The sequence below is a fragment of the Lotus japonicus genome, chromosome 6 (assembly GCF_012489685.1).
Source record: "Lotus japonicus ecotype B-129 chromosome 6, LjGifu_v1.2".
NCBI lineage: Eukaryota > Viridiplantae > Streptophyta > Magnoliopsida > Fabales > Fabaceae > Lotus > Lotus japonicus.
The window spans coordinates 56846813-56917352 of NC_080046.1; the positions used below are offsets into that span (position 1 = coordinate 56846813).

General features: G+C 36.9%; 7 protein-coding genes, 1 non-coding gene and 1 pseudogene across 9 annotated transcripts; 4 read left to right on the top strand and 5 right to left on the bottom strand.

Annotated features, from left to right (window-relative positions):
- Nucleotides 1-7282: 7282 nt before the first annotated feature.
- On the top strand, nt 7283-8078 carry LOC130726910 (zinc finger protein 8-like). Its single transcript, XM_057578232.1, has one exon. It carries the CDS (start codon nt 7288-7290, stop codon nt 7798-7800), a length of 513 nt encoding a protein of 170 aa, XP_057434215.1. The 5' UTR covers nt 7283-7287; the 3' UTR covers nt 7801-8078.
- A 7841-nt stretch (nt 8079-15919) lies between these two features.
- LOC130723684 (uncharacterized) lies at nt 15920-21116 on the top strand. The gene is made up of 6 exons (XM_057574796.1): nt 15920-16241; nt 17231-17371; nt 17505-17554; nt 17641-19461; nt 20167-20290; nt 20385-21116. The coding sequence occupies exons 2-6, from the start codon at nt 17254-17256 to the stop codon at nt 21047-21049; spliced, it is 2778 nt and encodes a 925-aa protein (XP_057430779.1). The 5' UTR covers nt 15920-16241; nt 17231-17253; the 3' UTR covers nt 21050-21116.
- Nucleotides 21117-21773: 657 nt separating this feature from the next.
- LOC130723529 (transcription repressor MYB5) lies at nt 21774-27228 on the bottom strand. Its single transcript, XM_057574607.1, has 3 exons — nt 27096-27228; nt 26758-26887; nt 21774-22723 (listed from the first exon to the last, which is right to left on the bottom strand). Exons 1-3 carry the CDS (start codon nt 27226-27228, stop codon nt 22027-22029), a joined length of 960 nt encoding a protein of 319 aa, XP_057430590.1. The 3' UTR covers nt 21774-22026.
- A 5558-nt stretch (nt 27229-32786) lies between these two features.
- Nucleotides 32787-32858, top strand: TRNAP-UGG (transfer RNA proline (anticodon UGG)). The gene has a single exon. It is a non-coding gene; the product is annotated as a tRNA-Pro (tRNA).
- A 275-nt stretch (nt 32859-33133) lies between these two features.
- LOC130723530 (uncharacterized) lies at nt 33134-34384 on the bottom strand. Its single transcript, XM_057574608.1, has 4 exons — nt 34230-34384; nt 33904-34139; nt 33600-33825; nt 33134-33369 (listed from the first exon to the last, which is right to left on the bottom strand). The coding sequence occupies exons 1-4, from the start codon at nt 34306-34308 to the stop codon at nt 33245-33247; spliced, it is 666 nt and encodes a 221-aa protein (XP_057430591.1). The 5' UTR covers nt 34309-34384; the 3' UTR covers nt 33134-33244.
- A 2087-nt stretch (nt 34385-36471) lies between these two features.
- LOC130726718 (uncharacterized) lies at nt 36472-39706 on the bottom strand. Of its 2 annotated transcripts, XM_057578016.1 has the most exons (8): nt 39552-39701; nt 39362-39449; nt 39208-39265; nt 37255-37317; nt 37075-37122; nt 36890-36952; nt 36730-36792; nt 36472-36626 (listed from the first exon to the last, which is right to left on the bottom strand). In XM_057578016.1, exons 3-7 carry the CDS (start codon nt 39253-39255, stop codon nt 36739-36741), a joined length of 276 nt encoding a protein of 91 aa, XP_057433999.1. In that variant the 5' UTR covers nt 39256-39265; nt 39362-39449; nt 39552-39701; the 3' UTR covers nt 36472-36626; nt 36730-36738. The 2 variants fall into 2 exon arrangements, with proteins under 2 accessions (XP_057433999.1, XP_057433997.1); XM_057578014.1 differs by lacking the exon at nt 39362-39449 and having other exon boundaries at nt 39552-39706.
- A 4796-nt stretch (nt 39707-44502) lies between these two features.
- LOC130722003 (putative beta-D-xylosidase) lies at nt 44503-51232 on the bottom strand. The gene is made up of 6 exons (XM_057572594.1): nt 50749-51232; nt 47416-47697; nt 46606-46775; nt 46048-46496; nt 45537-45950; nt 44503-45429 (listed from the first exon to the last, which is right to left on the bottom strand). Exons 1-6 carry the CDS (start codon nt 51166-51168, stop codon nt 44828-44830), a joined length of 2337 nt encoding a protein of 778 aa, XP_057428577.1. The 5' UTR covers nt 51169-51232; the 3' UTR covers nt 44503-44827.
- A 5737-nt stretch (nt 51233-56969) lies between these two features.
- LOC130725622 (uncharacterized protein At4g04775-like) lies at nt 56970-57588 on the bottom strand. The gene is made up of 2 exons (XM_057576835.1): nt 57418-57588; nt 56970-57287 (listed from the first exon to the last, which is right to left on the bottom strand). Exons 1-2 carry the CDS (start codon nt 57586-57588, stop codon nt 56970-56972), a joined length of 489 nt encoding a protein of 162 aa, XP_057432818.1.
- A 12819-nt stretch (nt 57589-70407) lies between these two features.
- LOC130725623 (uncharacterized) overlaps nt 70408-70540 on the top strand; it is a 4054-nt pseudogene continuing 3921 nt past the window's right edge.

A 70540-nucleotide genomic window follows, 5' to 3' on the forward strand; every position in this document is an offset into this window, starting at 1 on the left:
TGACCCACTATAACAGGTTTTTAAAAAAAAAATCAAAAAACATATTTTCTTAATTAAACATTTATTTTTAATTAATTTCAAAAAAATATTATCCTTAATTAAATTTATTCACCATCAATTATATCACTGTTTCTTCATCTATATTCTCCCACAACAGAAAAACCTGAAAATAAACAAATTATTGATTATCATCTTCATTATTTTAGAACAACCTGGAACCCATTTGCTATTATTCCAAAATTGAATCACCAAGCCAAGGCCTCACCCTCACCCATAAACCCAGAACCCACCCCTCATCCAATCCTCAACCCAAAAACTTTCAAACCCAGAACCCACTCCCTTTCATCCCTGTCACAACCCCCAAAACCCATGGAAGAAGCACGTCCTGGCAGATCCGATCGGAGAAACCCACCCCTACACCACCCAAAAACCCGTCCCAGAAACCCAGAACCCAATCAACCCACCCCCACCCAGAACCCATGGCCCCTAACCACTAAAATCTCCAACCCAACTCCCAATCGCAACCCACCCCCACTCGAACCCCGCCAACCCACCCAGAACCACATCCCCAGACCATCGAACCCACCCCCGCTCAGAACCTCATCCCCATAACCCATCACCCCAAACCACCAAAATCCCCAACCCAACCCCCAATCGCAACCCTGAGAAGAAGCATATAGATCAAAAATCTCCGCCCTCACTCACAACCACTGTGGAATTTCATATCTGTGCCAACCATGGTTATGTGTTTTTCTTATGGGTTGTTGTTTTCTGTGTTTTTCTTCTCACCCTTTATGAAAATGTTTCCTGAAAATGGATGGGTGAGTGAGTGGGATGGATTCTATTGCGTTTTGTAGAGGTGGGTTGGATGGGTGAGTGAGTGGGAGAAGGAAAAACTTTTTTTTTTCTGTAACTGTAAAGGGAGATGATTATAAACAAAGAGAAAGAGGAAAGGGGGAAAATTGACATGGCTACTTATTCTTCTTCAGATCTGAAAGAAAAGCTTCAAGCTTCCAGATCTAAAACCTTCGAACAAACCCAGATTTAAATTTGGTGTTAAATCTGAGTTGGGTTTGATTAGATCCGGAAGAGAAGGTTTGAGCATGGAAGAACACGTCGAAGAAGGAGAAGAAGAGTGTTGATGATGATGATGATGATGAAAAAGAAGAAGAAGAGAATCATGGGTTTTGGAGCGGTGGTGGTAAATGAGTTCTGGGTGAGTTTGGGTTCAGTGGGTTTAATATGGTAAGAAGCAAGAAGAAATGATGATGAAGAAAATGGAAGAAGATGACAGATTTGGAAGAAAATGAATGATGAAGATAATGTTTGGGTGGAAGATGATAAGATTAAGGATTAATTAAAAATGATTAAGATATATTATGTTTTTTATTTTATTTTTTAGGCTTAAAGGGTCCAAAGGCCCCTGAAATTACAAAGGGAATCAAATCCAGGACCTAAAATTTTTTTGCATCAAATTGGGTCCCTAGAATTTTTTTTTAATTCAATTAAGGCCAAAGTGTGCCACAGCTCAATTTTATCCTAGTCACCTTTACCACGTGGCTTTTTTTATTTTTTTTTAATTAGAAAAATTAATTAAAAATTAAATTTAAAATCCAACTCAATTATATAAGCAGAAAAAAAAAACTTAATAAAATCTCTAATCTAAATAAAATCCATGAACTAAATTCAAATTAAACACATAATCTTCATCACTCTTCTTCAATCTTCATCTCAAGAACAAAACCCAGATAAAATGGTCTTCATCTTCTTCACTAATCTTCAGCCTCTTCTTCTTCTTTTGTTAACCCCAACATCTTCTCCCCCCACACTGTCATCCTTCACCACCACAGCACCACCAACAATCACACCCAGAAACATGAGGTTTTTTTTCCGGTTAAGTCAAGTAATTATATAAATAGAAGCACCAGAGGTGCTGGAATATACAAAATTCAGCATAAAAGCAAAAGAAAGAATAAGGACAAACATGAGAAAACAAGAAGCAAAAAAAAGAGCAAATGGTAGAGAGCAAAACATAATTGCTCAAAAATAGCAGCAGAACACGAGACAGTAAATAGACAAGGAGAATCAATTAGATAATATATGGCCCAGGCTTCAAAAGCTTTGAATCTCCTATCACCACCCATTGTCCTGTGAAACAGACCCAGAAACATGAGGTGAAGATCCATATTTTCCACCCCACCATCATCCCCAACCTCTGTCCAGCCACCTCAAATCCTTGCAATCCAAAGAAACCCTAAAGTCAGTTTTCATGAACACCTACAACGAAGAAGGTACAACAACAACAACAATCAAAGCCAAGAGCAGAAAACCCAAACCCAGTTTTCATGACCACCTTAAATACGCCTTCTTCCACCCCACTAATTCCTCCGCCGCATTCGAAACCACCGCCACCTTCTCCTCCTCTGTCATCCTCGCCACCAGCACTCCTAAACCCCCTGCTGTCAAAGTTTACCTCTGCGATCTCCCACGCAGGTTCACCCACGGTGTTATCTACCACCACTCCCTCGCGCGTGGCTTACGGGCCGATGAGAACGATATGGCGTCGCTCAATTACCCTGGCCACCAGCACATGGCAGAGTGGTCAGATCGCTCCAGATCTGAATCCAATCGTGCGGGTTTGGCGTCGTTGGTTAAGGTTCTAGATCTTGACGAGGCTGATTTGTTCTTCGTGTTGTTCATCTTGTCGCTGAGATTGATTGTGAACCTGGCCCGACCTGTTGGTTCTAATTTTGGTTCGGAGTGCTGTTGTGGTGGTGGTGAGGAATTGTTGTGAGAGGGGAGAAGATGGTGGGGTTGAAGATGGTGAGGTCTTCAGATTAGGATTAGGTTTAGTTTTAGTTAAATTTAGGTTTTATTTTTTTAGGAAATGAGTTGGAAATAAAATAAAATAAAAATATTAATTGGTATTTAAAAAAAAAATAAAAAAGTCAGGTGGTAAAGGTGACTAAGACAAAATTGAGCTGTGGCACACTTTGACCTTAATTGAATTAAAAAAAAAAATTCTAGGGACCTAACTTGATGTAAAAATTTTCTAGGTCCTGGATTTGATTCCCTTTGTAATCTCAGGGGCCTTTGGACCCTTTAAGCCTATTTTTTAATTTAATTAAAATTATCACAGGTTAATTATTGTAATTAATAAATCTGTATTTTTTATTTTTTTTTAAAACTGGAAAAACCTGCTATTACAGGTCAAAAGTAGCTTGTGTAACCTTACACAAGCATTCAATTGTGCACCGTAAATTCCACCTATGTTTCCGCTTGAGTTATAAAAACGACAAAAAAAGCCAATTCGAGCTATCGGAATGACCATAGCTTTGAAAGATTTAGCACTAAGAAGCAAATCTAGATGACTATGTGGGGGACGGTTTTCCAGCAAGAGCCTATGTGATGGATAAAAGAAACACAATTATTAATTAAGCGTTGAATTTTTTTGATAACATTTTTGTTGTTTTCTGGTGAAGAATTTTTACTTTTTACTTGTTAGTATAAATTAAAATGTCATAACGTTAAATAGTGATAGATTAAACACACCATTAACAGCCAAACTCTTTTGATACCAGGACAAAAACAATAAATAAGTGATTCATGATAACTTTTTTTTACTCAATCCACTCAATTTTTTGATGATTTGTTATTATTGCACTGGTATTCTTCTTTATTTTGTGAAATGCATTGATTTTCACTTCTCCACATATCATTTAGAGAACAACACAGGATGCTGAGTGTTAAGGGAGATCCACCTTATGGGAGGTTAGTGTTAGTAAAGTAAAAATGATCACTGCATGTCTTATTAAATAATAGAAAGAAAATTAGAACAATGATTAATCTCTGCGGAAGTCAATTAAAAACTGAATATTAACACAAAAAAAACATGCTAGCTCTATGACATCTCAAAGTGTGATATGATGGTTAGCTCAACTCATCTCTTAATTATGAGATCAGGGATTTAAGGATAATGTTTCATCCACACCTCTCTTTTGAGGTGGAGAGGTGGAATGGTGAGAGAGATAGGAAGAAAAGAAAAAGTAAGAGAGAGAAAATATCAGATGTGATTGATGGTAAGATGAGAGAGATAGAAATAAAAAGAGGTGGAAATGAAGTGTTTAAAAAATGAGGTGTATATATATCATTACTCGGGATTTAATCCTTGTACATAGGAATGAAGTGCATTTCAAGATCAGTTATTTACCGCTTAATCTAAACCTTGCAACGGATGAATTAACTTATGTATTGTTAACATGAATATCCTGATTAAAAAATCATGTCTTTATGGAAAAGGAATAAAAGTAACCAACCATGTAAAACCAATCACCAAGATACGTTGGGGCAATGTAAAGACTAAAGAGGCACTTACCTTTTGAGCGAAAAATGATGGGAATGTGGGAGCCTGTTCTTTCTAGAATTAGGAACCTATAGATACCATAGATGTTCTTTTTGGATTTGATTTATTAAAAGATATGTGTGTGTATATGTGAAATTATTCACTAAGTGATTTCTTACTTAAGTGAAATTATTAATTGAAATAATAGAGTCAACCATTATTTATTGGTCTGTCAAATTGAACCAGTCGTGCAAAGCTCTCTATTGAGTTGTTTAGGTTTTGGTATTCCACTTCCAGTTAGTTTGGAGTTTGGGTTCAAAGATTATCAAGTGTGGTGTAGGTTCATCTTTCTTGATCGATTGTTCGGGATTGACGGGAAGGGTGATTGAGGAGACTCGGGCTTTAGTTACTTAAACTCTAAATAACCAATCATGCATTAAAAACTCAACATTCAAACCAATACAATTAGTTCTTGCTTTTATCCTTAAGATAGCAAAATTCGCAATTAAACCTCTTTTCAAAACCCTAATCCAAATTCATTTTCCAACTAAGCATGAACTAGGTAAACAAATCCAATGGCCATCATTAGGTGCAAATACTAATAGGAAAGAGATTCATGGACTAGAAGAAGAATGTATATGTATATATATTTTGAAATGTAACAAAACAGATAGTTAGTTAGGTTAATTACAATACCTCTACTATAACATAGTTTAGTTACACATGGCTACAATGGAAGAAAAACCACACACACAAAAAATACAAGTAAACACTTGCCCTGGCAAACCTGCAAAGCCTCCAAGTCACCTTCACTGTGTTTCAAAGTGTAAGAATAATGTTTCAATCGTGAAAACCATTTTTTGAACTATCAGGTATGTAACATGACCGCCTTGTAAACTTACTAACGTAGTTGCGTTACAACGTGACAACGTTGGTTCTTTTCATTGTGACAACATTGTAAAACTCAGGGCTTTCAGATCTGCAGTTGGGAGTTTTCTTGGCGCGCCACCGCGGTGGATGTCTCGTGGTTTTTTGGCTGGTGTGTTGTTGTTTCATCTGAAGGTTGTTCGTAAGGTGAGGCTGTCGTTGTGGCTTACTGTGCTTACTTCAGGTTAGGTTGTTGGCTGCTTGAGCTTGGTGAAGTTTCGGAAGCAGTGTTGAGTCACTGTTTGTGCTTGCTCATTCTACGTTTTCCCTCTAAAGTTGATGTCCTGTGCTGATTCGCTTCTCCTCCAATATTGAGATTGACTCTGTTTTTGTTGGCTTATGTGGCTTTTATTTGTCACTTATCGGTCCTCGACGAATGTTCCTTCTCATCAGGCATTTGTTGCTTGTTCCGGGTTTGGACCTTGTCGGTCGATTGGGGTTTTCTTGCATTTTGTGTAGGTTATAGGTTTATTAGACAATAATCATCTCTTCACACCCTACTTTTGAGGTGTGTAGAGGTGGAGGAAGAAATAGATAGGAAGAAAGGAGAGAGAAAGTGAAGATGTGATAGGTGATTTGATTGATGGAGTAAAGAAAAATAGATGAAAATGAAGGTGCAAAATGAGTGAAGAAGGTTTTTTTTTTAAGCCAAAGTGTATTGTATTAAAATGGGGTACAAGGGGTACCCAACCCTAATACAAGAGAGAAATAAGAGAAGAAAGAATCAAACAATAAAGAAAATAGAAACAAGGCAAAACAAAGCCCAAAGTAACAATGGATCAGCTAAGAAACCCAACTCCACCAATGAGTGGAGAAGTATGTATATATCATAACTCGTTTATTAGATGTTGGATTTCCTAAGTAATATCTTTGGGGGCATTAGAGTAATGTGCTTTTTATGTATTCTTATGTAATATTGGAGGGAATTACTCACTTTGTACAATCAACGATTTCATCTAATAAAAATTTTGTTTTCTAAAAAAAAACTTGCTCACAAAAATGCAAAGAAAATAGTAAAATATCTAATAATTCAATGAAACATCTAAATTAACCTAAAAATGTTTAATAATTTCTAATTAAGTCTAAAGTAAACTAAAAATGCTAAGCTAACCTAATTTACTAATTAAATTATCCTAAAAATCATAAGAAAAATGGCCCTATATCCCCTAATCAACAACGAATTAGTTATTTTTCTAACAAGAAATAACTGAAGAAGTGAAGTGAGAATCCTAACAATTATAACTTTTGGATTAACTATTGAAATAGAAATGGTGATTGGGTAATTAAAACTTATTTTCGTATTAGCCAAAAATATTAATATAAAGTGAAGTGGGTATTTCAATTTTCAACCCATATACATAGAGAGATAAAATGTATAGTATTTATCTAATCTTTTTGAATAAAATCGCTTGAATAACATCATTATTGTTGGAGAAAAACTTCTATCTCTCTTTATGGTATTTTTCTTTCTACCACTAATAATCATCTTGTGTTATGTCAACTTGAACATGACAATTACAATTTTACATGAATTACTTGACACAATTTAACTAATGAGACACGAGACATCTAATGGGACAAGTTTTCTATCCATTATTGTATAACTTTGCAGATGCTTTGGCAAAACAGGGATGTAATCGAGCAAACCCTCATTGAGCTTATTTCTAATTTCGCTTTTATTCTAATCATTGTTTGCATTAATAAAATGTTTTTGTTAAAAAAAAACTTTGATTCGTTCATACATATATTTTCTATTTTATATCTTTTTCTTCCCACCTTATTTTCTTAGCACGTGTACTCACCAAGTTATAGATGTGCGGCCCTGAGCGTGAGGATGTGTTGAGAAAGTTTATTTTGACTAAAGATTTGATCAAGCTAACATATACCGTACGTAGAGTTAGATTTTTTAAATTCTAATACACTAATGTGAACCGATTATTTTCCGTGGCTATATATGCACCCATGAATTATGGAGATTGATATCCAATGATAAAATAATGAGTGCATCTAGAAACCCTATGCACAACACCAAGGAGAAAGCCTCCTCCTCCTCAAAAACACTGACGCTATTCCCCTTAACTCCTGCTCAGGCCCAAGCTCCTTGTGTGAACAAGCAGAAGCAGAGCATCAAATGCCGCTTCTGCGGCCGCGAATTCTCCAATTCTCAAGCGCTTGGTGGCCATCAAAATGCTCACAAGAGAGATCGTCAAAGAGCACACCACTTTCTTCCCATTCTCATCCCTCATCATCAACGGTTCATACCTACAGCAGCTTCCCCTAATCATATCATGGCGGTTGCACATGGGCTTGTTCCTCCTCGTGGATCACCAGCAGCTTCTCATGAACCGCCAGTATGTGGTGCATGGGTCGCACAACCAGCTTTTGCCTATGTGATCCCTGATGATGAGGGGCCACCTTTTGTAACAAGACCAAATGGGGCAGGCACGTCAAGAACTACTGGGCCTTTCACACAACAAGTACAGAACCTTGATGGTGATGTTGATCTTAACTTGAGTCTAGCTAGTAGCTAGTGCCTTGCTCTCTCATAATTCTATGGATAAGGAATTGAGTGAATGAATTGAAAATTAATTATTTTAGCATGTTTGAATCAACTTCTCTATATTTACTGTTGATTAAATTGATCATTTCTGAAATCTAGCTATCAGAAAGTTTTTCTACGTTATTGATTTTAATTTAAGAATCAATTGTTGAAGAATTTCAAAATGTGCATTAGGAAGTCTTTTCAGTGTGTACTTGTGTTTCCTTTGATCTTATCCTTTTATTACCTGGTGTATATAGGAGATTGTACTTGCAGTCCAATAATGGAAATAGAAGAATCCCTTTTATTTTATGATCTCTTTGTACGTGTTTGTTCGAATTTGGCTGTCGCCTCCCAAGGATGTACGTGTTTAGGTTCGAATTTGTAAATTAATTAACTTGATTCTTCATAAATTAATTTGACTAAATTGCTCCTGCTGGTACTTCAATTCTCTGTGGGGTTCCATGACAATTCGGATTGAATCCTCCTGGTTCTACCTGTTAAATTTTCTGCTTAATTTATGAATCACCCACAATTGGGACATATATACTTCATGCTAGAGAAAGCTTTTTTTTTTTAACAATTTTCTAATATGCAGCACTTGTAAAAATGTTGCATAGTATGCCACTAAATAGTTAAAAGTTTTGAAAATTTTAATTAATTCCGCAGGTGAAATTACGATTTAGCTACACTAAAATGAGAGAGTCAATTTAAATAATAAAGTAAGTCATCTATTGATTATCTACTTCGAAAAGTAAATAATGCAACTTTATTAATGATACTTACTTTATCTAGTAAAGTGAGCTCCCTCAGTTGGACCTGTGTAAAATTGTCTCTTCGCTTACCAAAGAATTTAACCACTTCTTCACAACCTTCAACCTCTCATCCTCCACCCTCTCGCTACCTATTGCTAGAATCTCTCTCTCTCTCTCTCTCTCTCTCTCCCTCCCTCTCTCTCTCTCTCTCTCTCTCTCTCTCTCTCTCTCTCTCTCTCTCTCTCTCTCTCTCTCTCTCTCTCTCTCTCTCTCTCTCACACACATTACATCTGAGAAACATGCACCATTTTTCACAAAGAAGATGAAGAATCTCATGAGGACGAATAAAGAAGAAAACAACAAAGATGACAACATCATTTTGGGAAAGTGAACCTTCTCCTCTTGCCTCCTTTGCCATCTACGTCGATGTTCCAGGCTCCACCATCTCATATGGAGTTACTGCCCCAATTTCCATGGCGTTTGATCGCGACCACAATATTGATAGTCATCGTCGCCTAGTAGGAGTGTTTATAACCGAACCAATCCAAACAAAACCGATAAACCGATCAAAAAAACCGAAAAACAATCAAACCGAAAACCGAACGGACTGAAAATTGAAAAAATCAAAATTATTTATTGGATCGGATCGGATTTCGGATTTGATTTCCAAAACCGAACCAATCCAATCCAAACCGAACATTCACTAATATGTACACTTTTAGTTATACATATATCATTCAATTTACACTTACATAGTACATATTTATTGTTTACATATTGATTATATCACACATGCTTATTTATAAAATTACGTTTTAATAAAAAAAAAGTTCAAGTAATTATTTGAACTATATACATGCATCAAAGTAAACAATTATAATCATAATTTAAAAATTTGTTACTATGTTATAATTTATGAATGTTATATTAATGTTATAAATTATGTATCATATATCATATATTTTTAAAATTTATACAACACAATTTCAAAATATAAAAAAGTGAAACAAAAACCGAATAATCCAATCCAATCCAAACCGCTATAGATTGGATCGGATTGGTTCGGATTTGAATTTAGTAAAAAATCCATTGGATGACAAAATCATAAAACCGATGAGATCGGATCGGATGATTTTTCTCCTCAAAACCGATCCAATCCAATCCGCGAACATCCCTATCGCCTAGTACTCCTCCAATCCAAAACAGCGGTGCACCAAGCAAGGGTGATGGTGGTGGGAGAGAGCATGTTGATGGCTTCATCACCATTGTCACTGCTAGAGTTGGTGTGTGGAATCCCTCAAATGTCGATAAAGCTTTTAGAGAATCACCTCTAACTCACATTCGCCGTGCTTTCCCGTCAAAAAATTGAAAGCCAACCTCATGATTGAAACCCTTACCCCCAAAATCAAAAGTCACTCATAATTTGAACAAAGGAGCTTGTACCCCTAGATTTCGATGAGGCGTGGAAGATAATCATGAGGGTAGATCTAGCTAGGTGTAATGACCACAATATGTGACGAGTGAACGATGACAATTATGGCAAGGATGGGCACTAGCTAGTAGTGATTCTTGTGAGTTTTCGTATTTTGTATTTTAAATTACTAATAACACGTGTAAAGTAAATATTATAATTAAAAATTATAAGTAGACATGTCACATCACCTTGGTCGCACACATAACTAAGCTAATTTTTCAGAGAAAAAAAACATAATTAACCCTTTAAAATTCTTAAATTAGCTTTTGTAAATTAATTTAATTGTAGAATTTTCCTATATGGGCATAGTTTTAAAACTCGGCTCGGACCGGCCGGTCCGACCGATTGGACCGAGACCTGACCGGTCCGAGCCTCTGAACAGATCGGCTATGCAAACAGCTCGATTTGAACCGGTTTGAGCCGGTCAGTTCAATGGTTAACTCGATAACTCGGCCGGTTTTTGTCAGACCGGCGAGTCACCCATTTTATTTTTTTCAATTATTTTATTTCATTCTGCTAATGGATCATGCAATGTGATATGGGCCTTTCAATTTTTTTTAAACTCTGCCCACATTAGTTTGATTACGTACAGTGGGCCTTACGTGTTTTTTTTATAACAGTGATTGGAGTGGGCCTTTCATTTTTTTTTCCCATAGTATGCCAACAATAGTTTGATAAAAACATGTAATTATATTAAAAAGTGGTTCCAGTAGGATTCGAATACGGATCCTGAAGGTAGTATAGAAAAGCCTTTGCCACTCTACCATAAAGTTATTTGGTGATATTGATATATTTTTCATTATTTATAACTTAACTTCATAGTGCAAAGATTTTTAATTTTTTTTAATATACACCAAGTCAAGCATTCGACCCAGTAACTCACTGGTCCGACCAGTGACCCATTGACTCAATACCCTCACCGAGTCGATGATCGAGCCGAGTTTTAAAACACTATATATGGGAGATATGATGCTAGGTAATCCATAGGATCAAAAGAGGAAATTAAAGCAGATAAGTTCAAGATCCTCTGCAATCCTATTCTCTTATCTTTCTTTCCATATTTTGCTAAACGACACGATATCACCCTCCATCACCATCACAATCGACAACAGAACCACTTTCACAGGTTGTCTTTTATCTCCATTTTTAGACTTTTCTTCCCAACTCCTTATAAACAAAACCCTTAACACACAGTTAAAAAAAACGAATAACCAAACCCCCCTTACCACCCAAAAATTAAACTCCGACCACCTTCCTCCGCCGTGCCCTCCCCCACCAGACATATATATTAAATGCAGACTAACGGCGGTTATTTTGTGGGTCCCGGGTACGTGAGCAACTGGAGCGTTCCAAACAGCGGCATGCGTTACCGTCGGCAACAATCGACGGCGGTTCTGCACTACCACGCGAAACAGTTGAAGGGCGGCGCGTGGAAGGAGTGGGAGATGAAGAGGAAGAGGCGAGTGGCCGAGTACAAGTCTGTTGCGACGGAGAGGGACGTTAAGGCTTCCATAAGGAAAGGGCTTCGTTGGTTGAAGAACAAGATGGTTCTCTGTAAGAGCTAGATTAAATATGCAAGATAGATGTTCGAAATTCACGAACAGCTAGCATGAATGATTTTCGTTTTTTGCTTTGGTAATTTTATTCCAAAGTTCATCGTATCATTTTAGGGCTTTTATGTTCTGTGTGTTTCATGATCTCAGATGTTTCTCTTGTGCATTGTATCTTTTTGTGCATTTGTCACAGATGAAATTATGGAAATACCTGTTTCTAGTTTATGTAACTAAATTTTATGTTAATTTGATTAAGGTGGCTAAGAAATTTCATCACTTTTTTCTTTATTTTTATTAATGATTTTAATGATCTATTACGATAGGTTAAATTATCAGAAAATGGATTGCCTCAGTTGGAAGAAAACAGAACCATATCAAGTTTCATTATCTATTTGATTAACTTAGGAGAATTGGAAATTAAAAGCCATGTTAAAATGTAAAAACATGCTACTTTTTTGAATAATGTTTAGTTGACATACTAATTTCTCCTTCACCTTGTGAGATTAAGTAGAAATTAGAGAAAAATGAATGATATGATTTGTGATGTGACAGAAAATGCAAAGAGATAGGAAGAAAAATATGTGAAAATAAGATGGAAAAGAAGGTGTGTATATATCATATTACTCTATTTTTTTCTGACCTTTTTTCAAAAGAAAGCAACATAAAAGAACCTTTTGACTATGCTAAAACCAAAAAAGTGGTGAATAAGATCTAATGTCAAGCTCAAACAATAAAAAAGATAGATTTGATGATATTGTTTTAGTTACTTAATTTTTAACGAAAATAATTCATGTTTCATATATTTTTGCCAATTTCATGGGTGTTAATCTATGGTGTTGTTGACATGTGTATATGTAGAGGGTGTTAAACAATGCTTTTGATAAAATGAGTAAGTAACTCGCCTATGTTGTTTCAAAGTAAATTTTTTTTGTAACAAAATTAATAATAAAAGAGAAAAATTAGCTAAATGCATCTAAGTAAAGGGACACATAAATAAAGGAAGGAAGTCTCTTCCAGCTTTGGCAAAAAGCATTCATTATCCTCGTCTTACACGCTAAACAATCAGCTGTCTCTTAAGTAAATAATTAAGTTCGAGCTTTGTGAAAAAAAAAAGAGTAATAGGCTAGCTTTAGCCTTTTTTTTTTTTGGTCAAAAGGCTAGCTTTAGCCTTTTAGTGGATCCACCTAACTTGACTTGAATTAGTTTTGAGTTTTTATCTGATTTAATTTTTATACATTGGACCATTGACTAATGATAAAATAAAAAGTTGAACAGCCCAAAAGTTTCATATGCATTTTTTACATAGAACTAATGTGTATGGCCCAACAACTTCTCCAAGCAGAATATTTCTTTCTAACAAGACATTTGGACCTGACCAAAAACAAAGTACACATGGAGACTGGAGTTCTTCAAATATGTAGGTCATTACTGTTTTAATTTGTTGGGGTTTTAATTGGTATTTCACTTAATTTAGAGATTAATATGAGACATCTTAACAATATTGAAGACAAAAACAATGATTGACTTGGCAATCTTGAATGTTGGCTACTTATGGAAACGCCTTGAATGGCTATTAAGTGGGTGTACCAGAAGCAATTTAATAGGTTTATGCTTCAACTAGTACTGTGGTTGAGATTCATTTAAAGAGTTATCAGAGAAATCTGAAAGTATCACCAAGATCTGCAGCAGGGCCGTGTAGGCCATTAGATAGAAAAGGCAATAGCCTAAGGCCCCAAAAAAAAATTTTGGCCCCAATTTTTTTTTAATTACTATGGTTTTGGTACAAACTGAGTAGTGAATAATGAATGGAGTTGGGTAATCAGCAGATTGGAATACTACAAAAAATAAGGAATCATAATGGATGCATTTTTGGGTTATTAACTATTAAAATTGAATTGGTTAGCTATTTTATGTATTGAAAGCGAAATGTTAGAATTGCTTGATTATAAAATTTGGATAAATGATTTTACAGCTCAAAAAACTAGAACATTTTTCGCTTTAGGCCCCAAAATGTCTGTACACGGCCCTGATCTGCAGCATAGACGTAAGGGCCGGGGAAACTTGGAAAATGACAGTATAGAAAGTAGAAACTGTTCTTATTTTCCCTGAGCTTTTTATTAAAAAATTATTGATTTGCGTGTGGGGTTAATTATGCTGATTAAATTTACCATAAATTAAATTTCTGGCTGAGAAAGATAAACTATGAAAGCTAAAACCATGCAACAAGTATTTTTGTAAGGAAAATATGTACGATTTACATTCTCCTTTATTGACGATAATAAGAAAAGTATGCTGGCACAAGTAAAAAATGGCTGGCACTTACCAAAATTTTGCTCCAAACATGGATGCAATCCAGAATGATCTTGGCCGAATTGAATGATTGAGGTATTGTATTAGGCCTTGTGGTTTGGAGCCTTTTGCATAATAGGAACCAAGTGGTCTTCATAAAAAAAAGTTAAAGACAGAGGCTCTCATGCTTTGTGTGGTGAAGAAGAGAAAGTGAGAAGGAAAAAAGATGAGAAGAAGTTAAAGAAGGTGATTAGAGAGAAAGAGTGAGCATAAATTTTTTTTTATAGGCAAATGTTAGTTGTTAGTAAATTAGTTCCTTAGAAGTCTTTGTCGGTGTTTATTTACAAGGAAGATTGCATAGATAAATTGAACCAATTTAAACTAATTAGCTTATGTAATGTGATTTACAAAGCAATTGGAAAGGTAATAGCGAATTAAATCCAAGCAGTTTATGCAAACTTGAATTTCTCCGAGCTAGTTTTGTGTCAGGAAGACATAATTTGGACAATACAACAATAGCTCGAGAAATCTTTCATTTGATGAGTGATAAAAAAAGGTGAAGGCAAGGGTGGGTAGACTTTGAAAGTCTTCAATCTTAGAGCGCACTATTATAATATTATTAAGCATTATATTTCTTTGGTCTCTTTTTAGGTGATGTTTAATGGGGAGAAGACTGGTAGCTTTGGTTCGAATCAAGGTATCAGTCAACGAGATTCTTTATCCCCTTATTTGTTCATTCTTTGGCTGAAGAAACTTTCTCCTAGGATAAACAATATCGTTAAACGAAAGTTGTGGAAGCCCATCAAGCTTTCATAAGAGGTACTTATCCACGGTCATTTGTTCTTTGTGAGTGACCTCTCCTTTTTTGTGAAGCAAGCATGAAGTAGATGGAGACCATCAACAACTGCTTAGGGCAGTTTTGTGAGGTTTCAAACTCAAAGAGTGAGTTTAACTAAGACTCACATGATGCCATCCAAAAATGTGCACCACAATATTATGTTACAACTAAGTTCAGTGATGTGTATTGGTTTGATAACAAATATAGAAAAGTATTTGGGCGTTCCATTGCAGCATGGGGGTTATGTGGACGCACCCTCAAGTAGACAGGTTACAGTTTTTTTTTAAGGATTATAGGGTCTTGTAGTGTTCTAATGGTTGAGCTTTGAGTAATTTCACTATTGATATTTCTGGCTCAAACAGAACTACCTCTGGATGAGGATATCGTAAGAAAAATATTACTTTTATTCATGTGGAAAATTACTTTATTTAACATGTTTACCTTTACCTAGGGATGGCAATGGGTCGGGTAGGGTGCGGGTTTTGCCAAACCCAAACCCAAACCCGAAATCAAAAACCCACACCCGCACCCGCACCCGAACCCGAAATGGGTGGTGAACTTAAACCCACACCCGAACCCATTGGGTTTCGGGTTCACCCGACCCGTACCCACACCCGCACACAACCTCAAACAAACAGTTGAACTCGGAAACCCGACCTGAAAAAGACTGTGAAGAGAGCTATATTATGTAATGTAACATTGTAATTGTCATGTTACTGTTAAATTAATATGCAAGATGCTGCATATATTGTACTGCACAAGCAGAATACTTAGGTTTCACTTATACAGATCCGGGTTCGGGTAGGGTTCGGGTGCGGGTTTGGCCAAACCCAAACCCGAACCCGAAATGATCGGGTAAAACCCGAACCCGAACCCGAACCCATTTAACTCGGGTTTTCACCCAAGAAATCGGGTCGGGTCGGGTCGGGTGCCCATGGGTTCGGGCTTCTCTGCCATCCCTACCTTTACCACTTGATGAGTGAGTGAGTTGGTTTCAAATATAAAAACACAATGACACGTGTCATCCAATAATAGGTGAGAGAATTCTCCTTAAACAAGAGGCAAGTGACGTTAAGAAGCAGCTCCTTGGACCACTTTTCTCCCCGTTTGGAATTTGAAATCTCATCCCTCTCCAAAGAGACGTTGTAAACTCTCTCTATTTTTATATTCCAAACAAACAAAACACATTTCAAACCATTTTCAATTATTTCATTCGAACCAACGAAAATTCTCAATTCTGTCTCCATTTATTATTAAATGCTTCGAAACACTGTCTTTCTCTCTCTACACCTTCACCCTTTCCTCTTCTTCTCTTCTCTTCTCTTCTCTGTTGCTCATAAATTCTCTGGTGTGTTACTTCCATCTCTCTCTCTCTCTTTTTCTCTACAAACAGTCAATTCAATTCAATTCCATCTACTATCTACAATGCTTTTGTCTTTCGGTGTTTTCATGGTGGGTTTTTAATGCCTCTCTTTCACTCTACTCAAATGTTTAGCTGACCCTGACCCATCTCATTGTTTCAACGTAAGTCTTCACTTCATTGCCAAAGTTTGATTCTTTTCTTGCTTTCCCTTAACGGGTCCTTGCTGTTCGTTTCATCCTTTGTGAATTTGCGTTTGGATTTGACCATTATTTTATTTTATTTTTATTTTCCCCTGTTGGTGCCCCATTGCTATCATCTGTGTAATTGGTTGAAGTTCTATTATCTGATTGCCCTAAATTTAGTGTTTTTGGCTTTTCCATTAGTTGTTTGGATTATTAGGATCATTTCATTTCATTGATGGGAAATGTTTTAATCTGATTCATTTGGATTGGACTGATGACAGTGTATAAGCATAGTCTGTACATTTCTCTTTTTCCATTTGAGCCAATGGATTGACTGTATAAGACTTGAACTTTTCTAAGAAGCTAAAAAGCTACAAAACCTTTGTTTGATCATTGACATTGCATCACCCTTTCCTTTTGTAAGGCTTACTTTATACACACTTGATTTCAGCTCAAAAGTATACTTGATCATTAGGCTTTTTAACTTAATTAGTTGAATCATGGGTTGTGTGTATTTGCTATTGATTTGAATGCATATGGTTGCTTTCAAGTTGAGGAAGGTAACAATGTGGGACAATATATATTTTCTAGGTAAATTTGACTCTATATTGGCTAGTTAGTTCTCCCAAAAGAGATTTATAGATAATCAAATATGATCTATGAAGTGGATCTTCCAAAGGACTTGCAGAGAATCAGAGAACCATCTTATTGAATTTTTGGTGATTGTGTTTGTCTGAGTTGTTTTAGTTTACTTTGCATCAGGTAACTGTTGATGATAATGAATGTCTTTGTTCCCTTTAACTTGATGTTTCCATATTGATAGATTTTTTTCCTTTAAATGGTTAGGGAGTTGTTTTGAGTTACTCTATGCTTTCTTTACCTGTTTAAGTTTCAGATGGATTACATAACTCTTGCTGGACTAACAATGTTTATCTTTCTTGCCAATGCTTTCCTGATGCATCTTTAAGGTTTACGGAATTATTCTTTGAAAATGGGAGTTGAAAAAGAAGGGACAAAGAATGGAGGATATGTTGGTGGTTTTCTCCACTTGTTTGACTGGACCTCGAAACCCCGTAAGAAATTATTTGCATCCAAGTCAGATTTACCAGGTACATATACTGCTTGTATAGAACACACTGTGGTGTTTTTATATCTCTCGCCAATTGTATCACTTATATGAAGTTTTTATTGTTCTACTTTTTGCCTTCTTCTAATGGTGAAATTTTTCTTTATTGTTTGCAGAGCCTATGAAGAAGGAAAGAAAAGCCGATTACAATGTGGCACCCTATCTGGTGGCTTTATTACTATCACTTACAGTCTCAACTGTCATATCTCATTTGGTTATGAAATTTGATATTTACTTATTTTATTCTTCCAGATGGATGATGATGAAAATGGAGTAGGTGCAAGTGCTAGAGGAAGCTGTGATCATAGCTATGCTTCATCTGTTACAGATGATGAAGCATATGGAACAAGGCCCCCCAGCGTAGTTGCCAGGCTTATGGGATTAGATTCCTTGCCTCCTTCCAGTTTTTCTGATCCGTATGGCACTCCATATTCTGATACTCGATCCCTTCAAGATGCTCAGTACTTCAGGAAAAACCTCAGTCATCAGCACGATTGTCAGGCTTTATATTCTGGAAACCTCGTCGAAAAGATTGAGGGCTCTTCTAGGAACTTTATGGAGCCAAAACCTCAAAAGACCATTACCAGGCCAATTGAAAAGTTCCAAACTGAAGTACTGCCTCCAAAATCAGCTAAATCAATTCCTGTTACACACCACAAACTTTTGTCTCCTATTAAGACTCCTGGCTTTGTTCCAACAAACAATGCCGCTTATATAATGGAGGCTGCAGCAAGAATTATTGAACCTGGATCCCAAGCTAGTGGAAAGGCTAGAGCACTGCTGGCATCATCATCAACAACATCACTGAGGGTTAAAGATCTCAATAAGTTTGAGCCTTCGCCAAAAGGACCTTTAATTGGGCCATCTTCCATGACCTCTAGAGTTCGAGATCTTAAAGAAAAAAGAGAAACTTCTCAGAGAACAACCAGGCTTTCAGAAACTTCACATAGGCCAGTTGAATCAAATGCTGTCAAGTATTTAAAAGGACAATCTTTGAACAGAAGCTGGAATGGATCTGTGGATGCAACCATCAGACCTCCTTCACATGCAGAAGAAGATTCTTCTTCGAAGAAAAAGGGGAGATCTATTTCACTTGCGATCCAAGCGAAAGTGAATGTTCAAAGAAGGGAAGGTTTGAGTGGTGGCAAAAGTTTGACGGGCCAAAAAGAGCATCTTGACAGTAAATCCAATCAACCATCAAGGGCAAATGTTCAGAGAAATTTGCATAAGAAATCTTCTGGTCAGAATTCTTCTGGTGTTCTCAGGCAGAATAATCTGAAACAAAACTATTCAATTGATAAAGACAAATTACCATCAAAGCCATCAGTTTCCAATTCACAAGGTAGAAAAGTTCCGAATGGGGATTCCTCGTATGGACGTCATAGAAGCTCTAGTGGTAAATCCATTGCAAAATCTAAAGTTGGATCCAAAAAGTCAGCCATGGAGGTGACAGACAGTGAAAAGGAAGTTTTGTATACAAGCACAAACAATTTTCCTAGAAAGAAAAGGTCTACTGACAAGGACTGGAATGATAGGGCTGTGGATAATTTGTTCATTGACAAAACTCCGAAGCCTGTTAAGTCTAATCAAGTGAGCAATAAACAATATGGTTGGGGTGAAGAAGTAAAAAAGAAAGACATGGATGTAGTTTCCTTCACATTTACCACACCATTAGCAAGGAGCAATCCATGTTTTGAGACATCTGGACAAGCTAGCCAGAATTATAACGGTCCTTCATTGGATCAACGCATTAAAAGAGTGTTGCTTGACACAGACAATTCAAGGTCTCCAATAGGATACAATGTAATTGGTGGCGATGCCTTAGGTATCCTTTTGGAACAGAAGCTGAGGGAATTAACTGGTGGAGTTGAAGCCTCTTCTGATGACGTTTCTAAAGTGAGGCAACCTTCCGTTTCTGCACCGATGTCTGATGGCCAAGTAACCAACCTCAACTGGAGATTGCAACAGAACAAGGACCAAGATGTGTTGTCTACAAACAAGTTAAGCAGTAGCCATGATTCTGACATCTCCTTCAGTAGTCTTCCTGAATTATCATTGAAACACAACTCATGGGTATGTAACAGTCTTTTAATTGTTGCCAGTTTTCTTTATTAATTAGTACGTATCCCTCAAGATTGCGAAATATGAACAATAATATATAGTCACTAGTTCGATGGCCATGTTTATCAACAAAATGCTAGGTTTTATTACATTATGTTTAAAATCAGACTTAGAAATGAAAAATAGGAGATATCCGTTCCATGATTCTTTAGAAAAAAAAATTCATATGTAATAAGTAATTAGTTAATTTCAGGTAAGCATAGTCCTTTTTTGTGTTTTATTCTGCCTATTTACGATTGTTGATCTTTGATGCTGCTTGTTAGTTGTTTTTACTTATAATTACCTGCAACAAATGGGCATTTCACTTGGAATTTATTTAAGGATTTGGATAAAGCCAGCTGTACCTGCAATTAACTTAATTTTTTTCCTGGAGATCAGTCAATTCAGTAGACTATTTATCAACTTAATGCATATAATATATGGCCTGGTTATATGGTGTTTAGTTGCTTAAAATTTGAGCTCTAGAGTGGTCTTATCTGTTCTACTATTTATCTACACTTTAAGTTGATCAACTTGAACTGCATCTTAGTTTTTGTCATTCAATCATGTGACAAATGACCAATATGTAGTTAATGTGAAATATGGTTAAAATCACCCTTTAATTAATGTCTGTGCTTTTCTCTCATTGTGTGGGTCATTAACTCAAGATGTTTACAGGTTGATGAAATGGAACCACAGTTATTCAATTGCCGAGAACCAAGTCCAATCTCTGTTCTTGAGCCATCTTTTTCAATTGAAAGCTATGATTCCTCAATGAGCACGGACTTTACTAGTACGGAAGGTAATTATACCTAAATATGGACAATTAATTATTGATTTTGAAATTAGATATCTCATGACTCAGGAGTGTTAATTTTTACTATATGTAATTTCAGGAAGCAAGTTGTATTCAACTGTTCAAGTTCAGGAAGTTCATGGCTTGAATTTTTCAAGGAACTTCTATATTAATGAATATGACACTGAGTTATCTGATTCTGCTTCTTCAACATCAACTGGGACCATGGTGAAGAAGCACACAGGTACATTTTCTGCAATGAAGTTTGGAAGATCAAATACATGGGAGTTGGACTATGTTAAAGATATTTTGTGCAATGTTGAGTTGATGTATATGGATTTTTCCCTTGGTCGAGCTCGCGAGATTGTAAACCCTCATTTATTCAACCAGTTGGAAAGCCGAAAGGGTGGATTTAAGAGTGATGCTGAATCTAGGATTCAGAGGAAAGTTATATTTGATTGTGTGAGTGAGTGTATGGACTTAAGATGCCGGCGTTATGTAGGTGGAGGATACAAAATGTGGACTAAAGGGGTTGCAATGGTGAAGAGAAAGGAATGGTTAGCAGAAGATGTGTACAAGGAAATTTCAGGGTGGAGAGGGATGGGGGATTCAATGGTAGATGAGCTTGTGGAAAAGGACATGAGCAGCCAATATGGAAAGTGGCTAGATTTCGAGGTTGATGGTTTTGAACTTGGCACAGAGGTTGTGGACCAAATAGTTAATTCTTTGTTTGATGATGTTGTCACTGAAATCTTGCAATTGTAAACACGTTATTGATTTATTTTGGTGCTGTTTGATCTTGTTGATTAATTCATGGAAATTGGATTATCAAGTCTTTTTATGAATATAGTTCTTGGTGATTGAAAATTGAAAATACTGCTTTCAATATATGGCATCTATCTATGTGACATGAACAACTGAACAAGTGATCATGTAAGTAATTCAGCTTATTGAACCTGCATTTTGATGTGATGAGTTGGACTTAACTTGTTATTACTGAACATGGTCTAGGTCTTCAGTGATCATATTCACTTGATAGGAAATTCTAGTTAAATCATACCCCTTACATTGAATCATTAGCTAAAACTCATAACAATTATATATTGGGTTAGACTCCTCTAAAGCATTACAACCTATTGATTGAGTTGTTTTATTGACTTTATCAAAGTAGGTAATCACTATTAATGGTTATGATGTTTACTTCTCTAAAGTGAATCGGCTCACTTTAGAGGAGCCAAATCCATGTTTGGAAGAATTTATTTAAACTTATCTTATAGAATCAACGTTTATGCATATGTTTTGGAGAACTTATGAAAATGACATACAATCTATCTATAAGTTGTTTTGAGCTTATTTTCATAAGTTGGTCAAATTAGCTTATGAAAAAAGCTTATCATAGTGTTTATGAATAAGCGCTTAGTTACTTAAATTCAGCCTTAATAGGTGAGAAATAGGTCTGATTAATAGTATACTATAGACTATACTCAAATAAGGAATATAAAATAAATAAAATTTACATACTTTCACACAACCAGTATTCTGATACACTTATTTATTTTTACAACGACTACATAGACTTCAGAACCTGCAAGGACATCTTGCAAATTGCGTAAATTCACCCACCAACTCACTTTCAGTTGTCTATTTAAATTGCCCCATAGACATAATGTAATGACAAATTGGAATAAAAGTACATTACTATATTCGAACAACTTAATTTGCATCCAGCAATTCTGGGCAACTCACAACTGATGAAAACCATTTATTTCACCAATGCCAGTACCCCACAAGCCAGTGACTACTTGGTCTTGTTCTTCATAAAGGTCCCACTCATTATGAGATTGAACAGTACCTTGCAAATCCCAATCAAAGCACTGAAAATCTGTGGTAGAAATAGAATTCACTGACAAGCAACCAGAAGTAGGAGTAGTGTGCCACTCTTCACTCTCTACAATTGATGAGCTCCCAATACCAATACCATTTTCAAACATGTGACCAAGTTTCATAATTTCATCATGATATGGTCCCAAGCCGAAGCCTTCAATATGATCTCCATTCACACTAGCGTTGTATGATGCAGCTGCTGTACTATTTATGTTGCCCTGCTGCATTTGGTCACAAGCATCCAATATCATTGAAACTTGATCACCTTCTCCTCTATTGAAAATTGCAGCTTTCCTTTTAGGAATTGTTTCAAGGGAGTTTTGGCTCAAACTCACTGCCATCATGTTGTTTTCATCTTCCATAGGTAGCTTGCTTCTTGTTCCTCCACCTCTTCTCTTGGATTTTGTAGCTACATTCATGTCAATGGGTGGGAGAGATTGTTGGTCATTTAAAGATCTCATGAAGCAGTAAATCTTTCTCCTCAAATGAGAGTTCCAGTAGTTCTTTATCTCATTGTCCGTTCGTCCTGGTAAATGTCCTGCTATCACAGACCACCTACAACCGCGTGAACAATGTTTTGGTTATGTTTTCAGAATCACCATAAGTAAATATGAAGTAAAATAATCATAGGCGGTTTAATAGGTTAAGTTGCAGTATGTCACTATATTGGATCTGCCAAATTGTTGTTAGAGAAAATTTAAGTTTTGATGAGGTTAACTTATCCCCTAGGAGTGGGAGATTGTAGGGTCAATGGATGGTGTACTGTAGTGACGGATCCAGGAATTTTAACTCGTGGGGGCAAAATATACATGTGAGTTTGTAAGATTAAAAAACATAATACACTATTATTAAAAAAATTAAATACATCATAGAATTTTTTCATTCTTACACACACTTGAATTATTTTTTTCTCTATTTCAAAATTTTTAATTACCGAAGATGAAAATTAGCATAGAAATCAAAAATTTATGGTCATAGAACACCATATTTCTCATAAATATATTTTAACTACTAAAAAATCATAAATACATTCATATCTAAAATCAAAATTTATTGTCCCAAAAGATAGTTCAAATGATAAGAGATGATGACATATTGGGTTCAGAGGAAGAGGTATGGATATCAATAATTGGAGGGTGTAATTTACTAATCCGATGTAAAAAAATCAAAATTTATTACAGAAATATAAGGTTTCAACACAACTATAAGTGAATTAAATGAAGATTTTTTTAATAAATATGGAAAAGGATAGAAAAATCAACATAACTTCTACTAAAATAATGATATGAATGTTAAAAACAAATAGACCATAATACTATACAGACTACAGAGAAAGGGAAAAAAGATAAATTAGAATATTTAACACAAATGTAGATAAATTAAATTTTAAATTTTTAATGGTATTCAATGTATAATATACGTACAAAGTCATGGGGGCACATTTTCTTTACTATAAGTAATGGGAGCAACTTTTTTATGGTGGGGGCAATTTAGTAATTAGCATTGTAATTTATAACTAAGTAATATGTTTTTGTTTCAAATCAAACAAGTAAATTTTGAAATTGAAAATCAGGTGGGGGCATTTGACCCCATAGGCTTGTACATGGGTCCGTGCCTGGTGTACTGCAGACCTAGTTGTTTTTTTGTGTTGATTAAGATATTTCACAGTCAACAACAGTTAGACTAATCACATGTAAGTAAATGTACTAAGTGGTTGATGGCTGATCAATGATGTTTTTTTCATTTACAAGACTTTAATTTGAACCCATCAATCATTTACTTAAGACATGAAGTGCTGAAACCAATTTTAATATCCGTATATCATGTTTATCATATTTTTTAATTTTTAGATAATTATTTATTTTAATTTATATAATTCAATAAAAACATCATAAAATGAAAATATAAATCAATGTATTTATCTGTAAATAAAACTTTAAATGAAACTTAAATTTATTATAACTAGGGCATTTATTTAGGCCAATTAATATAACCCGAATTCTTAAGAATTTGGTAAAGTGGCTAAGGTACCAATTGCAGTGAATGGGTCCACCTCTAACGTATATTATACTTGGGCCTAAAATACCATCTACACATTGTAGCGGGTTCCTATCTATAATTCTTAGGTCCAAAAAATGTATCTATAAATCTATAACTCTAAAATGGACCTCTAAAATTTATTAAAATGAGATTTTTAGGTGATAAGAAGTAAAAATAAATATTTTAATTTGTGTAGATTTTAATAAAATTCTTTTTTACACTAAAAATTAATAGACGTTGCTCCGGTACCTTTTCAAAATAAGAGAGTTTGAAACCCTTTCAGTTCATTTTTAGACTTTGTTTTTTACATCGGAAAGATGAATTGCACTTTCAGATATTGATCTCTTGACCTCCCTCATCCAACGCATATGTCATCTAACTCTTACCACTTAAGTTATCATTCGATGAATTTTTAGATTATAAACAACTAAAAATAATATAACGTTTTTGTAGAAGAAATCATGACAAATTAGACCTATAAAACCCCTTAACTTTTAGATGAGTACAAGGAAATTGCAAAAATTAACATAAAAAACTATATATTCTGTGTGTGAAGTTATAGTGTGGAGTGTGGACCAATTAATTTTGAAATGGTCCATCAGTAACCCACTATTAATATATGTTGATTCACTCATGACCATCGATTAAAAATCATCGTATCAACTACTAAGATGCGATTAGAGTGTGTTTGGATCTACATTTCATTGCAATTTCTTTGCTAAGATAGGGGTTAACTCGTGAGGTAAGTTAAGATTGCCCTTATTTTATTGGGTTTTGATTCATTTATACTTGACTTCTTTCATTTTATATTTGCTCATCAATTTTTTTTTTCATATGTCTCACTCACCTCTTTTCTCTCTTATTTCTTCTATTATCTCTCATGGTGGAGGTGTGAATTAAGTGTTTGAATAATAACTTATTGTATATATATCTTAGGCTTAATTCCAGTTTGACCCCCTGATGTTTCGTAAATGTGCGATCTGCATCCCCTGTTTTTAAAATGTGCGGTCAACATCTCGCATGTTTCCAAAACGATCTATTGAGGCCCTTCCGTTAAGTTCCGTGAGTTGACTAAACGGAACCACGCCTACGTTGCATTTTTTTTAAAACAGAATTATTAAATTCATTAATTCTGAAAAAACAAATTAGTGACGGAAATCCGTCACAAGCATAATTAACTTCGTCACAAAATTGATCTTCATCTTCCTCAACAGAGCATCTCAAAACAAAACATCACCCTCACCACAAACCCATAACCAGCAAGCTAAGCCACCACCCAACAACCTCACCCTCACCCCACCCCAGAGAACTTCTTCCTCTCTTTTTTTTTTCCAGCAAACTGAGCCGCAACCACCCATAAACCCAACCCCACCCCAGTAAACACAACAACCCAGAGATGAAGGAGAAAAGGTGTGAGAGAAACCCAGAACGCATTTTCCCTCGCTGTGTCACAGAAGTGTTCTATGACTATTCTCGATCTAGAATGTTTCAACTAAGTTTCTCTCAATTTTGGACTCTTCATCTTCTGATTCTGGGTATTTCTCTCAAAACAATTTCCCCTTTTTCATTGAAGAATATTACTTCTGAAAAATTGCTTTTGGGTTCTGAAAATTAATCTCCTTCTGATTTTGGGGATTTCTTCATAAGACTGTTTCCCCTTTTTCGTTGAACCAGCTTCTGAATATTTTTTTGGTGGCAAGTTTCCAATTCTAGAAATGTTAAGAAGTATCCACTATTTAACCCATGAATGAGATCTTGAATGTTTGCTGATGGATGAGCAGATACAAATAGATACATATATTTTTATCTTTTCAAATAATAAAATTTGCCACCACTAAATAAATGGTGGAAAATAATAACCCACTAATCGTGAAGTTTATCAGAATATTACTCCCTCTACTGTGATAATGTCAAAATTAAGCCTTTTTATTTTTATGGTTTGAAATAATGTTGAAATAATTTTATTTGAAAAATGAATTTTTAATTAATTAAATAATGCCACGTTAGCATTTTCCGTTTGGTCAACTGAGGAACCAAACGGATTTGGACGGAAGGGTGTTAATCGCACGTTTTAGAAAAGTCAGGGACCTTGACCGCGCGTTTTATACACGGGGGTGCAGATCGCACATTTATGAAACATCAGGGGCGCAAAGTGGAATTAAGCCTATATCTTATTATGTAGAGATCTTAATTTTTATAATATAAACAGTAAAAGAAATATTAGGCAAAAAAACTAAAAATTAAGTCCACGACACAAGTGGTGCGTCCTTTTTGTATGGTTGGTGAGGACTTGAAGGAGGGTTGTCCCATTGTAACGTTGTTGAAATTTGAAATCAGATTTTTTAACGTTGGAAAGAAAAAGTATCTCTGTTTGCTTTCTATTTATGTCGTTTTGTCATGTAGAAAAGAAATGGCCTCAATAATCATTGCTGTTTTCTTTTTAATTACCAAGTAATTAAGCATTCAAATTCCATTGCTGAATGCGAGTGTGTTAATTGCATGATACAAAGATGGGCCAGTTTGATGTTTTGAACTCTAACAATACGCACCTATTACCAAGAGCAGCATGCAACTTGACAATGATCTCTTCCTCTTCAGAAGTGATGTTGCCTCTCTTCACATCTTCTCTCAAATAGTTGATCCATCTTAGCCTGCAACTCTTTCCACACCTTAACAAACCTGATTCACATGAAACATGAACAATTCAAATTACCAAATAAGACTATATTTGGATGTCACTTGGTATAATGTCAAATGATCATTAACACTCGTTTCGTGATAAAATATGAACGAAAATCTATTCACACTGCGCACTCAATTACTACTCAACTGATATCTAAACATTTTGCAACACATGTGTTTATATAGAATTTATGTACATATATACCTGCATTCTTGGGCAAGGACTTCCATGATCCTTCACCATTTTGCTTGATGAAATCTGTCAAGATCTTATCTTCTTCTTCACTCCATCTTCCTCTCTTCAACCCCACTTTCTCACAGCAAGGAGCTCTTCCCATCGTTCACACACTAGTACTGTATGATTATTCACTGTTACACACACACACACTCATATGTGTCACTGTAGCATATATATAACGAGAGTGGGAGCAACGATGTGAACGTGTGAAAACACCAGCACCTTGGTGGTAATTAATTCTGGAACTAACGTACAGTGCTGTTCAATTTTCAGTGAAAAGCTACGTTTTTCTACTTCAAGTACGTTTTGACCAACTCTTGCGTCACACCGTGATTTTTATCTACTCAACTTACAGTTTACACCCTCGCTATACATGACGAAGTTGCATAAAAAAAGATTCACCTTAAAAAAATGGTAAAACAAAGAGTACATCAGTCACAATGATTAAAGAGATCTTAGCCTCCTTCTGCAAAGCTCGGGTCTCCGCATTAACGAGAGCAAATCCAAGGCCATGGGCCAGCGGAATTTATCTACTGCCATGAAGGGTAGGATAACGGACATCACAGGCATCCAGTTCTCTAATGATATGGGAAAATATTTAGGTTTCCCAATCTTTAACGGCAGGGCGACTAATAGCGACTTTCAGTTCATGGTTGATCGTGTGAGTGCTTGGGTTGTTGCCTGGAAGCATAATATTCTTAATAGAGCAGGTAGAGTGACTCTCGCTCAATCAGTTTTGTCATCTATGTCTACTTACTGCATGCAGCATATTTGGGTTCCGACTAAAATTTGTAATGATATCGACGCTGCAATCCGAAGATTTATTTGGAAAGGGACGGGTAATCATGGTATCCACTTGGTGAATTGGGACGCTGTTGCTCAGCCAAGGATTTGGGGTGGATTGGGATTGCGCAAGGCTAGGGACCATAACGTTGCACTTCTTGGGAAAATGTTTGGCAGTTAATTCAGGAAGAGCCGAAACCTTGGGTTTGTTTGATTAGAGGGAAGTATGGTGCGCGTGGGAATTTGTTATCTATGCAAAGCACGAGAGGGTCTGTGGTTTGGCGATCAATTCAGAAAGCAAGAGATGTTATTAAAAGTGGTTTCTCCTTCAAGATTGGGAATGGAGCATCATCCCTCTGGTTTACGGAATGGCTTGGCAATTTTAAGCTTTGTGACCGGGTTGCTGCTGTGGATATTCATGACCTCGAAGGTACTGTGCGGGATGTAATCATAGATAACCGCTGGGATTTCTCTGCTCTTTATACGCAGCTGCCAGCTGATGTCCAGGAGTTGATTATGCAGCGTGACTGTACTACCAGTAGTCAGGTTCGTGATTGTTTTGTTTGGTCTTCCTCAATCTCTGGTAAGTATTCAGCTAAGGAGGGGTATCATTGGCTGTTGGCTGCGCGTCGTGCGTCGGATCCTGGCGGGAATAATCCTTCTACTGCTGAGGATTGGAGCTGGGTTTGGCGCTTGCACGGGCCCTTCAAGGTGCTCTTCTTACTTTGGCTCTGTTGCCATAATTCTCTTCCTGTAAATGATCTTCGCTTTCGCCGGAATATGTCCCCGTCACCGCTGTGCCCAAGGTGTAATTTATACCCAGAAACTGTCCTTCATTGTCTGCGGGATTGTTTTTTCGCTCGCCGCATCTGGATTCGCTTGGGTCTCAGCCCGAGGCATGCTTCCTTCAGTTGCTCTGAACCACGGGACTGGTTTAAGACAATTATGGTTGACGCTGAGTTCACTTCTCTTGCTGCGATTTGGGGTATTTGGACCGCGAGAAACAAGGCCAGCTTTGATCATGCAACAGTGTCAGATGAGGTGCTAGTCCGGTCGATCATGGACCAAAAAGCTCTCTTTTCTCAGGTTTGGTCCAAACCTCCTCGTATCATGCCGCCCCGTCTGGTTTCTTGGATTCCTCCCGTGGAGTCGGAAATAGCGGTGAACTGTGATGGGAGTGCTTTGGGATCCCCGCTTCGTTCCGGGTATGGTGGTTGTTTTCGGGATGCCCGTGGTATGTGGCTTCTTGGTTTTGCTGGCTTTGGTGGTCAAGCTTTGGTGTTACATATGGAGCTTATGACGATTTTTCATGGGTTGAGGATCTCGTGGGAGCGAGGCCACAGAAGGGTGGTTTGTTACTCGGACTCTTCGCTAGCTGTGGCTCTAGTTGGTGACCCTCCCTCTCATTTTCATGTGCTGGCGGCTTTGATTTATAACATTGTTGAGCTCCTGCAACGGCTCTGGGAGGTGCGAGTGGAGCATACATTGCGTGAGGGAAATGCTTGCGCTGATTTCTTAGCTAAAATGGGAGCCAGACAGGATTTAGATTTCCTCCTTGTTCAGGACCCCCCTCCTGACTTGGAACCTTTGCTATTAGCTGACTCTCTAGGCTCAACCTTTGTTAGGTTGTAGGGGGTGTTTCGCTTTGTTTTTCTGTTCTGTTTTCGTTTGTTTTTTGTTAAGCATAAAAAAAGATTACCTTATCGAGCCGAATTGAACCTTAGTGACATACTCAACTTCTAAGTATGAGCGTTAGATGATCTCTAAAAATGGTTGTCCATATATAAATTATAATATAATTGAGCATATGAGATTCAAATTCTCCAACTTTTAAGGAGGTGATCACCTCATGAGAATTAAATTGGAACTCATAACCTGTTGTATCAACCCATGTTATCATATAAGATTATTTTTATCACATAAATAGATTTTTCAAAAAAAATTAATCAATGTAAAATTCAATGTAGTGAAAGTGACCTGATATTTTCATTTTGTTGACAGTAAAAATACTAAAATGATATCTAAGTATATAGTGAAAGAAAAGTCAATGTAGCTTTGAAGGAGGGGCGGTTAACAGTGTTACTATAAGCCACCTTTGGCACCACAGGACAAACTTATAAGAATGGGATAATATAACATTACTTTTCTAGTTGGAGTCTGGTTCTGCAGGTGTATGGCGTCAGAGTAATAAATGTGGATTTTTTTTCACGACAGACATTAAACCTACTGACATATGGAGCCCAAAGAAAAAAACTACTGTCATATGACTATACATTTCTTCTATACAGTCAACCTTATAATATGCGCGATATTTCCCATCCAAATGAACATCGTCAATAAAGATTGGACCATACACACATAATCGGTGTAGACATGAGTTGTTTTTTTTTTTTTTTGAAAGATAAAGGAATATATAATCATAACCACAAAAAATCCCTAAGGACAGCACCCTTAGGGAGGAATGAGCCCCAAAAAGCGAGGAATCTAGAAGAACAAAATATAACCCTTCTAAGCCGAAAAAAGGGATCAACACCGACCTAACAACCAAACCGGACATCAATGGGAAAACAAAAACACACCCAAGGACAGCCCCAAAACATAGCCCGAAAACTACACAAATCAAGCCTTGAAGTGATCTTCGTATACCTTTTCCAAACCTCGAATAGCCTCTACGTCGCTTCCCTCAAACTCAAGCCCCAAAACCTTGCCAAGAAGCCACGTCTTTTTTGACCGAGTGAAGTGAGGGCCACCGCTCGCCGGAACAGAAGCCAACGAAGCCAAATGGGAAGAGCCCTCGTCGACACCCCGCACCGCCACGCAAGCCAGGGGGCGAGCAGGGGGAATCTTTTTGGGTCGACCACGCCGACGGGGCAACAGAGCAGGCACCACATCAGCCAGGCCCTCAACAGGCACAGAGCCAGCGACCTCCTCCGCCTCAGCGAAAGGCAAAGCCGCGGAAGGAAGAGGCCCTGACAGAGCCGGCGAGACCACCTGAAGCGAAGAGGTCCCAACTACAGAAGATCCAGAGCCTGAGGAGACTGAAACAGAAGAATTGGGGCAAACCCAACTCTCACTACTCAAACCATCCGGATGCAGACGCAAGAGAAGAAAATTCCTCAAAGCCGTCGAACACCAAGAACCCAAAGCCACCGACAGAAGAGAGGGAGCAAAAGACAAGCAGAAGCGAGGACCGTAGGAGAGGTTACGATTCCATCTCCCAACCGAGGAACCTTGGAGAAGAAAAGACAAACCATTCTCCCAAAAACCACGCACTTCTGCAAGATTTACATCTGAGAAAGCACCCCTCTGATCTACAACCACTTCCGCCTCCTCAACAACAGCTAAACCGTCTCTATGCCAACACTCGTCCCCAGCCAAAACCAGCGCCAAACTACCAACACTGACATCATTTAGCCCTTCTCCTATCTTCGCTTCATCATCCAAATCGGAGCCCGTAAAGGAAATCTCTGGGAAGAGGAAAATATCCGGCAATCTCAGCATCGTTTCAGTCCTACATCCAACACCACCAATCATCCTTACCTCATCCTCAGGAAAAGGAATCACGCCACTAACCTTCCTCTGCCCCAAGACAGCATCCCGCCAAGAAACACGCGCAGCGAGCCTCTGCCCCTGATCAGAGGAAGCCTGAGAACTCAACCCAAAACCGCTCCGGGGATAGCCACAGTCCCGAGGGGCTCTGGCCAAGGAAGCCGACAGGGAAGCACTCCCCAAACGAAACCCATTCAGACCTTGAATAGCCTTCAGCGCTTGATCTCTCAATCCATAACGAACAAAACCAAATCGGAAAAATCTACCAGACTTCCTCTGCCGTTGAACAAAGAGATTGACAACCTTGCCAAACTTCGAGCAAATATCACGAAGATGGAGGTAATCGGACGACTCTTCGATCCCGTCAATGAACACAGAGAAGCAGGACCTCCTACCAGCGCTGCAACATCTCGTTCCTCCGTCTGCTTCACCGTCCAGCTCATCACCCTCCTCCTCGCCATCCACTTCGCCTACGCCTCGATCAGCCGTCGACCCAATCTGTCTCGCCGCCGCCGAAGGAGGGGCGAAAGACCTAGAAGCCCTAGCAGAGGGGAACATATGTTTTTCTTTTTGTCTAGACATGAGTTGTTATCCGAGGAGAGTCATAGAGAAAAAAAATATTCCAAAATATATGCAATATTGATGGCATATATATCATTACTGGAACATCATCATATAGATCTGTAGATATTTCGATCTCAGTATTTCCAGTCCACATGAACATCATTTTTGTATTTCACTCCATGATGAAATAAAGAGGCCAGGTAATGAATGATGTAGATAGCCATGTATATTTATGTACTAATTTAACCACAGACCGTACAATAGAATTTTAGACATGTGAATGCGGAATTTTTTAACTTTTTTTTTATTTATAAATAATCATATTTGTCGCTAAACTTTACATTATTTGAATTTCTGAAAAAAACGAATGTCCATGGTGTTTATTTTTTCTGACTTGTATAAGTTAACAGTCGTGATTCCAGGACCACCAAAAGGTATTGAGATTGATTTTTATGACGATTTAAGACCACCACAAAGTTACAACCTTAAAAATGCATTTTTTTGTAGTTTCACAATTTTGTAGGGATTTTAAACCGCCACAAATATCGGTGTCTAGGGGTGTTTTTACTGTAGCGTGGTTTACTAATTTTTTGATAAGTTAATTAAATCACTATCCCATGTAACATTTTTCTTTTGAAAATGTAAAATTCCTGTAGAAGCTTTAAATCGTGATAAAATATGCCTGATATAAATACTTGGGAGAGTTAATGTTAGGTTAATCTATTAGGATTATTACATTACAAACGAATCAGACATCAAACCGGGCATTTGGTCTAGTGGTATGATTCTCGCTTTGGGTGCGAGAGGTCCCGAGTTCGATTCTCGGAATGCCCCCTTTTTTTTTTACTTTTTCACACAACACCTCTTTAGTTTTTGGTCAAACGCACAACCTCTCTTAGTTTTTTTTTTGGTCAATAATGAGGGTGTTATAGTTTTGTAAAGCCCAGCCCAATAATATATTTCAGCCCATGTAGCTAAAGTGTTCTAATCAAAAGTAAATCGATTCCAATACTTTATTGATTATAGATGATTAGATGTGGAATACCTTGTGTAGAACTGAAACTAAAGCCGTGGTAACAAGATTATCATCAAAGTTATCCACACCTCAATAGTTAAAAATCATTTTACTTGTAAATCTGGCGTATCAGAGTAATTTAGTACACATCAAACATAGAATTAAGCACAAGTCATTCTTACCAATGTAAAAGTTTACATAAATATTAGAGCAATAGAGCACGCCCTGTTATGACCAAAGCTATCCCCATGACAACATGGCTGGTAGTGGTAGTAGCCTTTAGAGCTTTGCTTTCTTCAGCTTGGAGGTGCTCAGACACATCAAAGTTCCCTGCAATCCCCATATAACAGTAAAGCATGACAAGAATCAATAAATTAAACTGTTACATTAATCCCTTATAGTGATGTCGAATTAAATGCATATTTGGATACACTGTGAAAAACTAACGTACATGAATCCAAAATTACGGTGAGCAACCACAAATAATAAGAGGGTTTTGTTTTTATCCACTGTAATTTTGACAACCGTGTATTCAAACATGCAGTAAAACTTGTAATTACCTCTTTGAGGGCCATAACCACATCCAGCTTGAACTGTTTCTTTGATGTCCTGTATGGTTGCCCTGTTGTAAAATATGAAGTGGCTGAAAATGTTATCAATGCAGCTAAGGACCAAATTTGTCTCTGACAAACAAGGTCCCTCACAGAATTCATCAGTTTTCTCTGTTGGCACTTCCAGGTTTCCATTCTCGTTCAATCTATACGATTCTTCACAGCTTTGATAAATCTAAGCCACCATAGCCAAAATAAAATTAATTTTTATATAAATAAAAAAGTACATTGAATTTGTAAATATGGTGCTCACATATTTATCATTGAAACAGAGCAAGGCCTTGGTGACAATTTGTGAAGGGTCCCCAATTCCAGCACCACCTTCCCCAGCACTGCCTCCAACTCCAACTCCTCCGCTGCCGCCGCCAATACCACCACCCCCACCTCCAATACCAGCCCCAGAGCCACCACCAACTCCAGCACCACCACCACCACCACCACCAAATCCAGTGCCTTCCTGAGTCTCGGGCATATAATCATCACCATTTCCTGTCAAGTTAAGGTTCGATTGATCAAGAAAACCAAGCAATTAAAAAATAAAATTGAACTTTTCCACCACTCTTGTTAATTACTACATACCAAAGTTTTTCCAGAATAGGCAAACGTGAAGGAGTGCAAAGGCTAAGATCCAACGTCTGACACTAACTTGGAATGCCATAATCGAAGATTGTGGATGGTTAATTTCAATTCATTCAAAAATTGTGTTCAATTGGAGCATATTATATAGTAAGTAATGCAACGTTACACATATTTTGTGCTATACTACTAGTATGTATAGTTAGTTGCTAAATTCCATGCAAATTCCAATTCCAAGCGACCAACTTTACCAACCACTACAATTCAGATTTCTTAATCTACTTAACAAAGTCCATTGCTTGATGTTTTTTTTCTAAACAAGCTTAACCTCCAAAACGCATCAAAATAATGAAGTGAAGTGAATGAATTTTGCGGCTGACACGGATTAATGTGAGTGTGTATGTTTTATTATTAAGGGAAACCCAGTCAAATGGTTAATTTGCTGCAAGTGTTGGTAAAAATTAGTGAAAGACAATGAGCCAAGAAAATAAGGAGAGGGTAACAGTTGAAGTGCAAGCCACCAACTTCCCTTTCCCTTCATTACAATAAATCAAACCTAAAATAGTTCCCCTTCTTTACTTTTGTAACACTACTTTGCCTACAAGATAGGGTAACATTTGTTCTAGAGAAAATACACGCATTTACTTATTTATTAACTAGCTAGCAGCCAAAATTGAGAGGTTTTTTCATTCTTGTTAACACACGCCCTGTTTGGTTTGTCCATTTTCTGTTTCTATTTAAAAAAAAATACAACTGAAAATACGTTTGATTGATATTTAAAAAATGTTTTCTTTGAAAATATTTTCTAAAATATGACCATAACAGAAAACAAAAAAAAAGTCATTTTCATTCCACTGAAAATGAAAACGAGTTATTACCGCCTTCATTGCCACCACCATCACTATCGTTGCCACCACCACCATCACTATCATTGTAGCCGCCACCACCTTCACCGTCGTTGCCGCCACCATTACCATCACTATATCATCCACCACCACTGCCGCTACCATTACCATCACTATATCATCCACCACCACCATCATTGCCAGCTTCGCCGTCCCCACCAACGTCATCGTCGCCTCCCCTATCAACTTCACCACCACCATCATTGTCATTGCTGCCACCACCACTCCAACTACCACCGTCGTCGCCTCCACGACCACCAACTACTGAGATGAAAAACAATGATGGTAGAGGTTGGTTGTTGTGGTGGCGAGGTTGGTGGTAGCAATAGTAGCGACGACGGTAGAGGCGGAGGAAGTGGTGGGTGGGGAGGAGGTGAAGGTGGTGGTGGCGGCAACGGTGAATGTGGTGACGAAGAGATGACAACAATGAAAATGTAGTGGTAGCGACGATATTTGTACGCACAAATTACGATATAAGCTCATAGGAGCCACAATAACTCTGAAATACCCGCATCAAACCAATAACTTGTAACTATTGGCCTGCAAATACATACCTACATTTAATTTACTTTACTTTATTTGTTATTTACAACTTTTTGTTATCTATTATCTTTCAGAGATGGAAGAAGCCATTGGACAGAAATTCTTATTTAGCTTGCATTTTTAGATAATTTATTTGTCTTTATCGTTCTTTTGACGTTGTGAACCTTACTTTTGTTCGTCGTTTAGGTAATTCCGTTGCGGATTTTCTAGCTCGAAATGCATCCTCATTCGCCGGTTTGGTGTGGATTGAGGAGGTTCCTCCGGAGGCTAATCGCTTTGTAACCACGAATCTTTTGGCTTCCATACCTACATCTTAATATATTTTGCAGTTCTTTTTCAAAATATATATATATATATATATATATATATATATATATATATATATATACTCCAAACCTACTTATTGAATAAGGTTATGAGCTCTTTAAAGTAAGTTAGAAACCTAAATTAAGAAAATGTTTCTTCCTCAAGCAATCATTAATTACAACTTTGATGCTCGTTAGCTTATTCAATTGACCGACAACTGAGTTGATTTTTAAACCAACATTCTTAAATATTTATTTATTTATTGAAGAGCTGAAATTTAGTTTAAACCATTTTTTTTGTAAATCTTTATCATTAACAATGAATAAAAATATGGAGTTATGAGCTCAAAATCAAATGATAATCGATGGAGTGTTAAATCAATGTCCATTGGCATTGCAGGAAGAAATTATGTGATATTGAATTATGAGATTGAACCCACCACATCCAATTATCCTCTTTAGGTTCAATGGATCGAAGCTCCATGGAAGAAATAAAAAGGAATTGAAACGGATTTTTATTGATGTGCCAATAATTCAAAGCATCAAGCGAATTGTAATATACATATCAATCAATAAGATCAACAACATAATGAGCTTCGTAAAATTGACTGAGCACATCCTCGACCCATTTATTACATCTACTCTCCCTGCATTGCAATATTGGATGTAGAATTAATAAAATAAATAATCACTTCATCAAAAAATTATTGAAGGGAGAAAACTTGAATGCATATTATTGGAGTAACTCACGAAATTATCTCAACCAGATGTGCATGCAGGTCGTCTGGGGGGAAGTTGTTGATGTGGAGTTCTCTGTTTAGTTAAAAAAATGACTGAATATTTAATATTTTTTTTTAAAAAAAATATACTAATTTCTTTTATTAGCTGGTACCAAAACTAAAATATGGACCTGGAGTTTTGGTCTCAGAGTTTCTACAGCTGCAGTAGATTGTTGATTCACCCCAGCACCTTGCTATTGAGATAAGATAAGCAAAATATTAGTATTAAGTTATTAGAAAATATTGAATAGGATTTGGTATTTTATTGAACTATTTAAGATTTTGAGAGAATAAAATATAAAATTCAGATGTATACCTTGCATAATGCCCAGTCTGCTGAATCAAAGAATGCCCTTTCATTGTCCTTTTAAACAAAAAATTACATCAAAGAAACAAAAATAAAATTAGATTCAATTGGAGATTGTGAATAAGAAAGTCAACTTTTTTTTTTGGCTATTTAGCATATGGGCTTTTGGCAAAAAACATATGGGCTTACTTTGGATATCAAAGGCTTCTTCTTTGGGACAAGCCCACCGTACTTCTTAGCCGTGGATGTTGTCTGTTATCAAATTGTCATTTCACATTAAAAATGAAAAGGCATTTTCAATTCCAACCAAAAGAATAAAGCAAGGTATTATATTAAAAAATTGTTAGTCACTACAACACTTTGAATTTTAGGGCCATATCTCACCAACCATCAAATATAATTTGTTTGATTGACGAAAAATCATGATGATCACATTGTTAGTGCAACAAAAAGGTGAGCATTATATACACCAGTGCGACCAGTCAATGATTGTTAATGGAAAATTAGAAGTTATGCATTTGGATGATCCTTTTGTATCCTGTCAGAAAATCATGCAGAAAATTTTAAATCACAACGTTCTGGTCCACTTTACATTAAACTTAGTCAATACCCACCAAAACAATACTTTGGCGACTTTATTGGGATGCTTCTATTCTAAGAGAAGATTGCATTTGAATAATTCTATCTTTAACCTAATTAGAACCTAATCCACCAATTGATTTCATAAAACTTAACAGAATAAGGTAACACAAAAATATGTGCAATTGAGAAAGAAAATCCTTTCACATCACATTAGTTATATACAGAGAGAACTAAGTGGGTCGGCGTGGTAATTTAACACTTCGTCAGTAGTTGATAATTCGATTCACGACTTTTGCGAATCAAAAAAATTATATTAGTATGTTTACAAGAGGACAAAGAATTAGTTTCACGACTATCGGTTATAAGAATATATTGGTTAACACCAAAAAATTGTGTAGAGAGAGGGAATATTCGAGTAGACCTAAATTGCATTCATTTAAAACAAGATTTATGATGGCCATGGGAAGCTCATGTTTGGGAGGAAACAAGGTTCACATGAATTGCTTGACAGCCTAACAACCTTGTTTTGTTATATGCACAGTGTTGTTCTGTTTTCTTAACTAATGTCGTGGCGTCCTTATTGTTGGGACCCTTAACCGACAATTTTGAAGCTGCCCCAAAATATGCTAATCTCTCCATTTTTAATTTGAATTTGTATATATTAAGTAAGTAAAAAACTATAAAAATTAATCGAGTTCTCAATGTACATACATCTCATTGATGAGTAATTGTAAAAAAGTACTAAAAGAATGTCACTTAAACACAAGGAAATATAATATATGTTTAAATACACAATTGAAAATCACGATAAAATCAAAATTATAGTAAAATTCCACAAAAACAAAAAAGAGTTGTACATGGTGATTTTAATTTATCTAATTTCCAACCTTATATTCAACTATGCACATTCACATAATATTCTGTGGTACCCGTAATTTGATTGATACGACTGTTACCTGTAACTATGACATATAAGAGTACATGGTACCACGATGATACAGAAAGAGTACAGTACAGGGGTACAATGCAATGTACGCAATGGAAAATAGACACGTATACTCATGTCCTTCAATCAGAAATAGCCATTTAATATTTTGTACCATTTGCTTTACATATGAAGATTTTGTTGTGTGTGTTTTTAGGAGATTTCCCATTTCACCACATGTTAATTAAAAAAAAAACATGAGTTAAGCAGTTAACATATGTGGTGGTTTTCAATTGAATTGTCAAAATTTGATTGGTTAAACAGAAGAAGTGAGATAATTTAGGAGTAGAAGATTTCAATTTTGCTTAACGTGTGCTGATCCTATGGCAAATTTGCAATAGCACCACTAATTAATCACCCTTTATTGCCAGGACCATGAAATGCAGCTAGTAGCCACATTTCTATGTCTTATATGATAATGTTGTGATGGTATTTATAATTTATAAGGATAAGAAATTAAGGTCAGAAAAACTATGTAAAGATATATGGTACCCTTTGTCATTTGGTGCTGAAAAATTATAAATAAATAAACATATTAATAAAAAGGGAGAATGGTTGGGGGTTAGGTTATGTACCTCAACATTCGGGGCAGTGAAATAGTCTTCCCTGTTACACTCTGCCATCTTCGTTTACCTGTTCAACAAAGAAAAAAAAATCAATTGATCACCCAAAAAATCAGAAACCAATCTTCAATTTTTGAATCTTAATTAAATGTATGAAATGTGCCACCTTCAAATTGGGTGCAAATTGAAGATTTGGCACACAGAACAAGAGAAAGATAGAGCAGAGAATGGCAATTGACAACAGGGTACAGTGACTGGGGTATAGGCATGCCCAATTATAAAGGCCAGTGAGGACACACACAAAAAAGTAGAAAAGAAGGAATAAAGAAAGGGATGATGATGATGTAGATAATTACCTTGTGGTAAGAGGAAGGTAGAGATGCAGGGAAGAGAACACTGAAGAGAAGTTCTTAAGGGGAAAAGATAAAAAAAGTAGAGACAAATGAAGTGAGAAGGGTGTTTGAGTGAGAAGGTTAGATAAGAATATGGATCCACAACACAATGCCAAGAGATTACATTTATATGAGGAGAGGCTAGGAAAGAAGCTACCAAAAGTTATATAATAATAATAATAACAATAATAAATAATAATAATTTAAATTTGGATTCTATATATCAAATGTCCAAATCCCATAAACTTTATGATGGGCAGGCAGATGAGATAATGTCATTCTAGGACTTTGGAGTGTGTGTGGGGGTTTATAAATGGCTAGTTGAGTTGACATGTATTTCATTTCTCTAATGTAAGCAAAAGACAATTGATGATTAAGTAATTATCAATTATGACGATATTCTTCTTCTATTAAACTATAGATTATTCAAATTTAAAGGCCAAAGTGGAGCTTTATAGCCATTGGATGTTGTGGTTTAAGACGTTAGGATATCACTATCCATTGGTCTATCTCATACCCCCTAACGTACATTTTTTCACATGTCAATCATACCATGTTACCGACACTTCCCAATTTACAAATATAATATAGGCTAAAATGCACTTTTGGCCCCTGATGTTTTAAGTTTGTGCAAATTCTGCCCCTACTCTATTTTTGTCGATGTTTCTACCCCTCATGTTTTCAAACAGTGCATCGTCTACCCCTCATGTTTTCAAACAGTGCATCGTCTACCCTCCGTCAGGGGTAGACGGTGCACTGTTTGAAAACATGATGGGTAGAAACATCGACAAAAATAGATAGGGACAGAATTTACACAAACTTAAAACATCAGGGGCCAAAAATGCTTTTTAGCCTATAATATAATACATGTAATTTTTATATAACTCTTTCATTTTTACCATTTTTTATCGTTTGTCCACACAAATTTGTGGTTGTGGATATTATTCTGTGTTGTTCTCTTCCACGTGCTTTGTGTGTTTTATTAGAATTTTCTTTCCATTAAATTAACTTTACAAACATAATTTTGTTCTTTGCAATTTAAGATAAAAAAAAATGTAATGAGTTTTTTTTCTTCTGCTGAGCATAAAAAAAGAGCTGATAGATTATTTACTTGAGAGAAGGAAAAAGCAATTCTGAAAATTATAAAACTCCAAACTAGAGCCTTGTTTTAAGGATAATTATTTGCCCACACCTCATCTTTGAGGTGAAAAGAGGTGTAGGATGAGAGAGATAGGAAGAAAAGAAAAAGTAAGAGAGAGAATTTATAAGATATGATAGACGATAAGAGGAGAGAGATAGAAATAAAAATAGGTGAAAATGAAGTGTATAACATATGAGGTGTGTATATATCATTACTCTTGTTTTAATCATAAGCCCTGAAGCCCCACCAATTTATAATATTGGATAATTATTTGTTGACACCTCAAAAATGAGGTGGAATGAGTGGAGGAGGAGAGAGATAGGAAGAAATGAAAAAAGTAAGAGAGAAGAAGTATAAGATGTGATAAGTGATAAGAGGAGAGAGATAGAGATAAAAATAGGTGGAAATGAAGTGTATAAAAAAGGAGGTGTGTATATATCATTGTTGTATAATATTAATATTACACATTATTTTTTTCTATTCTGTATTTTAATGGGGAATCATAGAGTTGGTTTCATCAAAAGGTTCAGTAGCACTTAATTATGGAACTGACACATGGAAAGAGTACATTGAAGTGTAAAATCATATAGTGTGATTCATTTAACCAATACAATATCAATGTCCTATCTTATGTCCTGTTATTATACAAATGGAAATACATAACTTTCGCTATTCAGAAAGATCAATTACAAGGAACAACTATGGTGATAGTTTACCAGTGAATATGTAAGTTACCCATTCATTCTGCAATCTATTGCCCGTTATAAGTTTATATACATGAAATCTGGACAAATGTGTATCTTTAACAGCAGCCAGTAAGTTCCTCTACCTTTTTCTTTCTCTTTTAATTTAGAAACACCGAAAATAAAAGAGTAACTTGTGAAGAACAAGACATAGGAGCTATCAATGAATAAGAGGGTGACATAAAGGAGATTGGAAATTACTTTAAAAAAAATTCCACCAACATCAGCTGACATGGGGTTAATCTACCTAAGCAGAAGTCTTGGGTTCGAGTTGCGTGATTTACATGAAAGTATAACAAAACCCTTAATATAAAAAGCCAAAGTAGCTAATAGATAAAAATAAGAGTTTAACTACTACTAAGCACTGAAGTTAATAAAATTCAAAGAATTAGTGGCGGCTAAATTACGCATTTAATGCCGCTAAACAAACTCGCGGTGGTTCTGCCGGTGGATTTGGCGCCTACTTTTGCTCTTGCCTTTCTTTTAATTCTGGTAGGTTTTCCCCACACCATTTCAAATTTATTGTTAGGACCTTTACAACCTGATATATCATAACTCATGAAAGCACATAGAAGAGCATCAAGCTTAATAAAACTATTTTAAGTTAAAAAATAACACCAGATATTACATTTACACAAAGAAAATACCACTGAATTAACCCCCACCCTGCTTCATTTGTGCATGCTCTTTCCAAATTGGAAAGCTAAATATATTACACATCCATTGAGTGAACAAAAGGGATGAACTGTCAACATCAAAATCAAAATGCATCTCCAATTATATGCACTAAGGTCTAACCTTTTTTTTGGAAAATATATCCACAATTCTTGCTAATAATAAACTACACAGCACAAGCATAATTCACAGTGCTTTCATTGCTAAAAAATTGTCACTCTTTTTGCAAATAACATTGCTTGGGTACTCAACAACAGTGAGATGAAAATAGACTTAGAATAGAGAAGAAAAAACAAATACCAAATCATAAACGGAACATAACTTGATTGAGGAATTGTGACCCCCAAAACCAAATGATCAAGTAAGCTTCCAGTCCCAGACAGATGATACTGACAAGCTTTAAGGGGAGTTGTGGAAGCAAGATCGAAATTTTACTTGAAACTCGAGATTAACAAGCTTCACGTCAGACCCCCCATCAATCCATAGTCAATTTCAATACATTGTTGCTGGCCTTTGTGCAAGATACCTGCAGTAAGTATAAGTTTTAAATTTAATCATCCATTCACAACGAGTGAAAACACATCACTCGTAACAAAGTAATATACTCGTATACTAACAAACCACCCTGGAAAAAAAGGAAGAAGTAAAACTGCGTTGATGATATTTTCCTTAGAATCAAACAAATCCACCAACAAACCCCTGGGATCCAAAGAAGTTGTGTCACATGAACTGCGACTAAAGGTAGACTCATAAATCTCTACTACTAATAAAGAGAACTCTTAGGCAGTTTTACAAACGAAAGTTATGGCACAAAACTCCAAAAAGAGAACATTTTGTTGTTAAATACATAGTTACCTAGCTGGAAAATTTCCATTCAGAGTTACCTAGCTGGAAATTATCCATTCGGGGTTAACTCCGCAATTATTAGTTACAAACAACATTCAGAGGGAAAATATCCATTGACTGTTACCTAGCTGGACTCCAGAAGTCCTTCCATGTGAAACTAAACAAGGTATCCTAAAATAAGCTATTTATAAAAATGAGTGTCTATTATGCAAGTCTATCCATTATAGAACTACTGAAAAAGTGGTAGTCTGCTTTGTCATGCACTCATGCTAGAGAGGTCAAGAACCACATCTTCAGGACACTATAATGACATCGACAGTTGTACACATTGACAAACAACAACCACTCACCACCAATTGCAATTGGTCTATTAAGTTTGAAGTGAATATGGAAAATTCACTTTCCATTTAAATCGGTAAACAACATTTAACATTCAAATATGAGTGACAAATACATGTGTGTATCATCCATATGAAAGACAGCAAAACAGGAAGAAAAAAAAAATCAATTTCATGCTACAAACTAAAAATACTACTCAACCATGATTACCAACAAAGAACATTTTACATTATATTTCATGAACACATGCATATTAGTAGAAAGCAAGATTGGAAATGCTTAACATTGTTACTACCTTTACCACTATAACTGCAGTTCAAAAAATCACAAAGTAAGAAGAATGAAGTGCATGGTACTCTGGCTTCACGGCAATGCAGCGAAAAACTCCACTTCAGTGAAACCACCCACCCACGACGGTGGTGTGCTCCGCCTTGAAGCGAAGGTGACGGAGGGATTTTCATCGGTTGAAGAGTGAATGTGAAGGTGACGGAGAGCAACAATGGACTGTTTGATTTGGGGAAATAGGGATTTTGGAGGAAATTTCTAGTTCTCTTGAACTTTTGGGGGGAAGGAATTTTAACATGAGTGCATACTGTGTGTTGCAACCGCCACTAAGTTGATTGATTAGAGCTGTTAAAAAAGGCCATGGCCCTTGGGCAAGATCACACAGCCCCATGTTTTTTGGTCCACTAGCTAGTGAGGGCAATTCAGCCTCACTTTTATGCTCCAATGCAGTCCAAACCTCCATTTTAACAATTTCAATTTCTTGTTGAGGCTATGTATAAAAGCTACTTTTTGTAATGACTTTGGTAATATAGATATAGCTTCTCTTTCATCTTTATCAAAATCTTGAACTTCTCTTTCTTCTTTAGCTTCCTGATTTTTAATTTGAGGACCATGTTGAATGACAACTTCATTAGAGTGAATAGGTAACCATTTGATATAGGGTACTGTATTTCAAGCAAGCCCCTTTTAAATGAAAATATTTGGAAGCCAAGTATGCAAAGTATGAGTTTTTTTTTTAAAGAAATTTCATCTAAGAATTAATTGTGTTTTCATTTTGAGGTCTTTGGCGAGGGTATCCTGAATATGATAAGGGTGTAGGCTAGCAACAACAATAAAGGAATCATTAGGAAACATGACATTGAATTTTCAATTTTGAGAGAACAGATGAAACGAAAATGGATTAGAACTTTCAAATTTCCTCAATAACCTCTTACACAATATGAAATTACAAAGTGTACTTACTCCGATGACTAGCTTACAATGTCACCTATATTTCCCTATTTTACACTTGCAGAGTAGTAACAATTGCACACTTTTGCACAAATAATTGGCTTAGAAATGACCAGTACCTATTTCCTTATTTTACATTTGCAGGCACGCAACCTGTTCTTTTTCAACATTATTATTATTCTTTGTATTTTTCAACTCATTTGAGGAATCATTAATGCTATTTGTAAAATTCAGCTGTGTCTGTCAAAGTTGTTTGACAGTTAATGTTTGATATCTTGTTCTTCCAGAGTTTGGACTGAAATTGTGTGTTTGACATCACCAATATGGAGTTCATGATCACCCATTGGGATTCTTCGAATCCCATTCTCATCCACAACTGAAAGATGCTTGCACACATGAACACCAACATTGACCCTTTGCTTTGAGCCAGCAGGAACATATGTCTTGTGGAAGCTCACCAATTGTTTACTTGCAGACCATTTTCCAGGTGGTGGAGTTGAGAAAATCAGAAGGGTGTGAGTTCCATCCATGGAGCCTTCATTTTTCACATCAACATGGAATCCCATTTTCAAGGCACCACACTTGGCATGACTCACTTTCACTGCTTTGCTTGACATGGTTGAGTTTCTAAAGGCTTGGAGGCTTGCAATGGGGACTGAAACCTGTTCTGGGGCAACTGCTAAGGTATGTGTGAACCTACTGTAGCTCAGTCCATGCCCAAATGGGAACACCACTGGGCCCTTGTAGAATCTGTAGGTCCTTCCTGGGTACCCTGATGCTGGGTTTGGTCGCATGTCCATGTTTGTCATGGGTAGTTTAGCCACATAGGACTGAGGGTACCATGTGTTGGGTAGCCTTCCTCCTACAAGAAAAGCCCAACCAAAAACATAAATTAGATCACATGTAACAACATTTGAAGTGTCTGTCTGTTTTTCATGATTTAATAATACTAGTGTGTGAGTACTTTACCAGGGTTTGTTCTACCAAAAATCACATCTGCAATGGCAGTTCCTCCAGCTTGGCCAGGGTAACCAACCCACAAAATGGCACTGATCTTAGGATCATCTTTAGCAAATTGGACATCAACAGGCCCACCAGACATGATGACCAGCACAACCGGGCCTCTTGCGGCCCGGGCCACTCTAGACACGAGCTCTTGTTGGTGGCCTGGTAATAGAAGCCCAACCCTGTCTCTGAACTCAGCTTCTATGGACTGGTCAAGGCCCACCACTACCACTGTGGCATCAGACTGCCTAGCCACAATTTCTGCGTTTCCAAATAGTTCGGTTCCGCGGCAACTGACGTCCCTGCATCCTGCTTGATGAATGGTCTTCACATATCTAGCAATCCCTTGCAATGGTGTAGTATAACCACATGCCACACCTAAAACAAAACAAAATGTACAATATAAATAAACTATGAACATGATATATTCACATATATATGATATGATGATGAATTGGGTTACTAAATAACTAACCAGCATAGTTTCCTATCATTGTAACAGTAACATCTGAATTAGGTCCAATGACTCCTACAGTGCGGTGTCGAGTAGGGGATAATGGCAGGGCATTTCCTTTGTTTTCTAGCAGAACTATGCCCTGCCTAGCTGCTTCAAGGGCAAGTTCGTTATGGGCCGGGGTGCAGACATCTCTCGGGCCCAAGTTCCCGTATGGATGGGCCGATGGCTCGCCGTCGAACATGCCCAATCTCATCTGGACAGTAATAAGGTTGGCCAAGGCAAGGTTAAGATCATTTTCTGTAATGAGCCCATTCTTAATGGCTGCATCAGTGTGGAGGGCCAAGAATGGGCCGCAATCAAGATCCAGCCCAGCTTTAATTGCTTCTGCAGCTGCTTCTTCAGGTGTTCTGGTGTAGTGTTGGTTGTCATAGAATACTCCAACAGAGTCACAGTCTGAGACTATGTACCTATTTTATAAGATAAGAAAGAAGCCACCATGTTAGCTAGTGAAAAATGAAATAAAAAAAACACAAATAATAATGAAGGAAAATGCATAGTTATCATAATGGGCTTTACCCATTAAGACGCCACTGGCCACGGATTGTGTTGCGAAGAAGATCAGAATCAGCACATGTAGGCTTTCCATTCACCTGATTGTAAGAGCACATCACACTTGCTACTTTGCCTTCCATCACACAGGCTTTGAATGGTACATTATATGTGTCCTCCAAGTCCTGCTTGCTAACCTGTTACAACCCAAAAGCCCAAATATTTTTAGTTTCAGCCCATGGGCCTTTGAGTCTTTGCTTTATCCATATTCTTAAATGCAAAAAAACAAAGGGAAAAACATTTTCATTTTTTTGGATGGATTATATTCCTACTTTTCCATCAAGGTCACATCGATATAGGACACAAAAAATAATAATGGCAAAGGAAAATAAATGGTTTTAATTTAGTATATGGTGCATGAGTGGTAGCTGATCGAATTGGTAGTTTGGATGGCATCTTTTTCTCTTATCCTAACCAATTGCAAGTGGTAACAAGTCTTTATCAACAACTTGCTACATCACTTCTTGCATTTATGGAAACTACTAATTTGATCCAAAGGAAAGAGAATGACAAAAGCAAGAAAGAAATCCACACAAGGCATTAGATGACTTGTATGTCCACGCAGCTTAAGTCACCGAGCAACAAGCCACATGAAAAGTTCCAGCAATGATTTTACCAACTGACAGCCTATACCACTTCGGATTATAGCTCAATCAATTAGGTGTATGAAATAAAATTTGATAAAAATAAATATAATTTCTGTATTAAATCAAGAAAATAAATGGTCCCATATAGCTAGCTATGAGAGATAAAAATATTTGGCCCATACATACATACCCTGGCATTGAAATGAAACCTGTCCACACCATTCCAGTTATCAAGGTCATAGGCAGTGTAGTGCTTGCAACAAGCAGCAACCTTGAGGCGGTTACCGGCACCATCACCTTGGAGTCCCTGGACATAGCTAGCGGCGTATTTCGCAGCTAAGGTTGGGTCCTCACCGGGAGTTTCCTGGCCACGGCCCCACCGGGGGTCACGGAAAATGTTCACATTCGGGCTCCAATACGTCAATCCTGCTGCTCCACCATTGTACATAGCTCTTGCCTCATCAGACACCACCTGCAAGTAAATATATAAATGTAATTTCAAAATGGACTCTATTGTATTTTTAATTGCGGATACCCTATTAAACTCAGAATTGTTCTCTTTCATCAACATAGTCATTTTTTCCTTTCACCTCTAGCTACGTCATTTGGTTAAACTACCAACCGGAATAAAAGAATAACTTTTAGCACTAAGAAACAAACAGAACACTCCATTAATGTTGACATGCATTTTCTGGGATCCAAACCTCACGAAGTCTAACTAATTGATTAATATCTTCCAATAAATATTTAATTTAGGGATTTTTCCTTTTCAATATTTAACGTATATACATGCATGCATGGACTGAAAAAGAAAAAAAAAAGAAAAAAAGAAGCCGTGAGAGGAAGGACATTTGCAAGTAGAGGTGTTTGGTGGGGGCAACATCAAACACCTAGTGCTTGTTCAATTATTCACTAAACAATAATCAAGAAAAGATTGAAAAGATGATAGACTCTTTTTTACTTCACTGAACAACATCAAACATACAAATTTGGTTGATTAGTTTTTATGCTTTACTAACCACAATTAATATATGATATGGAAACATAGCCTATAATTGCTTAATTCCTATATTTAATTAACCGAAGATAACAATTTAAGAAATGAAAGGATGTATTGATGCCACCGAAAGCTTAGTTAATTAATATTCCAATCTTAATACATACATAATTAATTAATGACGTGGAGAGTGATTAAACCTTAGTGGAAAGTGCTACAATATTGACAATTAACCAAACAAAACCACCATATATCTAGATGAGTTGCTTTCGTAGTTAATGAAATAATGGCGTGAGGGACTTTGTTTTAGCCACTTGTAGCTGACGAATCAATCAACATGTTTATGATGAATTTTCAACACTACGTACCATCCTCAATTTCCATTTTCTAAACATATAAAATGACTTGATTGACATTATTCATAAATATATTCCAATTAATGCATGCATGGCACATGGGACACACTTTGCCACTTAATTTCTATGTTAACAGACAAAATAAGTGACAAGTAGCCAGGTACAACAACCATATTTTTCTCTCCTCTTTTTTATTTTTATGTTCAGCCAGGGGCGGAGCCAGGAATTTCAGAAGGGGGGACTGAGATCTTTGTAAGAAAATTTCAATTTTTATCAAATAAAAATTGCCAAAATTGGGTAAGCGAAAAAAAAAATTAGTGAGAACAAAAAATTAGTTTGAATGCAAGAGATATTTTATATAAGCATAAGAAATATCATATTAGTTTGGGTGCAAGAGATACTAACCGGCTGATAAGTATTCTGGTGAGAACAAAAAAGACTATCTTGTAGATAATTGAAGAGAAGAACCACAAAATATCTCTTCCGCACCAAAAAATTATCAACACAAAAGTCCACTGAATCTTATAGGAGACTTTTTACAAACAGTAGATGTGCATAATTTTTATCACTTTTTTTTCACAAAACACAAACACCACAAATTCAATCTCATATAATGAGACCAATTAAGCAACAAAAATGAGAATTGAACCAATAAATTCTAGTTTGAACTCATGAAAATTTGAATATCCATAAAAAGTCATACATGAGAAAGTGAAGAGTAAGAGAGAAAATTGAGAGGTTCTAAAATATTGTACTAGCTAAGCAAAATCTCGTTCTTTTTCTTTGTGCTGTTTCTTTAATTAAACAAATCCAAACAAGGCAATAAGTTTTCTTCTCTTTGCCTTGTTTTTTCATTTCTCCTGCTTCTGTTTCCTTCCATTAGAAAAACACGGCTTCACTACTATCTTAATGTTATGTTTTTCAAATATTATAACTTTGGATGTGTGGGTCCCATTCCATGTGATTATTAAAAGAAAAATAAAATAAAAAGAGGAGCTGCCGGTGCTGTGTGTGTAAACAGTGGTGCTCACACTGTCACACACTGTTACTCTCTCTGCTTCTTGCCTAGTTACCTTTAAATGCTTTGCTTAAAAAAATTCTTTAGAAATTTCAAGAAGCCAGGGGTGACTAAGCACAGGGAAGTCACCCCTGTGCTTCCGCCAGTGTTCAGCGACAAATAAAATGAATCATTAATTTCAGCTCACATGATTGGACGATAATTAAATACAAATAATTGATAGTTTGATTGTTATTTATTGTTTACAAAAACAAATTCTCGTCGTCATTCAGATGTTTTGGTAATTATAAATAAAAACTTGAGGCCCATGTCTAGACACCTTTTCATTTTTTTTATTGTCAGCTCATATATTATCAGTGAGTCAAACACAAACAGTGGTTATACATTGTTTAAAGATTAAAACTAATCAAAATTGAGGACAAGAAATTAAATTATTTTCATGGATATAAACAGTTTCATTAATTAAAATGAAAATTGACAGTTTCATGTAAATATATATTTCATTTAATTTATTATAGCTAGAAAGATTGATTTTCATTCGTAATTTATAATATGATTCCAGATGTTCAATATATATATGAATAAAAGATAAATAAAATAATTTTTATATAATAAAATAGTTATAATTGATATATACTAAATTTCTATTTCTGATGACATGCACCTGTAACACTTACAACTTATAACGGTTTCTGATCGCTACGAATCGTATAATTTTTTTTTAACAAACTATGCAATTTGTATGTGTCAGAAACTATGTTAAACATAAAGTGTCGCGAGTGTCGTGAGAGCTAAGAAATGTGGTTTTGATCTTTATCTTATATGATAAAATTCTAGGATATTTCAAACATATGAAAGAAACATACATGAATGAAAGTGAAAGGTAAGTAGTGCATGTACTTGAATTTAGCCTCTTGTTATAAAAGCTATTTACCCATTCTGGATGCCAAAGGCAACACATATAATATGCTATGAATATGATGCATCCATCGTGAGTAGATATATGATTAGTTTATTATTACTATCATCAAGAACGCCCAAAAAGGAGAACCAAAGAATCACCTCTCAATTATTTAAATAATTTATCATCTATATGAAACCAATGGATGAAAAAGCAAGAACAACAATAATTAATGAATTAATTAATCTCACCCGTCCAATTTCTTTCCACAGCGACTGATTGAATGAAGCAGCGGTGGTGATAACCTGAGGGAAGCTGGTGGCGGCGGGGAAGGCCCCACCGAACTTAGTCCCTGGCCCCACATTAGAAACGCCGTGCAACGCCTCCGACCACCACTCATAGCCTTGAATTCCGAGCCGTGGCACCTCAATGGCATTGTTCACCACCAGTCTTATCTTCTCCGCCAATGTGAGCCTCCCTATGAGGTCCTGCACCCTAACATGGATTGGCACGTTTGTTCTGCAAAACTTGAACCCCCTTGTTAACCCTTTTTGGGGGTCACACGCAAATGGCACCCTTGCTTCCCCTGCCCCTATTAACATGGCAACCAAACATGTCACTAGCCCAAAAGCCCATAAGCACTTTTTGCCATTGCAACAATCAATAGACATTTTGGTGAATAATTTGAATGGATGAAGGGGAAGTGAGGACTAGTGATGAATGATGATGGAGATAGTGAGGGGTGGGTTTGTGTATATATAGAGGAAGGTTGCGTCTTCTATACAAGGTTTGTTGATTGAGTTTCCACGTAGATTAACTCAAACATTATCAACAAGCTATAAGTGTCTATGTTTCTTTTGGTTGTTCACAAACACTAATAAGAAGTTAGAATTTGTCATATTGAATTTAACGTGTATTACAGAAATAAGATTTTAACATATTATTTTCAATGTGGAATACATGTTTAGTTTAACAAAAATCCAAATGCTCGCGCGAGTGAGTATATACTAAACTTGAATTAATAGATATTTGTGAGAGATCAAGTGAGTTGGTGATCGAGTGAGTTAGTTTAACACGTTGTTGGGCTCAGTGGGTGGTGGCGGGTTTGGTCCCTTTGTGAACTAGCCAACAAGGATATAGATGCTAAAATATATTATATGCCATAACTTAGGAAGATAATAGATGTATAAAAAAGTGTACATAAAAATAGAGAAGAGAGAAAAAGCTGGGTAAAAGCTGCTGGTTCTAACTTCTAATATTAATTTTTAATCTTATGTGGAGAAGTGGAAGTTATGGACCTTCACGGACTAAAGAATCTGTCGCTTTCTTACTTGTACCGCTAGCATAGGCTTGCTTAGACTAAGCTTCATTTCTTTGCATTGCATTTCGTTGTGCTGCGTAAGTATTTCAATATGTGGTTCTAGAATCATGTTATGTCTCGTGGTGGATTAAAATCGAAAATACCCAAACTTTTTTCATACTAAATTTTTGACTTAGGATCAATTTTGATTTTTGGATCCTTCACTGATCATGTGTATTAATAAAAAAAATTGCAATTCCACAAAGGCTTAAATATGTTGGAGGCCCCTCTAAAATAGGGGTCCTTTGGTAAAGGCCCCTCTAAAATATTTTTTGTGGCATAAGCCCCTAATGTGAAAATAATATACAGTAAAAGGCCCCTGCCGTTAGGTTCCGTCTAATTCCTGCTGATTGTGCAAACGGCGCTGACGTGAATTTTCTTGTGTGTAAATAATTAATATAAAGAGGTGCCACGTAAGTAAATGAAAAAAAAAAAGTAAAAAACTCAAATCAAAATCCCCAAATTACTGAACCCTAAAATCCCAAGTTCCCCTTTCACTTTCACGACACACACAGTTTGGCTGAGGGAGAGAGAGCACGATTGTGAGTGAGAGGTCAGAGAAGTCGACGACGAGAGGGCGTGCGGCGGCGTGCGACGAAGTGCGACGGAGAGAGACAGAGAACACGGTGCTTTGAACTTGTTTGGGATCGTCTCTAAAGGTTGGTTTGAACTTCATTATATTTCTATTTTAGGGTTGCATTCACTACGGATGATGAAGGTGGTCGTGGGTCTGGTGAGGGTTGTGGGGTTTTGAACTTATTTTGCATTTCATGTAGCCTTTCATGTATTTCTATCTTGGGTTTCATTCACTGTGATTCATATGCCTTAATTTATCCATGATGTTCCCTTTCTATTAATGTAATCTAATTGGGTAAAGTTGTGTTTTGTAGTATGGACCAACATTTCTCCTTTGAAATACACCATGGTGGAAAATTTGTTGAAGACCCTGTGCTACATTATGAGGGTGGTGAGTTGACTGTCTTCCCTGGCTTTGACCCTGACTACTGGTCGTATTTCATACTGTTGGATTGTGTGACTAGCCTAGGGTATGCTAAGGATGGCCACACAATGTGGTGGAAGAGTAGTGAGTTGCCCTGGACAAGCCTTAAGCCAATGTTGTTGGATTCTGATGCCACGGACTTAATGAAGTGTGCCTGTGCAAATAATGGGGAAGTCGAGTTATTTGTTGATGGCATTCTTGTTGATGATGGGGTTAAGGAGGATGTTCTTATTGCTGATGTGGTGGAGGGAGTTATTCCTGAGGTTGTTATTTATGAGGAAGTTATTTCTGAGGTTGTGGGGGGTGTTATTCCTGAAGTGGTGGAGGCTGTTGTTGAGGGTGGTGGGACAAATGGGAATGTTGCTGGGAATGTTTCTGGGGATGGTGTTGCGTCTGTTGAGGGTGGTGGGACTAATGGTAATGCTGCTGGGAATGTTGATGGGGATGGTGTTAAGGGTGGGGGCAATGTTGCTGTTGATGAAGATGGTGGTAATTCTTCAGATGATTGTCTTAAGGGAGTGAGATTGGATGATAGTGAAGAGGAAAGGACTCTGGCCTTGGATGATGGATTTCCTGATGACTGCAATGCTGAAACTATTGGACTTGAGGTGGTTTTGGGTGGTCAAGAACCTGCCCAAGGACAAGGCACAGAAGATGTTGTTCCTCCCCAAGGAGCTGTACATGACCAAGAATCTGTACCTCATGCCCAAGGATATGTACCTCCTGTTGAACTGCTGCCTATGCTTGATTTTGATCATTTGCATGAACTGGAAGAAGGTTACGTAAGTGAAGAACTTTACAGTGATGGGTATGTTAGTGATAGTGATGGAGAAGTTGAGAGGCCTAGGTATCCTATGTACAGAAAGGAAGAGATGTGCAGGGAATTTATGTTTAGGGTGGGTATGGAATTCAAGACTTTAAATGACTTCAGGTATGCAGTAGCACATCACTCCATTCTGAATGGTAGAGAGACTAGATACATTAAAAATGATAGAAAGAGGGTGAGGATTGGATGCAAACCTGATTGTGACTTCATTGTTATGTGCAGCAAGGTTGGGGGAAGTCAAACATTCAGAATTAAAACTTGTGTATCAAAACATACTTGTGCAAGGGTATTTGATAACAGAAATGCGAGTTCAAGGTGGATTTCAAGTGTGATTGTTGAAAAATACAGATCTAATCCTGATGTAAAAATTAATGACATACTTGAAGATGTGAGGATGAATTATTCAGCTGGAATCACCCCTTGGAGAGCATTCAAGGCAAGAAAGATGGCGAAGGAAGTGTGGGAGGGAGATGCAACCAAACAGTATAGTCAGCTGTGGTCTTATTGTGCTGAGCTGAGAAATAGGAGTGTGGGCAACACAACCAAACTAAACATTTTACCCCCTACTGCTGGTGATTTGCAGCCTAGGTTTGGTTCCTTTTACTGGTGCTTTGATGGCTGTAAAAAAGGGTTTAATGCTGCTTGTAGACCCTTTATAGGAGTGGATGGGTGCCATCTAAAGACCTAGTATGGTGGTATATTGTTGATTGCAGTGGGTAGAGATCCAAATGATCAATACTACCCACTTGCTTTTGGGGTTGTTGAGACTGAGAGTAAGGAGACTTGGAGATGGTTCATGCAACTTCTCCTAGAAGATATTGGTGACCAACAAAGATGGATTTTTATATCGGACCAACAAAAGGTAACTGTCACATATTAATTGACTTTAATCTATGGAGGCTTTATTGACTTTATTCCTTAATTGCAGGGGCTTCTGGCTGTTTTTGATGAATTATTGCCAGGTGCTGAGCACAGGTTCTGCGTACGCCATCTCTATGCCAACTTCAAAAAGAAATTTGGTGGAGGGTTGATGATTCGAGACTTAATGATGGGTGCTGCCAAAGCCACCTACATACAGGCTTGGCAGGTAAAAATGATGGAGATAAAGGCAATTGATGAACAAGCATATGAATGGCTGGCTAAAATTCGAACTAAGGCATGGTGCAAACACGCTTTCAGCTTCTACCCGAAGTGTGACGTTGTTATGAACAATCTATCTGAAGCTTTCAATAGCACAATACTGGTGGCAAGGGACAAGCCCATTCTGACAATGTGTGAGTGGATAAGGCAATACCTCATGACTAGGATTGCTAAAATGAGGGCCAAGGTTGGGAAGTATAGAGGTGTAATCATGCCTAAGCCAATGAATAGGCTGAACTGGGAGGTGGACAAGAGTGGCAACTGGATTCCAAAGATGTGTGGTGAAGGGCAGTATGAGGTCCAACACACAGTGACCCTAGAGAAGCATGTGGTTGACATTGGGAAGGGTAGATGCAGCTGCAACTACTGGGAGCTTGTTGGTATACCATGCAGGCATGCAATAGCAGGTATAACAGACCTAGGAAAAGATCCCATCAGATTTGTCCACCCATACTATAGTAGGGAAACTTATGAGCTTTGCTACTCATTTAATGTATCACCAATAAATGGGATAGCTCAGTGGCCTACAACCCCATATCCTGACATCCTACCCCCACAGTACAAAGTTAGGCCAGGCAGACCAAAGAAACTTAGAAGAAGGGGACCCGATGAAGAGCCCAACCCTAAAAAACTAATAAGAACTCAAACCTCTAATAGGTGTAGAAGGTGTGGGACTTTAGGCCACAACAGGAGAACATGTAAGGAGGCTCCAGCACCATGGGAAATTGAAGATGAAGAGGAGGGGAATGTGCAGAATCAAAATGAGGAAGGTCAATCAAGTCAGCAGGTTGTGCAAAATGATGCAGGCCAGTCAAGTAATCAACCTGTTCAAACAGTGAATCAGGTATAAGCAACACACATACTTCTAATTAGTGAGTGCCACAAACCAGAACCAATCAGTGAGTTCAAGGCAGCAACAGGCAGAGAACCAGTTTCAGACGAGACAGCAGATGGGAAGAAATCAGAGGGACAAGGTAAACTACATATGCTAATTACACTATGAATCCTTGTTTTTTAAGATCTGCAAACTATAAATCAGAATATGATGATTGGATGGGTGATATGTTACCTTTGACTCTTTAGGGAAAACAAGTGGAAGGTAGCTCATCAACTACAAGATTGCAACCTCAACTACTTGCAAAACTTCCTAGATGGGCTGAAAACCGAACTGTTGCTCAAGTTTTGGAGATCATGTCTCAGGTATTGTTGAATATTCACTCATATTTCTATTCACTCATAGATCTGGAATTTGAAAGGCTAACATGAAATCTGGAATGCTTGACATCAGGGTTCCAGAGAACTGCCAATAAGGAGTGGATCAAGGGTGCAAGGTCACCAAATCTTGAGTCAAGAGGTGAGCAATGGAGCAAGAGCACAAACACCAGGACCATCACAAGGACCATCACAAGCACCATCACAAGGACCACATAATCAAAGTCAAGCAGGAAGCAGCCACAACATAATTTGAAGTTAGGACAGTAGTGTTAGGGAGTGAGGATTGTTTATGTTGCTGTTTAGTGAGTTTTTTGATACATGTGCCTACTGTCTTCCATATGTGGTTGGTAGTGTTAGCTTTTTGGCTTTAATGTATGGCTTTGGTCTTTAAAGTTTGTACTCTGTTATGTGGACCACATATTTTATCTTTTTGAGGCACATGGATGCTGCAGTAATTGAAAACAGCTATATTGTAAGACCATATTGTAATGGCAGTAATATTTATTTTGTGGCTTCAAGTATGATTAATGTATGGCTTTGGCCTTTATATTTTATACTGCACTATTTTATCTTTTTGAGGCACAGGTTTGGAGGCTTTACTAAGTATGATTAATGGATGCTACAGTATTTGATGTGAAACAAACCAATATATGTACTTCATATTTGGAAGCTGCAGGTTTTGGCTACAAGTATGAAATATACCATGAATTTGTTTCTAAGAATTGGCGTGAAATTTATGCTACTCGTGCTCTTTTTTTCTTAGCATGAGACTGGAGTATACAAGAATCTCTTACCAAGTGCCTGGAATATAACTTAGGCTTATAAACCTCAAAATTAAAGCTTCTGAAACATAGGAAATTGGATCTCCAAATCAACTTCATTGAAACATAATGGCTAACAATTGTTACAGACTGAACCACCTATTTCCACTTCACATGTTACAATTGTTTTTGCTAATGAGAGCCATAAACCATAACCCAGAAATTACATGACAAACAATTGAAAAATACATCAACATTTTCCCCTTTTTCCTTTCACTCTCTAATTTCTCAGCTTCAGCCTCCAACTTTTGTTTCAGCCTTGCATTCTTCACCTCAAGGTTGAGTCTTTCAGCCTCCAGCTTCTGAATTTGAGCCTCCAACTTGGCTATCAACATTGCATTCTTTTTTTGGAGTTCAGCCACATACCCATCTTGCAAATTCTCCTCTGGTTCATCTTTCCATCGAAAATAGCCACAATTTTGCTCATTCTGAAGTAATTAAAAGCAATTTAAAAGCAATCAAATATCCAAAAAGAGAGCCCTCGAGGGAAGGAAGGACAAGCACAAAATCAAGCACAACGAAGGAAGGACAAAATCAACCAATCAATCTAAAACTCACCATCCAATTTGGGCACCTCCAGAATGCTCTTCGAGGGTTCTCTGTTGTGTTAGAGATGTATGATATCACTAGCTCTCCACATTCGCACACCCTAGAAGAACACGAGGTCGAGGACGATGAGCAGCTTCTGGGAAGTCTCTTCTCTGCGAAACCACTGTTCATCTTCTTCATCTTCGTCTTCTTTCTTCTCCACCGCACGCCGCCGCACGCCCTCTCGTCGTCGACTTCTCTGACCTCTCACTCACAATCGTGCTCTCTCTCCCTCAGCCAAACTGTGTGTGTCGTGAAAGTGAAAGGGGAACTTAGGATTTTAGGGTTCAGTAATTTGGGGATTTTAATTTGAGTTTTTTACTTTTTTTTTTCATTTACTTACGTGGCACCTTTTTATATTAATTATTTACACACAAGAAAATCCACGTCAGCTGCACAATCAGCAGGAATTAGACGGAACCTAACGACAGGGGCCTTTTACTGTATATTATTTTCACATTAGGGGCTTATGCCACAAAAAATATTTTAGAAGGGCCTTTACCAAAGGACCCTTATTTTAGAGGGGCCTCCAACATATTTAAGCCTTCCACAAACTATCAACTAGCGTCTATTTTGAGTATTAAGCAAATGTGCTTAGCCCTCAAGAGTTAAGTTAATAACCAAACCATCATTCCATTGACGTTATTTACACAATAAAAAACTACAAAAAAGTCAAAATATTGGACGGTTTTGTGATAGTCCTCACCAAATACAATGACATTTCTCTGTTGAAAAGCCCTTGTTGTTGGGTTGTTTAATTTACCAATGACCAATGCATGAAAATGCACGCTTTCATAGTTTCACCCCCGTGATGTTGCTGGAAATACTGACTACACAGCACTGTAAAGAAATTAAGATCAAATCCCGTGACTCCATTTGCAGGAAATATGATGTTTTGTCATGTTTTTACTGTTGTTTCCATTTCCTCTAAATTTTCCAAAACATCGAACTTAATTGCAAGAGACAGGCAATTCTTTCTTTCTTTTCTTTTTACTATATATGTGTCAATGCTAAGTAAAGTTTCAATCTACATATGTCTCCCTTTCTTTTGTAAAATACACAATAAATTGACATCATGCATGTAAACCTTTTTCGTCAACAACTCCGGTTCATTATTATACGCAGGTGGTGAGAAGTACAAAGCATCATTGTCTTGATATTACGGTCCCCATAACAATCACATATGCACAGTACACATACATATACATGTTGACTCAATTGGTAAAGATAAATTATTTTCTCTTAAGTACTTGTGTGTTTGATTTTCATTATTGATCATGTGGATGATCTGTAAGTATATTTATTGATGACGTCTCAAAAACATACTTTGGCGCTAACTTAGGTGATAACTGAAGCCGAACCCGGTCAATTTTTAGTAAAAAAATATGTTATGGTCAAAATTCTTCATAGTCCTCATCACTCACTCATGAATGGTTAAATTTAATTAAATAGTTTTTTTTCACTGGTAATTCATTTAAATTGTATATTTTTTTGGTAAATTAAAAATATATGTTTGATTCATTTTAGACAGTAATTTTTTTTATTTCTTCAAAAAAATAGGAAGAACTAAAGGCTAAGAACGGCAAGAGAATCCCTCGACAGGAGAGTCTCAAGCTATATATGTACAAGAGCGGTTAATAATCTTTAAACTCAAGAAGGCTCATGGGCACCCTTTTTTAGTTTTGTGTATGGAAAATAACAGCTAAAAACGTTAAAATCATAAGGATGTGAATGTTCAATTTTTTTTTCGGTTACGAATGTTCAAACTTCAACATAAATGTTTATGTAGTCATGTTAAATTGAAAAAATAGCTTTTTTTTCGTATTAAATTTTTTTTGTTGTTGTTACATATATGCATGCATGTAAGGAAAAAAATCTAGGCCAACCTGTAAGGACCCTACATACTTTGAGAAGTATAAGGATATTGATTAGCATATAGACATTTTGTATATTTGATAGGATAAGGAACAGATAAATGATATCCATTTATTATATATCACTTCAAGTGTAATAAGAATAAATAAACTTAAATTAAAACGTTTCAAATTTAATAATTAAAATCATTGACCAAAATATTTTAAAAAAGAAGTGGTGATTGTGAATTAGAAAAATGGATGAAGTGATTGTAAATGATATAGGAAGGCTTACCAACTGTCTTTAGAGGGCGGCATGTGGGGTTGTCAAGCAAGATTCCCATTTCCACATGCTACCTATATTTCAATACAATTAATAAATATTAAGTAATTAATTGGAATACAATTTATTTCTTGAGGTTTAATTCTGATTTTTTAAAAGATTACACTCCTTTATGTTGAACATTTTATTATGATATTAGATCGTAAAATCGAATATACTATTAATTAGTTAGTCATATCCATGCTTGAATGTGGCCATAAAAATAATATTATCAAGCGGGAAAAAACAGTATGGAGAGAAAGTCATGAATGGGCCTAATTCTGGTCTTTTTCTCCTTCTACTTCTTCTTCTTCTTTTTTTTTTTCTTGCTTTTTTAAGTACATGTGGTAAACCTTTTCAAGTCCACATTAATGGCCGTCAGATTTTTCCGGTTCAGGCCTTAAAATCAAGAGCACAAGAATAAAGGATATATTTGTTTAATAATTTTAAAAATGTAATACAACTTTTTTAAGTATTGCTATTAACTCTATAAATGATTTTGAAATGATTTTTTTTAACTGTGTAAATTATGATATTATTAAAAAAATGAAATTTTATTTTTGTTTAACCGGTTGTAGATGCTTTGGCTCATGGGATGGGACATCTCGGGATGCTGCTCTATGGTAGATATGGAAGTTTCATTCCCACTTTATAAATTCTGTTAGAAATTATAATATAAAATCATTTAAAGCTATCCAAATAATTTAATCTTTTGAGATACATGGTTCTTTACATGGTGTTAGAGTTGATCTTTACAACCAAGTGGTCTAGAGTTCAATTTTGCCGCATTATTTCTTCTAATAAAAAATAAAATTTCAGCATATATACCATAGCTTTTTCTTTTGAGATAAAACAAAGACAACAGTGTAAAAAAGTTACATAAAAATGTGATTGAATACATGTATAAAACTTTTTACATTCTCATTATCAGCCATACAAATAAATCAAACTTCAACATTAATAATATAACACGTAATTGCCAAAGTCTTCACGTTACTAATGCCAAATCAAACCTACTGCTATTATTACCCCCAAAAAATGATTCAATTAATTTAAAAGGTGAATGATTCCCTGAGAAACTATATCCTTTAAAATTCATGAAGTAGATCCCTCATCTTCTTGATTGATACTGAAAAATGAGCTAATCGACCTTTCTCTGTTTTTGTAAGAATGAAATTTTGTAAATTTTTAATATTTTAATGAAAACATTGAAGCACTACGCGAGCAATATTGAGCTTAATTTGTTTTAATTCACTTTGGGCAATCATCCCAAATCTTTTCTCTCCTTAATTTATATGCAATGCTAAAGGAATTTTCTAAAATATATAAAGCTACCCTGTTCTTTCTAGATCCAGTTAAGCAGAACTCATTAATTAATATTAGTGGGTAAATGAAGACAAAATTATTAATAAGCTTGAACAAATGAAGGGGCCACCCAAGGCTTCTCTTGTAAAGCTTCAAGTTGAAGCATAGCACAAGCAATATAGTTCAACTTTTGTTGGGGTATTGTTTTTTGGTTTGAGTTGCCATCATGCATGTTGTGTTATCTTTGGTAAGTTTAAAACTGATCTCTCACCAAACCAAAGAGGGAACAACAGACAATCAATAAAAGCCATGAGATGGCGAGAAAAAATTTAGTAACAGTATCTTAGCGTTTTAATCATGTCTATACTGGCACACCATTGATATAGATATTGTTTAAAAGAAAAAAAATCACTTTGCTATAAGTTTCACACATGTTTGCATTCTTCTTTTTATTTTTGAATTTATAAATTGGGGGGAAAAGAATTTTGGGAGGTTTTTCCTCATCTCTTATAAAACACATCAATTTTTCACATAAACCTCTCGTACTCGAAGTCTCTTATAAAGAGTGGAATGAGACCTCTTACATGAATTATGTGTGGTTGTGTGTCGTGTATGATAGACGTAGACTTTTTAGAGTGTCAGTAGTCAAGATATCCAACCTTTTTTTCTAGCATTACAAGATCTTATTTAGAATATTTACATAAAAACTGCAAATATAATCCTAAGGACATAATGAAACTAATGAAAACTGACTAACCTAGGTCGTTTATTCGCCATGTTCTTAAAACTTTGAAGGCTTCGAACTTGTTCCTCGAGCTTCCATATAATCTTTGGGAGTGGGTACATGGACCTCTTCGTGTGCATTTGCTTGAACGTGGGTAAGTACTTCTATGACGTGACAATGTGTGTCTTGACTACACTCCATCCAGAGTCGAATGTTTTCTTAGTTGCTTGTGGTGATTCTTCATAATTTAGAAAAAAATTGCTTATCTTCAAATGATCATTTTTTAGTTCCACCTAAGACTCTAAAAACTCCGAATAAAGTATCAACCTCGTGTTGTATCAAATTAATTTAGCTCTTCAGTCCTTCCCAAATTCATAGTTCGAATTTTACTCTTGGTATTTGGGGACATGCTCATGTAAATAATAAAAGGGCCGGTCTCTCTGAAAAGAAGAAAAAAACTCTTCATAAAGTAGTGTTTAAATTCTATATTCGCTCCCCCTCCCCCTAAATACCATATAGTGCCTCATTTTTTTTTTGTCTTGACCAATGTATCTCCACAGTCGACAACCGTGAGATTAATCTCTCGCCCCGCGGTCAACGCACTAAGCGGTAGGGGGTTGGTTAAGGAGTTTTCTCCATTCGCAAGAGTTGAGATTCGAATAGAGAATTTCTCAATAGTGCCTCATTTGATTAGTAAGTATTAATTTTATTTTTTGTGTTAAAAAATTATCTCTTATATTTTAATTTTTTTATAGTTTTGTCCCGGTTAGTCTTCTTTGGCATCGAAATGACTCATTTAGTCTTTCTCCTCCAATTAAAGGGCCCCTTATTCATTTATTCAACTTTTTTAATTAACGGCTATATAATTAATGTAAATTTGTTACGGTAGCTATGGTTGATTTGTGAAATTAATATTATACAAACTATATCATATTCTTGTGGTGGCTACAACATGTATAGATCCGTATCCTAGCTATAATCTTTGACTTATGATGAGTACAACTTTCACTTCATTCATGATGTGTTGCAGTGTTGGCTTTGTGCATTGAGAATTTGAGATAAAGAGAATGAAAGCGAAAAGAGCGAGGATAGATAGATTGTGGAGGTGGCAAAGGCAATGGGCCTGAACAAACCCAACTAGATCATAAATAAAATGGACCCACAAATCCTATCCATATTGGGAGTGATGATTTTGGCCAACATTTTTGGATTAGAACAAAAACACAACAGCAGCAGCCAAATTTCATCTTCAATTCTTCACATACATGCCTACATGGCTTCATATCAGACAGATGAGATCATAAAAATGCTGCTGCTCTAACAGTTCTAAACTAGAAACTACAAACAGTGGCATGGTATAGGTATGGTGTAGTTGCTTATTGATCAGCCGTATATATTCTTATTCTTATCCTTAAACCAAAGTGACGTACGTGAACACACAGCTTTTCCACTAACCAATTGGGCATTTTCTTACATGATGAAAGAAAGTCATGTTAAACTAGAAGAAGGATCAATCATTTATTAATTACTTGCAAGGTTTAAGTTATCATACTTTGACTTTACTTTTCAGAAGTTCTACATATCTAATTTTGAAGCTTTAATTCTCTCTTATCATATGCTCCCTAATTCCTAAAGACTAAAGTTTACCATTTTTCTGTTCTCTGTTAAATGCTCTGTTTTCATTTAATTACCTTGTATGTTTGTTTGAGCTGCAGTCATAATATTCAACTGATTCTAGAGGCACAGGAATTATTGGTTTGCTTTTTACTTTAACACATGGAATATGTAGTGGGGACCTTCTTAATGTTTATTTTAAGACTATTTCGCAAGGAACATCCTCTTCAGAGAATCAATCAAATCATGTTAGTTAAAATATTGAAATTGTGGTGTCCATCAGACAAATTAATTAGAGGATTACTTTGAATCACCAATTGACAAGAACCTTAATCTAAGACATTATCCAAACAGTTTAAGTTTGTTTTACGCCACTTAAAAAATCTGAGGTTCTAGATATGCCTAAAGTTGATTGCTCAAATATAGAAGAGATATGAATTTTTATTGAGATTAAGAATATTGTATATAATGTAGTATGTTGTATCATGTCTTATCACAGAGAACTTCATCATAATATCCACAAAGAAAACTAATGAAAAAGCTTTAGTATTTATAACAGACTAATAACTATAGTAATCATATATGGATATAATTGCAAAAAAAAATTACATTTAATATATTACTCAAATTATCTAAATAATTAGCATGAATTCCTTTTAAAAAAACATCAATTTAATCTAAGTCAGATTTACTAGATAATGGCTATGTTTGGCATGTTTAGCTGATAAGCTAGCTGAAAGCTGAAAAGCTAGCTGAAAGCTTATAAGCTAGCTGATAGCTGAAAGCTGATAAACTAGCTGAAAGCTGATAGCTGAAAGCTGAAAAGCTACGTGATTGAAACAAAAATGTTTGGTAAAACTAGCTGTTAAACTGTTAACAGAAACAGAGAAAAGGGAAAAACTGAATGACTTTGATTGATAATTGGTAAACAGTACATAGAGATGTTCTCCTTATATAGAGAAGAGAGTAGCTTACTAAGCAAGCTTTCTAGACTCAACTGAATCATAACTGACTCATAACAGAATGACAGCTCAGCAACTAACTAACTGACTACTCTAACAAACTGTTATCCAGCTGGCATACCAGCTGGCACAGCACATGCGATATTCATATATCACTATATATTCATATACACTTATACACCCCCTCAAACTGAAGTAGGTGACACTAGTTGTAACTTGTCAACTACATTCAGTTTGTCTCTCAATTCCAGAAACCTAGTAGGGAGAAGTGCCTTGGTAAGAATGTCAGCCCTCTGATGTTCAGCTGAGATGTGTTGCACTAAAAGACTCTTGTTCTGAACCTTCTCTCTCACAAAAAAAATGTCCATTTCCATGTGCTTTGTTCTCGTATGCAAAATAGGATTATGAGTCAGAAGAACTGTACTCATGTTATCACAAAGAACAGTGGGAGTAGTGAAAGATATCTTCAGCTCTGTCAAGAGAGATTGAACCCACAAGAGTTCTGCAGTAGTGTTAGCCAAGCTACGGTACTCTGCCTCTGTGCTGGACCTAGCTACTAAGGTTTGTTTCTTAGCCACCCAAGAGATAAGGTTAGGACCTAGAAAGACACAAGAACCCGAGGTAGACCTTCTGTCATCTGGGTCAGAACCCCAATCAGCATCACAATATGCTACTAAAGGTAAAGGCTGCTGCAGAGAACATGACTGAAGCAAGAGACCATGAGTCATAGTGCCTTTGAGATACCTTAAGATCCTTTTTACTGCCTTCCAATGTTCTTCATGAGGTTCAGCTAAGAACTGACAAACCTTATTTACTGCATAAGAAATCTCAGGTCTGGTTATGGTTGCATATTGGAGAGCTCCCACGACACTTCTGTAGAGAGTAGGATCAGTAAGCACAGTGCCTCCATGCTTGGAAAGCTTGGCACCACCTTGCATAGGTGTGGAGATACCAACAGCATCTGACATGTTTGCTTTAACCAAGAGATCAGCAATGTATTTAGTCTGATTTAGAAGAAGTTTACCTCCAGGAAGATGTGTCACTTGCACACCTAGAAAATAGTCCAGCTGACCCAATTGCTTGAGAGCAAAGGCTGAGTGTAACTTGTCCACAAGAGTTTGAATGAGAGTGGCTGAAGCACCTGTGATGATTATATCATCAACATAGATCAACATATAAATGCACCCTTGAGTGGAGTAATAAGTGAACAAGGAAGGGTCACACTTGCTGGCCTGGAAACCAAATTGAATTAGAGCATCTTTAAGCCTATGGAACCAAGCCCTTGGGGCTTGCTTAAGGCCATAGAGAGCCTTTTGGAGTTTGCACACCATTGTCTTGTCTTCTCTCTCAAAACCTGGAGGTTGTGACATATAAACCTCCTCCTCTAGAACTCCATTGAGAAAAGCATTGTTAACATCAAGTTGTTGGATGGCCCAACCCCTGGAAATGGCTAAGGACAGAATCAACCTCACTGTGATGGGCTTCACCACTGGAGAAAATGTCTCTGAATAGTCAAAACCTTGTACTTGACTATACCCTTTTGCCACAAGTCTAGCTTTGTACTTGTTCAAAGTACCATCAGGATTTTCTTTAACTCGAAAAATCCATTTACACCCCACTGGCTTCCTTCCAGGAGGGAGAGGAACTAGGGTCCAGGTCGCATTATGCATGAGAGCATTATACTCATCTTTCATGGCTTGCAGCCAATTAGCATCTTTAAGAGCTTGTTTGACTGTTGTTGGTTCAACATGTGCAAGAAGAAGAGTTGGATGAAGTCTTGGCTTGACAATACCTGACTTGGCCCTGGTAGTCATGGCATGAGTGTTAAGAGGAGCAATAGAGGCAGCTGCAGGGAGGGGAGGTACTGAAGTTGTGTTGTCATCTGAGTTGTCTGCTGCAGATGAACCTGAAACAGCTGCAGTGGCAGGTGGTGCTGATTCTGATGTGAAACGTGAGGCCTCAGCAGTAGCACCTGAGGCAGAAGCAAGGGGCATTGTGTTGCCTATGTCAGCCTGAGCATCCACCAATGGACTAGGAACCTGTGAAGCATGTTCTGATGAAGATGAGGTCTGAGCAGCCTGGGGTGGTGAAGAAGCTGACTGAGAAGAAGCTAAAGAAGAACTAATCAAGGGAATTTTGCAAGAAACACTAGGACTGAAATCAGTAGAGGTAGAAGAGGAATCAGTAGGAAAAAGTTCAGCATAGGGAAACCTGTGCTCATGGAACAAAACATCCTTAGAAATATAAATCCTACCACTTTGATCTAGACACTTGTACCCTCTATGATTTGAAGAATATCCTAGAAACACACAGACCTTGGAGTGAAGTGACAATTTATTGGAATTGTAGGGTCTGAGAAAGGGAAAGCAAGCAGACCCAAATATTTTAAGACTCTTGTAATCAGGAAGCTTACCATACAGCTTTGAGTAAGGACTTTGACCTTGTAAGGTAGTAGTAGGCATCCTATTTATGAGATATGTGGCAGTAAGGAAAGCATGATCCCAAAAATGTAAAGGAATAGAAGCATGTGAAAGTAAGGTAAGACCTGTTTCTACTATGTGTCTATGTTTCCTTTCCACACTCCCATTTTGGTGATGTGTGTGAGGACAAGTAATCCTATGTATGATCCCTAGAGAGGTGAAGTGTGAAGTAAGAGGTCTAAATTCCCCTCCTCCATCTGTTTGCACACTCTTGATCTTATGACTAAATTGCAATTCAACCATGGTCTGAAAATTAAGAAAAGTGGAATAAGTATCTGATTTTTTCTTAAGTGGAAAAATCCAAGTAAACTTGGTGAAAGCATCTACACAAGTGAGAAAGTAAAGAAATCCACAAGAGGATTCAATGGCTGCAGGACCCCACAAATCAGCAAAAACTAATTCAAAAGGTGTTGTATAAACAGTAGTGGAAATAGAAGAGGGAAGTCTATGAGACTTGCCCAAACAACAAGCTTGACAAAATGAAAACACACTTTTATTCACTGGCACAGGAACATTACACAAAACAAGAGCTTGTTTTAGAACATCATGATGTGGATGGCCTAACCTATAGTGCCACAAATCATAAAGGGGACTACTACTACTACCATTACATTGATCATTTACTAAAGAAGTAGACTTAGCAGACATAGTGCTAGACTTATCAACAACTGAAGATGGCAAACTTGGAGCAGAAACTGCTGCTTTATTGGACTTGAACTGGGACTGAGAAGCAAGATCAGTCGGAGACACTTGAAACACAGAAGCTGGAACACCTTGGACTGATGAAGAACTAGAGGAAGCTGAAGTGAATGGACTGTCAAAGTAGTATAGACCATCCTCTCCAACTCTTCCAGTGAGAAGAAGCTCAAATGTGTCCTGATTTCGAACACAACAATAGGTTGAGTGAAAGGTAAAAAACACATTGTTGTCTCTTGCAAATCTACTTACACTAACAAGGTTTTTAGTAATAGAGGGAACTAGAAGCAATTGTTTCAGCACTAACATAGCCTTAGAATTGAAAAGAGAGGGAATAGAGGCAGAACCTATGGACTGGATTGGCATGCCCTGACCATTCCCCATCAGAACTTGCTGTGTAGTTGAAGCAGGAACATGATCCACAAAGATGGAGGGATTGTTGGTGACATGGTGTGTGGCCCCTGAATCAGGACACCAAGACACAAGAGGATTGTGTTGAGGAGCAGCAGTGGTGAGCATGGCTTGAGGAGTGGCCTGTGGAGCCTGTGGCTGAGAGGAAGGCCGTGGTGTGAAGCCAGGAAATGAATTAGACATTGCTGCTGTTGGATTCCAAGGTGAAGGAAACTGAGGCATAGTAGGAGCTTGAGGAGTCCAAGCATATGGAGACATTGCTGGTGCAGTTGAAGGCCATTGAGGCCACTGATTGAGACCTGGTGCTCCAATCATAGCAGGAAAATAAGGACTGGCCCCAAAATTAGGTGTGTTGAACCCTAAATTAGCAAAGGGAGCAAAACCCCCAAATTGAGAGGCGGCAAACCCTAAATTCACTGGATTTGGATTCATCCCAGTAGGAGCAGCATTAGGTGTGGAAGATGGTGCACCAGCAGGCCTGGACCAACAAGCAGAGGTCTCATGACCCCATTTGTTGCAGTATTGACACTGAACATTGCGTCCTCGACGACCACGTCCCCTTCCATAGCCACTGCGACCTTCGTTGTCCTCGCGAGAGTCCTCGCGATCGCGAGATGCAGAATTGGAATCAGAGGTCGCGGATGATGACGAAGCATTGGGAACAGATGGCGACGGTGATGGAAGCCACTGCGGTGGCTGTTGCACCGGATGAGGCTGTGACGCATGCAACCACGGCGTTTGAGACGACGCCGGTGGCGAAGGTTGTTGCGGTGCTTGCATCCACGGGGATGGCGTCGATGCTTGCAGCGAAGCCTGTGGCGGTGGTTGCGACACAGGTAGCCACATCGATTGAGGCGGCGGCGGCGCCGGAGCTTGCTGCGACGGAGGCACATGAGTGAGAAGTGCAGAAGCGGTGGAATCAGCAAGTTGCTTCTTCTTCATGCGTTCAAAACGTGCCTCGTGTGCAATCACCATAGCCTCAACTTCAGAGATAGTGAAAGACGTGGTGCGACTGTAAATCACAGTCATGAGAGCACTATATTCATCTGGTAAACCATCAAAAATCGCCTCAAGATGATCACGGAAAGCTACAGGCTCACCAATCGTTGTGAGAGTGTTGACGATAGTCTTGATTCTCTGCAAGAATTCAGAAGCTGTCTTGGTTCCTTTGGTAATCGTCTTCAGTTCACTGCGCAATTGTGCAGATTGTGCGCGTGACTTTGCATTGCAAAAACTATGAATCTCTTCCCACACTTGCCAAGATTGCTCACACCGAAGCACATTTGGAAGAACAGAAGCAGATAAAGTCGAGAGAAGCCATGTGAAGAGGCTTGAATCTTGTTGTTCCCACTCTGTGAACGCTGGATTCACAGTTTCTGAGATGCGATCTTCATCAGTGAGAAATTTTGGTGGAATTTGAGGACTATTCACAAATTTCTGAAGATAATGAGCACGAATCACTCCTTCAACTTGTTGCTTCCAGGAGTAGAAATTTGTATCATCTAGTTTGATGCTGATCTTGTGATTCAGAGAACGTTCAGCAGAAGAAGAAGAAAGTAAAAGAGAGGAAGAAGATGAACTCTCCATGGATCTAAGCTCTTGATACCATGTTAACAGAAACAGAGAAAAGGGAAAAACTGAATGACTTTGATTGATAATTGGTAAACAGTACATAGAGATGTTCTCCTTATATAGAGAAGAGAGTAGCTTACTAAGCAAGCTTTCTAGACTCAACTGAATCATAACTGACTCATAACAGAATGACAGCTCAGCAACTAACTAACTGACTACTCTAACAAACTGTTATCCAGCTGGCATACCAGCTGGCACAGCACATGCGATATTCATATATCACTATATATTCATATACACTTATATAAACAAGCTGAAATTGTAAAAGGACATAAAATGACATACTTATATAAATATTTTTATATTTAACATTACTTTATTTTCATATTAATACCTATATGATATTAATATTAAAATTATTATCACTTTAAATATTTTTACTAACTTAAGTTATTTATCATCTTAAAAATATAATATTGATTTTTACTTATTTTTATTAATATCATATTTTTAATACTTATGGTGCGCAGCGGTGTGGCGGGAACTGCATACGTAAGTGTGAGGGGAAAATATGTTTAGTATTTTTATAAATATATAAGGGTAATGGTGGAATTTTAATAAAATAATAAGGATAAAAATGAGAATAAATTTAATAAGCTATAAGCTTTAAGCTATAAGCTAACTGAGATAGCTTATAGCTTTAAGCTTTAAGCTACTGAAATAAGCTCATTCACCAAACACTTTTGAAGAGCTTTTAAGCTAGTCAAATAAGTTTTAAGCTAGTCAAATAAGCTATAAGCTAGCTGAAATGGCATGCCAAACATAGCCAATCTCTGACTGCAGTTAGGCTCTGATACCACTGTTGGCCGAGAGCCCCTCTGTTATTCATATAATGATCAAATAGTTCACAAGATGAGCTTTTCGGCAGGCATAGCCATTGGCCTACACCAAATTAATTATGTGATTATGTAAATCTAACAAAATTAACATAAGGAAAAACATAAAAGGATATAATTTAGGCATGACAATCAAACTCGAATTTGTGAGTATTCTCAGCTCTGACCCCGACTTTGATGGGAATGACCTGGTTAAAAATAAAACTGACCCCAACCCTGAATCCGAAGTGGATGGGTTCATGGGTGTAAATATCTTGA

What these genes read in the sequence shown, in the direction of transcription:
- LOC130723529 (XM_057574607.1), bottom strand. Translation starts at nt 27,228, where the DNA reads ATGGGAAGAGCTCCTTGCTGTGAGAAAGTGGGGTTGAAGAGAGGAAGA. An exon ending in GTCCTTGCCCAAGAATGCAG is followed by an intron (nt 26,888 to 27,095) that starts GTATATATGTAC and finishes CATGTGAATCAG; the next exon opens with GTTTGTTAAGGTGTGGAAAG. An exon ending in CATGCTGCTCTTGGTAATAG is followed by an intron (nt 22,724 to 26,757) that starts GTGCGTATTGTT and finishes ACGCGGTTGTAG; the next exon opens with GTGGTCTGTGATAGCAGGAC.
- LOC130726910 (XM_057578232.1), top strand. Translation starts at nt 7,288, where the DNA reads ATGCACAACACCAAGGAGAAAGCCTCCTCCTCCTCAAAAACACTGACG.
- LOC130726718 (XM_057578014.1), bottom strand. Translation starts at nt 39,255, where the DNA reads ATGGCAGAGTGTAACAGGGAAGACTATTTCACTGCCCCGAATGTTGAG. An exon ending in AGAAGCCTTTGATATCCAAA is followed by an intron (nt 37,123 to 37,254) that starts GTAAGCCCATAT and finishes TTTGTTTAAAAG; the next exon opens with GACAATGAAAGGGCATTCTT. An exon ending in CTCTGAGACCAAAACTCCAG is followed by an intron (nt 36,793 to 36,889) that starts GTCCATATTTTA and finishes TTAACTAAACAG; the next exon opens with AGAACTCCACATCAACAACT.
- LOC130723530 (XM_057574608.1), bottom strand. Translation starts at nt 34,308, where the DNA reads ATGGCATTCCAAGTTAGTGTCAGACGTTGGATCTTAGCCTTTGCACTC. An exon ending in CCTATTCTGGAAAAACTTTG is followed by an intron (nt 34,140 to 34,229) that starts GTATGTAGTAAT and finishes TTAACTTGACAG; the next exon opens with GAAATGGTGATGATTATATG. An exon ending in TGGTTATGGCCCTCAAAGAG is followed by an intron (nt 33,370 to 33,599) that starts GTAATTACAAGT and finishes TGGGGATTGCAG; the next exon opens with GGAACTTTGATGTGTCTGAG.
- LOC130722003 (XM_057572594.1), bottom strand. Translation starts at nt 51,168, where the DNA reads ATGTCTATTGATTGTTGCAATGGCAAAAAGTGCTTATGGGCTTTTGGG. An exon ending in TGTGGAAAGAAATTGGACGG is followed by an intron (nt 47,698 to 50,748) that starts GTGAGATTAATT and finishes ATTTACTTGCAG; the next exon opens with GTGGTGTCTGATGAGGCAAG. An exon ending in TTTTGGTAGAACAAACCCTG is followed by an intron (nt 45,430 to 45,536) that starts GTAAAGTACTCA and finishes CTTTTCTTGTAG; the next exon opens with GAGGAAGGCTACCCAACACA.
- LOC130725622 (XM_057576835.1), bottom strand. Translation starts at nt 57,588, where the DNA reads ATGAAGAAGATGAACAGTGGTTTCGCAGAGAAGAGACTTCCCAGAAGC. An exon ending in GGAGGTGCCCAAATTGGATG is followed by an intron (nt 57,288 to 57,417) that starts GTGAGTTTTAGA and finishes TAATTACTTCAG; the next exon opens with AATGAGCAAAATTGTGGCTA.
- LOC130723684 (XM_057574796.1), top strand. Translation starts at nt 17,254, where the DNA reads ATGGGAGTTGAAAAAGAAGGGACAAAGAATGGAGGATATGTTGGTGGT. An exon ending in ATCCAAGTCAGATTTACCAG is followed by an intron (nt 17,372 to 17,504) that starts GTACATATACTG and finishes TATTGTTTGCAG; the next exon opens with AGCCTATGAAGAAGGAAAGA. An exon ending in ACAATGTGGCACCCTATCTG is followed by an intron (nt 17,555 to 17,640) that starts GTGGCTTTATTA and finishes TTATTCTTCCAG; the next exon opens with ATGGATGATGATGAAAATGG.